The following is a 70,236-nucleotide window of genomic DNA, read 5'->3' on the forward strand; positions in this document are numbered from 1 at the left end:
ACCTCCCAAGCAAATCCACATGATAAGGTAGGGATGGTGAAGGGCCCACTGGATCTGGCCACGGCTGGTTTTCCCCTCTGGCCTATTTGCTCCCCTCTTTCCCTTGCTCCTCCTCTCCTGCTGGCTTCCTCTGCCCAAGTAGGGAGAGCTCATTGCTTTGAAAGCGTTGATCTGATGGCACCTGCCCTGGCTGAAAGCGGGCAGCCCCAGACTTGCCACAGCAAGGTGAGGAGGGGGAGCCATGGGATTCCACTTGCATCTTAATATGAACCAACCTCATCTGCACATTCTGAAAAAATATGCAACCCAAAGCACAGGGTACCCCCCCCAAATGCATAGAACTAGGAAAATTGTGCCTTAAAATGCATGTATTTGTGTCCCTAGTATAACATCAACAGTGCATTCTATTAGGCGATATTGCATTAGTATCAGGGAGAAATAAGATTCAGTTCTTATCTGAAGCTGAATCTATCAAATCTGCACTGTCCGAAACAACGTGTGAACCAAAACACAACTATCTGTTAAAATTCACACACGTACGAATTTCGCCTTGCAGTTTTCCAAGTAAACAATGGTTTTTTAAAAAAGCATAAAGGTAGAGGTAAAGGGACCCCTGACCATTAGGTCCAGTCGTGACCGACTCTGGGGTTGCGGCGCTCATCTCGTGATATTGGCTAGGGGAGCCGGCGTACAGCTTCCAGGTCATGTGGCCAGCATGACTAAGCCGCTTCTGGCGAACCAGAGCAGCACACGGAAACGCCGTTTACCTTCCCGCTGTAGCAGTACCTATTTATCTACTTGCACTTTGACGTGCTTTCGAACTGCTAGGTTGGCAGGAGCTGGGACCGAGCAACAGGCGCTCACCCTATTGCGGGGATTCGAACCACCGACTTTCTGACCTCAGCGCCACCCGCCCCCCCCCCCAAAAAAAATATATAGAACCAAAACTGACAGCTCTTTCCATCTTTATTTAGGAGCGCACTTAAAAAAAAAATGCCAGGAACTGAACTGGTAACTGGAAAAACGAGAGTTGCTGGGTCCCTGCAGCAGAGTCTAGCTTAAGCCCCTTCTACCTTAAAGTGTCCTTGCAGGGTGGGGGGCATGGCCAGTCAGATCCTCAAACACAGGAAACCCTTTAAGGAGATGAGGATTACTCTCCCCCCCCTTTTGCAGGTCCGCAGCTGTGAGTTTTTCACACTTGGACATGTCAGCCAGGGTAGAACGGTGTCCTAGTCTATTAGGATTAACAGAATGTCTTGACTTTGCTATGCTGGTGGAAGAAGGCACTGAGGTTTTTTATTATTATTGTTGAAAGTGGTACATTGCCCAGGGGGGGCACACCTTTGATGCTCAGCTACTCTTGGCTGGGTCAGCGGCTACCCCATCTCCTTTCCCTGCGTTTTCAAGAGGCCTGGGATCTTTAAACATTCTCATGTCCAGGAAAATGTCGTCCTGATGGGAAGGGTTTCCTTTGCAGCCGCCGCCGCCTTTCTGCTGCTCCAAGTTCCTAGAAGAAGGCAAAAGAATGAAGCTGGATGGGGGGGGGGAGAGAGGACAGGGGGAGTATTATGGGTTCCTGCAAATCCTTCTGCTTAGGTCCAGGTAATCTTACAAACTGACTCCTCCCCAACTCAGCTCAATAATAAAATGAGGGGCTGGGGATGGAGAGTGAAGAAAACCTGCCATGCCAGCTAAAGTTTCGCTGCCACCAGGCAGGCTCAGGACGCCGAGGGTTCATGGGGCTCTGCTGCAACACCTCCCTGCCTGCCTCCGCAGAGGGGAGCCCGGCCGACTGGCCCTTAACAAGGAGGCTAGGGGCATGGCAGCAAGGTCGGGCTCCAGGGTCCAGAGTCCTCTGGCAGCAGGCAGGTTGGGGATGCCTGCATGGGGGCGCCTGGCTCGCACATAGCTGCCAAGTCTCCCGTTTTCCCCGGGAAACCCGTTTTTCCAGCTGTCCCCAGCAAAAAAAACAGATTTTTTTGTTTTCCCCCGGTTTATTCTGGCGCGGCGGCCATTTTGGAACTGGGCGGAGCATGCTCAGAAGCGACTTTTGATGCTGCTCTGCCCAGTTCCAAAATGGCTGCAGCGTGACTTCTGAGCATGCTCCGCCCAGTTCCAAAATGGCCGCCACGCTACTTTCGGTCCAGTCCCTTATTTTTCAGAGAGAAACTTGGCAGGTAGCCGGCGTACAGCTTCCAGGTCATGTGGCCAGCATGACAAAGCCGCTTCTGGCAAACCAGAGCAGCACATGGAAACTCTGTTTACCTTCCCGCTGTAGCGGTTCCTATTTATCTACTTGCATTTTGACGTGCTTTCGAACTGCTAGGTTGGCAGGAGCTGGGACCGAGCAACGGGAGCTCACCCCGTCACAGGGATTCGAACCGCCGACCTTCTGATCAGCAAGCCCTAGGCTCAGTGGTTTAACCACAGCGCCACCTGGGTCCCCTTATGTTAATCTTGTTTACCAGTATGTTAATATTGTATTTACCTCCCCTTTTCTGACGTTTAGCTATGTAACTATGATGTAGGAATGACGCTTTTGAAATGCATTATGGGATTGAGGTGGGAAGTTTTAAAAGTTCTTGTGACCCTGTTCTCGGTGTTCAGTCTTGGCTTGAACCTGTTGCGCAATAAACCTTGCTATTTTGCTCCGGTTGGTGGCTGGACTCCTTCCTTTATTCCGCAGTGGACTGTGGGCTCTTGGCCTGACGAGCTGGGTGGCTGAGCAGCCTTGCACCCAGAATTTTCCCTAATGGTGTTGAAAAGCTTTCCTTGAGTTCTGTACTGATCAGAGGCATTTTTTTGTTTGTTAAGGGGTGTGTGCAGCCTGCAACTGGACTACTTCCCCTCACAAGGTACCGGTAGTATTTCAGCTAGCAGAGGAGCTGGCGACTGCTCTGCCGCACCTTTGGATTTATATGTCAAGATGCTGACCAGCAAAGAAAAGAAAAAAAGCAAGCATCGCTTCTCTCTCAGGAATATGCAGCCATCCCCCAAAATCTGCAGGAAAGGACCTGTGGAGGAAATTTCCGTCGGGTCCAAGGTTACTCCGTTTTTAGGCACCTTGAGTTAATCATTTGTTCCTGCAAATTAACGGAGATAATCCAGGGCCTGAATGCAGACTTTACCTTTACGCCAAATTTGCTCAAAGCAATTTTAAACAGAAGATAAGAGCCATTGTGGGGTTGGATTAGATGACCTCCCCATAGTGTTGGGCAGAAATTCGATTCCGTTTGCACTTAAAGGGGAATTTACCTTTCGAAAAACAAGATGCAAATCAACCCACAGCCATCTTTCAAAATGCACACTTTGCTGAATTTTGCAATGCTGTTCCTCCGCTCAGCAATGCGTACCAAAATACTTCTGTACAGCATGCATATAAATGTGTGTCTCAATGGAAATAACATACAAAGCTGCATTATCTTTGTAAGCCACTCTGGGAGCATTTATGGAGTAAAACAGCATGGTAAAAAGATGTTTTAAAGCAAACAAATCAGATTTATTTGTCTGATTGCCAAATCTGGTGCTAAGGTCACTAAACTGTGGGAACCTATCCCTGGGCCTTTTTGTGGGAGTTTAATATCGTGTCTACCATGTGACAATGGCAACAGCAATTCTTTGTGTCATAAGCAAGTCTCATCTGCACGCTTTGTGAGTGATCTCCATGATATAGGTAGAAAATTTATGCAGTTATGATTGGCATACATTGACGAGCCGAATGATGCCCATTCAATGTTTTGAATTAAGAGAGGGGGTAGCCCAAATGATGGAAATTCCTGTGTATGAATCATGACATGAAAAGGCACAATCTCTTCTGTTTGTATTATAATATCTCTATAAATTTTGCTAGCCTAAGTGCCTTCATGTGTTTTTTAACTATTTTAGATAAAATGCAGGAATGTTGTGTTTTCCTTGATGCAAGCCACTTCCCTGCCAACACAGACATTGTCCCAGCCACTGATGGCTTGCTAAATGGAAGGAAGGCAGTGTTGTGCAGTGGTTAGAGTGTCCAACTAGGACCTGGGAGACCAGGGCTCACATTGCCACTTAGCCATGAAGCTCATTGGGTGACCTTGTGCCAATCACTCTTAGCCTAACCTACCTGATAGGGTTGTTGTGTGAATGAAATGAGGTGGGGTGGGGAGAACCAGTTATGCCAACTTGAGGTCCTTGGACACATGCAATGAATACATCTACAGTGGTACCTCGACTTAGGCGTAACTCGACGTACGAATGTTTCGAGTTACGAAGAGAGTTCCGTCCGCCATTTTGGATGCGGCTTAGATAGGATTTTTTCGACTTCTGATTCCCCCCCCATTGGCTTCGACTTCCGATTTTTTCGACTTACAAAGGTCCATTCGGAACGGATTAAATTCGTAAATCGAGGGACCACTGTACTATATGTTGGCTACGTATTTGAACACTTTAAGATTATCATAAGCAGATTATCAAGGAGCAGGTTTCTGTCTATGTTTGGATGCAATTGGATGCCATTTTGAGCCAACATGGAATCAGAGCCTAAAAGGAACCTTCTGAATTAGGCTGAGGACTCACCTAGTTCAGCAACCTGTTCTCACAGTGGCCAACCAAATGCCCACAGGATGCGAATTTAAACTCAACGGCTGGGGCTTTCTGTGTGCAAGCCCTGCACTTTGGAAGACAGGCTCACAGCCGTTTTTTCTTTGTTGTTAACCCACATCCACGGGTCTCTGGAGGATTAAATAGAATTAATATGTCCTCCTACCAACTTTTCTGAACTCTCCAATACACTTTCTGAGCTGAGGCGAACTGAACCTTTCGAAACCACGCCAATTTTAGCCACTGATTTAAAAACTGCGCTGTTGTTGTGCCAGGTACCAGTGGTTGCTACTGATAAGCAAACAAATGTGGTTAAGGAATTGGGAGTGGGGGGAGAGAAGCCAGATCTACTTACTGGTTCTCCACGTCTTCAATGGTATCAGGTAGTGGCATGTTCAGGGTCTCTGGAAGGAAGCAGGCGGCGATGCCGGAGATGATGGGAGCTGCCCCATAGATCAGAAGGGGGAGAGATGGGGAATACTCGCCGGTCATCCTCACCAAGGGAGCCACAATCCCGCCGACACGAGCCATGGTGTTCCCAAACCCCATCCCGGTCTGCCTGCCATGCAATGGACAGAAAGTTGACAAAGGGGGAAAGCCTTAACCCGGGGGAAACTGTGGCGCCCCCCCCAGATGACCCCAGACTTCAACTCCCATCAGACCCAGCCAGCATGGCCAATAGCGCGGGATGCTGGGAGTTGCAGTCTAGCAATGTCTGGAGGGCCACAGGCTCCCTATTGCTGGCCTAAATAGATCGGTGCCTGGTGCTCATTGGGACTGGTAGGGCATAAGGCAGGGAGCCCGACACTAGGGGGAGCCAGAGCCAACGACAGGCAGAGCCGACTCACTCTGGTTTTGCTCCCCTCTTCCTCCCTGCTGAGTTCTACATGGAGCAACACTGAGATTGAGGAGGAGGAAGCGGCCAGGCAGTGCCAATCCCTGGGATGGCTGGGAATATGAATATGAAGATGGAAGGTGGAAGGTGGAAGGCGGCTGGCGTGTGGCAGACTGAGATTGGTGGGGCAGCGCTTCAAAGCCAAATTGAGAGTATCTGGGTCAAAATTAAGGGAGAGAAAAACAACAGTGATCTCATTGTGGGAGTTTACTATAGATCCCCAAGCCAAACTGAGGACACAGATGATGCCTTCCTGGAACAGATGGCCAAGCATTCCAAAGGAAGTGAGATAGTAGTAATGGGGGATTTCAACTATCCTGATATTTGTTGGATGTCAAACTCAGCCAAGAGCATAAGGTCGAACAGATTCCTCACTGGCCTTGCAGACAACTTCATTGTCCAGAAAGTGGGAGAAGCAACAAGAGGATCAGCCATTTTAGATCTGGTCCTAACCAATAGTGATGACTTGGTTAGCGGGGTAGAAGTGGCAGGATCATTAGGTGGGAGTGACCATGCTCTTCTGGAGTTTATTATCCAGCGGAAAGGAGCAACCAAGCATACTAAGGTCCAAATTCTAGACTTTAAGAAAGCCGACTTCAGAAAACTTAGGGAAACGCTGGGTGAAATCCCATGGACAGTAATACTAAAAGGGAAGGGAGTTCATGATGGTTGGGAGTTTGTTAAAAGGGAGATATTAAAAGCACAACTTCAGGCAATACCAATGAGACGGAAACATGGAAGGTGCCTAAAGAAGCCAGGCTGGCTATCTAAAGAACTTTTGACTGAGTTAAGATTTAAAAGGGATATGTACAAAAAATGGAAAAGGGGGGAAATCTCCAGAGAGGAATTCAAACATATAGCCAGCACGTGTAGAGACAAAGTCAGAAAAGCTAAAGCACAGAATGAACTCAGGCTCGCCAGAGAGGTTAAAAGCAACAAAAAGGGCTTTTATGGGTATGTCCGTAGCAAAAGGAAAAACAAGGAAACAGTGGGGTCACTCAGAGGAGAAGATGGTGAAATGCAAACAGGGGACAGAGAAAGGGCAGAACTCCTCAATGCCTTCTTTGCCTCAGTCTTCTCCAAGAAAGAAAACAACGCCCGACCTGAAGAATATGGAGCAGATGATTCAGCAGGGGAAACACAGCCCAGAATAAGAAAGGAGGTAGTACAAGAATACTTGGCTAGTTTAGATGTATTCAAGTCTCCAGGGCCAGATGAACTACATCCAAGAGTATTAAAAGAACTGGCAGAGGTGATTTCAGAACCACTGGCAATAATCTTTGAAAGTTCCTGGAGAACAGGCGAAGTTCCAGCAGACTGGAGGAGGGCAAATGTTGTCCCTATTTTCAAAAAGGGGAAAAGAGAGGACCCAAACAATTACCGCCCAGTCAGCCTGACATCAATACCAGGAAAGATTCTAGAGCAGATCATTAAGCAAACAGTCTGTGAGCACCTAGAAAGAAACTCTGTGATCACTAAAAGTCAGCATGGGTTCCTGAAAAATAAGTCATGTCAGACTAATCTGATCTCATTTTTTGACAGAATTACAAGCCTGGTAGATGAAGGGAACGCTGTGGATGTAGCCTATCTTGATTTCAGCAAGGCCTTTGACAAGGTGCCCCATGATATTCTTGTAAAGAAGCTGGTAAAATGTGGGCTAGACAATGCTACCATTCAGTGGATTTGTAACTGGCTTACTGACCGAACCCAAAGGGTGCTCATCAATGGCTCCTCCTCATCCTGGAGAGTAGTGACTAGTGGGGTGCCACAGGGTTCTGTCTTGGGCCCAGTCTTGTTCAACATCTTTATCAATGACTTGGATGATGGGCATGAGGGCATCCTGAGCAAGTTTGCAGATGACACCAAATTGGGAGGGGTGGCTAACACCCCAGAGGACAGGATCACACTTCAGAATGACCTTAACAGATTAGACAACTGGGCCAAAGCAAACAAGATGAATTTTAACAAGGAGAAATGTAAAGTACTACACTTGGGCAAAAAAAATGAAAGGCACAAATACAGGATGGGAGACACCTGGCTTGAGAGCAGTACATGTGAGAAGGATCTCGGAGTCTTGGTAGACCACAAACTTGACATGAGTCAGCAGTGTGATGCAGCAGCTAAAAAAGCCAATGCAATTCTGGGCTGCATCAATAGGAGTATAGCATCTAGATCAAGGGAAGTAATAGTACCACTGTATTCTGCTCTGGTCAGACCTCACCTGGAGTACTGTGTCCAGTTCTGGGCACCACAGTTCAAGAAGGATACTGATAAGCTGGAACGTGTCCAGAAGAGGGCAACCAAAATGGTCAAAGGCCTGGAAACGATGCCTTATGAGGAACGGCTTAGGGAGCTGGGTATGTTTAGCCTGGAGAAGAGAAGGTTAAGGGGTGATATGATAACCATGTTCAAATATATAAAAGGATGTCATATAGAGGAGGGAGAAAGGTTGTTTTCTGCTGCTCCAGAGAAGCGGACACGGAGCAACGGATTCAAACTACAAGAAAGAAAATTCCACCTAAACATTAGGAAGAACTTCCTGACAGTAAGAGCTGTTCGGCAGTGGAATTTGCTGCCAAGGAGTGTGGTGGAGTCTCCTTCTTTGGAGGTCTTTAAGCAGAGGCTTGACAGCCATCTGTCAGGAATGCTTTGATGGTGTTTCCTGCTTGGCAGGGGGTTGGACTGGATGGCCCTTGTGGTCTCTTCCAACTCTATGATTCTATGATTCTATTCTATGATTCTATGATTTGCCCGAATGGACCAGCCTCCACGGCAGCCAGGTTACCTGAAGGATGGCTCCACCTGCCTGTTTTAAAAGATCGGCCTGCCTTAAATAGCTTGGGTCTAGGGGGCTTCCACCTCCACGGAGCTTCCTGCAGCTCAAGCCACAGAGCCCGCTTTAGAAACTAGAAGGAATAGCAGTGGGCAGTATTGCATACCCATCAACTGCCCTGGAAAAACTGGGACATCTCATTCCCCCCCCCCAAGAGTACGGTGGTCATTTTGAGTGCCTTGCTCTCACATGACTTTGGGCTGATATCTTGCGCCGAAAAAAGGATTTATTTCCGGGTCCACAAGACGGAGCTCGCTCTTATCAGAGCCCTGGCCTGGTTCTGACGGTATTCCAGGATAACCGCCCCTATAAAATGGCCCACAGTTAAGAGCTTCCGCTACGTCTGAGGTACCTGATCACCGTGGGGTAAAGCTCTCCCGTGTATAAGAAGACACAGTTGAAAGAGGCGGCCAAGCACCCTTTCCCAAAGACAGCAAAGACAGTTCGCAAGACCTGCATATCTGGGGAGAAGAGCAACGCAAAAGAGTTTGCAAACAACTATTGCAAACAACAAAAGAGTTTGCAAACAACCGTTTTGACCTTTGGTTTCTCGCCATTATTTGGCTTCCTGTTCTACTTTGCATTTGGCATACATTTCCTGCCCCCGCCACCTCAGTCTTAAGATAAGGTTTTCTCCCTCTGTCTCCAGCCAAATGACCTTTCACAGTATTGTGTCACCAGCAAACATCTCGGAACCATGCATTAGAGCAGTGGTTCCCAACAGGTGGTCCGGGGACCCCCAGGGGTCCGCGAGCTATGCCAGAGGGGTCCTCGAGATCCTATTAGAATAAAAAATATATTAAATATATTTCATATGATAACAGATTTTTTGTTTTGGCCGCTTCCTGCATGAGCAGAGTCTAGCGCAAAACTAGAATTAGATAGAGGCAGTAGTTCTGCTGTATGCCGCAAGGACTACAAGAAACTTGGAGATAAGGCAATGAAAAAGATCCTTCCATTTGCAACCACATATCGGTGTGAGCAAGCATTTTCTTCCATGTGTTTCATGAAAAACAAATATAGGAATCGGCTCGATATTTGGAACCTAATATTTCAGAAATAATGGACTCAAAGGACAGATTTAACTCATCTCATTAAGAACTGAAAATTAAAACTAACTGTATACTGATGGAGTACTCTGTTGTAACTGTAAAAAACGTATAAATATAAAATATAAAAAGACTTAATTTGGCTCTCACTTTTTAATTTTAGGATTAGAAATTAATGGGGGTCCTTGTCACAATAGCGGCTCGATGAGGGGTCCTCGAGAAAATTTTGTTGGGAACCCCTGCATTAGAGCATTTGTGAACATTCTGTGATCTCACCAGCAGCTCAGCCAATAACAAGGGTGGCAGCCTGAAGGTGGCAGACAACAGCCACATTTTAACCCTACTATATAAGCTTGTGGCAAACTATCAACCTTTGGTGAAAATTGGCATTTACACTGTGAGTGAAATGACGCATTATGTTAAATAAGAAATTGCATTTAACATGTCTGTTTGTGGTTTTAATATAACAGCTGTCGGGATGGGGCTGAGAGTTGATCAGGGTTGGCGCTGCTTTTAATCCTTTCCCACTATGCTGTGATTTCAACAAAAAGTCCCGTCCCACCCACCCCGGTTATTTTCTGTTTTATGGTTTTAACTTTTACCTGTAAACCACTCAGAAAACTTCAGCTGTTGCGTATTATGCACGTATGTAAAATAAGCAAATGAATTAATGAATTAAAATTTGCCTGGAGGAAGGAAGCTGCTAGTAAGAAAAATGCACTCTGCATATGCTCAGGGGCTCTTTCACCTATTCTTCCACATGCTTTTGAGCCAGAAGCATGAACCTGTAGCCTCAGCCACAAGGTCTTATGCCACACAGTTCTAGGACTTAATCCCACGTCATACTGAAACAAGCAGCCTTTCCTCCTCCACAGGAAACCCTGTTGGGAGCCTATAACCCTAGGAATCTGCTTTCAGCACCCTCACCAGACTACAGTTCCCAAGAGGTCTTTGGAGGGCACCCAAACACCTCAAGCAGTACAAAACCAGACTGTTCTCTATTTTGTGGGAGGAGCTTAAGCACATACCAAGAAACGTAGGTTTGCAGAAGCATGTTTTGTTTTATTTTGAACTGTATTGTTTTGCTGCTTGGTGGTTTGCCACCCTGGGCTCCTTTAGAAAGAAGGACAGAGTGGACGTTGAAGAAATAAATAGGTGGATAAATAAATAAAGTGGATGAAATCATTCTGTATCCCTAGTGCAGCATACTTATGTCTTTATATATGTTGGAAGCCGCCCAGAGTGGCTGGGTCAACCCAGTCAGATGGGTGGGGTACAAATAATAAAATTATTATTATTATTATTATTATTATTATTACCCACTTGAAAAAATAAGTTGCCCTGGGATCTTCTTGGAGGAAGAGTCGTGGGAGATAAATTTAATGCGTAAAGCCAATAAATAAGAAACAGACTGTTTGCAGTTTGGAAAGTGATGGGGACATACATTGAAAAGTATGGGGTGAAATAGTGACTAATGGGAAGATGCACGAACAGCCTGCAAACAAATCAGGATGAATATTCGTTGTCAATGTATAACCTCCCAGGAAACGAATTGGAGCAAATGCTCAACCTCCGCATAAGCTTTGTGTAAGCAAATCAGAATGAACGTTCAATGGTCTGGAGGAGCACCTAAACTGTGGTTTATCTGGAGTCTCACCTTGGGGGACAAAGATGTTTCCGGCAATGGACAGCCCTGCTAGGATGAGAGTCAATGCCTGGGTGATCCTGCGGCCAAAGTAGCAAATCACAACGAAGGCAATGAGTTTCGCTGGGATATCGACAGCCCCAAAGATCACCTGGATGAGGTAGACGCTGACCCCAAAGTTCTGCAGGTCCATAGCCAACCCATAGTAGGCGAAGCTGGTGGAGAACCTGGTGGCGGATACAGGGAAAACACAGGGTCAGAACATTTGCTTTGCGTAAAGAAAGTCCCAGGTTCAATCTCCAGCGTCTCCTGGTAGAACGGAGGGGCATCCCCATCAGAAACCAGGTGAATCCGCTGCCTGTCAGCATAGATACTGAGTTAGCTCAATGCTCTTCAACCTTTGCCCCCCCCAGATGTTTTTGGACTCTGCTTTCTGTCATTACTCTTTATGCACCATTATTTATAAAATTTGTTAGTCGCCTTCCAACCCAAAGTGACTTACAACCAAACCACCTATCGTTCCATTTACAGTGGTACCTCAGTTTTTGAGCATCTCAGAAGCTGAACGTTTCGGTTTTCGAACGCCGAAAACCCGGAAGTAAATGCTTCCGTTTTCGAACGCGCCTTGGAAGTCGAACGGTTTCCGCTGCGTGTTTTTCAATTTTCTCCATTGAAATTGAAATTCTCCCTTGGCATCTTGGTTTTTGAATGTTTCGGAAGCCGAAAGGTGTTCTGGAAGGGATTGAAAACTGAGGTTCCGCTGTATATCCCAACTTTTTCTCCACAGAGCTCAAGGTGGCGTACGTGGCTTCTCCCCTCATTTAGTCCCTCACAACAACCCTGTGAGGTAGGTTAGTCCGAGAGGGAGCCTGGGGGGGCTGGTCGCACCCCCTCTCAAAAAAAAGTGCCCAGGGGCACACACACCCAGCCCCCCACACTACACCCCTGCTCTAACCAACTGAGCTACCACTCCCCACCCCAAGACTGAGCCGAGAAAATGATCTTTTCTTCTTCTGCTTCATTCATTCCCTCTCTTGCCTTCCCCACCAGCTGTTTCCACCTCAAACTTAACTTACCAGACGAAGCAAAGGCAGCACGTTACCCGTCGCACAACAGGCGATCGCACCAAGTCAGCTGCCGTGAAGTTGGTCTTGGCGGAGGGTGCCTCTTTCTGTAGGCTGGCTTTCAATACCTGCAAGAAAAAGACAAGCAAGGTGTTGCCTGCTGCCTGCTGTGGCCTCCTGCCAAATTCCGCACTTTTAGGGATGGAATTGCGAGGCGCCTGGGAACTTACTTAATGCTTAAGGGGAAGGACCATAGTTCCGCGTTAAGAGTGCATGCTTTGGACAAAGAAGGTTCCACATTCAATCCCCAACCTTTTTCGGTAGAGCTGGGGGGGAAAGCCCTGTCAGAAACCTTACAGATCAGCAGGCTAGTGAGGGTGGAGGCCAAACAAGTGAATCCACAACTTGCACCCCAATTGCAGAATTAGTGTATCCTGGCTGCGGAATCAAGACAGCCGCAAAATACACACAGCCATTTCTTGGATGGATGGTCCACCTCACCTTCTTCCTAAGGTTGCTACCATTCCCTACCTGCATTCCCAGGCAGGCTCCTGTTCCCTGTAGATGTTTGGAAGGCAGATATTCAACTGGTGCTGATTTTTTATATATTTTTTACAGCAGAGAGGTGCATTGTGTGTGTGTGTGGGTTTTTTTTGGGGGGGGGAGCTGGCACTGCTGAATCTCCTCCTGTTGTGCAGATGTTAAAGGCTTAGGAGCATAAACCAGGAAGAAAAGGAAGGAACGTTTCTTTCTCTCGCTACCTCGAGGCTGAGCTTCTGCCCTTGCTCCTTCTGCCCATTTATCCGTGCCACTTTCTGCAGCTCCTTGAGTGCCTGGTCCAGTTTGCCAGCTGTGGCATACCACCGGGCAGACTCTGTAAACCACCTGGGCAAGAGAAGAACAGAGAGGCAGCAAGGTGGGGGAACTGGGACATGGTGAGGTGCAAGCAGGTATATACAACCCCGAGGTAATGCCCACCCTGCTCTACAGAAGGAGCCCTGGGGTATTTGATTAACAGCGCTGCCCCACACCCCAGCATCTCCTCCTCCAACAAGCCCCTCCCTAGGTTCAGCTAGCTTCCCCCCCCTTAGGGCTTATACTTCTGTGCCTCCGATGGCTGTAAGCAGGGGCGTCGACTCCTAGGGTTTGAACCCCTTTGAACCCCCACCCCAATATTTGTTAGCAGGGGACAGAGTCCCCAAAATGTTTGTCCAGGATACAGTGGCTCCCCATGGTGGGGAGCAGCCCCCGGCACATGGCAGTGGCAGGAAGCGGCGGCAGAGGAGCCACCCAGACATTGTGCATGATTGGGTTGTGTCTTGGTGTCGTGCCCGACATCACGTGCAGCATCACAACATCACGCATGATGCCCGGATGTGACTCGTAACATCACGGCATCACACGCGATGTCACCCGTGCCAATCACCCTCCCCAGTCAGCACACTTGGCTGTAAGAAAGGCAGGAAACCAACAGTTGAAGCTTCCCTCTGATAATGTGCTGGGGAAGCTTTTACTGTTGAACTGCTGTTTGTCAATGATACAAGCACGGGACCTGCTCTTTAAAGCTGAATCGGAGCAAATGGCAGTCTAGGTTTTCTGCAGATTGCTGTTTGCTCTGATTCAGCTTTAAAGAGCTGGTTTTTTTGTGGGGGAAGCTTTGGAGTGAAAGAAAGAGGGTGCTCAGACACAGAGCTTTAAAGCGTGGGTTGTGCCTGGAAAGCATGGAGGAAAGCGCTATATCTTTATCTTTAAAGTGGCATGCTTAAATGGGGACTGTGAAAGAGGAGAAGACATCCCTTTTTTTCCTCCTTGCTTGTCTGGCCTCCCCTTCCAGAAGTTTCCTTGTGACACTCCCCCCATTCCTCAAATGACCGGTGTCCTCCTTTGCAGCGCCCTCAAGGCACTCCTTCCTCCCCAGCTCCTTCCCCACAACCTCAGCTTTCCTCACCTTCACCCCAGCCTCCCCACACAATTAATGTCAGCGTTTTGGGGCAGGGACTCTCACCACTGCCGCTCACAGCAGACAAGAGAGCAGGGCCACAGCGCCACCTACCAGCCGTACAGAAAGAAGGCGAAATAAGGGAGGGAGACGGCCAGCTGGAGCCAGCGCCAGTCGCGGATGCCATAAGCTATGCCGGCAAGGATGAACTGCCCGACGCTGTAGCTGTATCCAGTCACCATGCTGACGGTGGCCCGGGAATGCATTGGGGTCCACTCTACCGCTGGAAGAAGAAAAACCCATTTTGCCATCTAGCAATGTTCAAAGGAGTGACTTTTCCCCATCACCGCCCAACACTGCTTGTGGGAAACTTTGGAGAAGACTCACAGACAGACAGATGGACAGGACCACTGGCGGAGGAAGCCGTTCGGGCACCTGGAGTGGCAAACATGACGTGCACCCAGGGGTGGGACGTCACTATGTAGTGCGCACGCGCAGCAGCGCTACGTACGACACATGCATCGCTACGTAGTGATGCTGTGCACGCACGGTACACAGTGGGGTGCCAGCATCGCCGCTCGCGCTGCCCACAAAAGATAGAGCTGGAGCGGTGGGTGGGTAAGAGGGGATGCTTCTCCTCGTCAGCCTCCAGCCTCCCAGTAAAAAGCCTCGCTCAGTGCAACGGCGGCTGGCTTGCTCGCTCACCTGCTTGGCCGGCGCACTCTTTGCTTCTTCCTTCCTGCTGGGTGGAGCCGCGGAGGCGAGGGGCAAGCCAGGGAGGCCTCGCCTCCACGGCTCCGCCTAGCAGGAAGGAAGAAGCAAAGCGCGCACCGGCCGAGCAGGTGAGCAAGCAAGCCAGCTGCCGCCGCACCGGCCAAGCCTTTTTACCGGGCAGTGGGGCTTGGCTGGGGCGTCATGGGGGTGTGTGCCAAGTGTCACCCGCCTCCAGGATGGCACCCGGGGCGGCCCGCTCCCAACGCACCCCCCCTTGCTACGCCACTGGACAGGACAGCTCTCCCCTGCCATCTCCTCTCTTCCCCTGTGAAAAGGAGACTCATCCTTATGGGAATCATGAGTTTCAGGGCGTCAGCTAGCAACTGGTTCCCCCTCCACCATTGGAGGGAAAATGCTTCGGAATTCCAGTTGCTGGGAATTGCGAGGGGGGGACGGACGGAGACTGTTGCCATATCTTGCATGTCCCAGAAAAGCTGGGACATCCAGTTCTCTGGAGAGAACAGCTGCCATTTTGGACGCTGTGATCTTGTAGGATTTTGCACTGTGATCGCACCCCCCCCCGTTTTATCAGTGTAACACCCCTATAAGGTAGGACACCCAGACAGAAAGAGTGGCTGGCTCAGAGTCGCTCAGTGAGCTTCATGGACACTGAGGTCCAGCTCCGAGGGCCTTCTGAGAAGTGAGGTTACAGGGAACCAGGCAGAGGGCCTTCTCAGTAGTGGCGCCCGCCCTGTGGAACACCCTTCCATCAGATGTCAAGGAAATAAACAACTATCTGACTTTTAGAAGACATCTGAAGGCAGCCCTGTTTAGGGAAGTTTTTAATGTTTGATGTTTTATCGTGTTTTTAATATTCTGTTGGGAGCTGCCCAGAGTGGCTGGGGAGGCCCGGCCAGATAGGCGGGGTATAAGTAATAAATTATTATTATTATTATTATTATTATTAATTATTATTATTATTATTATATTATTATTATTATTATTATTATTATTATTATTATTGATGAGTGGAGATTCCAAACAAAGCTACATTGTGGTCCAGCGTGGTACCAAGAAGCCCAAATTTTAAAAATTAAATCAGCATTTCTCAGGTCTTACTCTCTTTGAGATTTTTTTCTCTCTTTTTCTTTTTGTAAATTCAATCTGATGTATGCTATTTGCAGAAATTAAACACCCACCTAACTGATTATGGGGTTTCTAACAAGAACTTTGACCTAAACTCTGTGTCAAACAGAAAATATAAAACCAGTACTTTTTTCTTGGGAGTACTCACAGGTACACAGTACTGGCACCTTCTGCCCCCCCCCAAATGTTAAAAGTGTGGAACTTACTGTAACAATTTCATGGTGAGTACCTTTTTAAACTTTTTTTAAAATAAAAAAACCAAAAAAACACACACCACTGAATAAAACTTACGGAACAAATCGAACTTCTGCAATTCCTGCAGGACATAAATGTACATCAAAAGGGATACCCTAAAAGCTTCTTTGCAGTAGTACAGAAGTTAAAACACAAACCTAGCTAATGTCAAGGCACTGCTATATTTAGGAAGATTTATCACTTCTAAATATTTTGGCAGTTTAATCCCATGATTTGAATTCACACATGTAAATAATGAAGAACAGGTTTTGTTAGTCCAATATCGTATGCTCTAAATGAGTGGATATTTAAACCCAGATATCCCTTATTCTCTGCAGCACTCACTACAACACAACATACTGCCTCGGTGTGTGTGTGTGTGTGTGTGGACGAATCAGACTTGAACCCAGATCAGAAGGCTGGGAAGTAGTCATCAATCATTTTACCCCATTGGTGCACAGGGATGAGTGAATCTGTCAACAATGATTCGTGTTTCTCTCGGGTTCTCATTTTACCAATCTTAGTCCTCCTTGCTTCCACATCAGTTTGCAAGTTTCATGAAAATTCACCGGCATTTTTGTGTGAAGTTTTCCTAATATACAAATGTTTGTATGTAATTTTGCCTAACGTGCACATTTTTGCAAAGCGATGTCTCCTGATACAATGCATTTTCCCATTTTTTTCCATGAATATATGCATTTTTATGTGCTTTTTGTACCCGGTTTTTAGAGGTGTGAATGAGAAAGGATGCCTCTGTTTCAGTTGTCTTATTACGTCTGGTCACGAGGCACCAGAAGGCGCATCGGAGGCCCACGGTGTAGGTGCTGAGCACCCACAACAAAAATTTTTGTGGGTACTTGGGCCCCTAGGGTCCCCTATAGTTGGCGTCAGTGGCATACTCAACATACAGGTGAAAAAAGCCCTTTGATTTTCCAAGAGATCTGTGTAAAAGTCAGATCTAGCAGAATCAAATAGAGGCTTGAAAAATAGAGCTGAACAAGGAAACGACAGCACATTTCCAACTTCCTCCATCGTCTCCAGATACCTTTTCAAAGGAGAAAAGGGCAACTATCTTCTCCAGCAGGGGGCAGTATCTGTGTGGTGGTGTTGGGGGCGGGGCTCAGAGGCTTTGTGAGCTCCAGGGGAAGTCCTCAAAGGTGCCTGGGTGCCCAAGGGCACCATGTTGGTGACCCCTGATTTAATATCATCATAAGAAAAGGCAGTGTGCGTAGGCAGCCATTTTCTCAGAAAAACAACAACTGGGAAAAAAAAGAGATTCCAAGACTCAAACTCACTCTCATCTGTAACTGGTTGTCTTTGGTGGATATGACTGCCTGTGATTAATGGGAGAACAATGCCCTTTGCACATGCCCAGAGGCCTCAGGGCAGATTTGCAGCATGCTTGGCTAATGTTTTGAGTCTTGGAGCCAGCCACCAGAGGAAACTTACTTACACAGCGACACGCAGTTCAGCCCAATGCCTGAGAGAGCCATTCCTGACAGGAAGCGGAAGATGCAGTAAGCTGTGAAGCTGGGGGCAAAAGCAGCGCAGGACCCCGAAACAGCCATTTGGAGACAGGACCAGATCAACAAAGCTTTCCGGCCAAACCTAAACCGGGGAGGAACGAGTCTTGTTATAGGCAGGGGGGTGGTCTCTGTGTGGGTGAAATCTGGAAAGTGGAAGAATGATCTGGAAAAGGAGTGGGGGAGCTTTTACAGCCTGAGGGCCACATTCCCTTCTGAGCAAACTACCAGGGGCCACATGCCTGTGGTGGCAGGACCAGAGGCAAAAGCGGGAGGAGCAAGGAATGCAAATGTTATATTTGTACAGCGGGCTGGTTCATAGCTGCCAAGTCTCCCGTTGAAAAATCCGGGATCAGCAGCAGCGCGGCACCGGAAGTCGCTTCTACGCATGTCTAGACATGTGTAGAAGCAACTTCCGGTGCCGGCGCTGCCCAATTTCCGGTGCCCAGACATGGGCAGAGCGGCACCCGACATCGGTTCTGCGCATATGCGCAGAAGGAGCCTCCCTGGCAGGTAGGAAATTGAGGGATTTACGGGATTTTTTGGGATAACAGCAGGAAACGGATTAAAGTCCGGGGGTTTCCCCGCGAAAAACGGGAGACCTGGCAGCTATGGGCTGGTTTCTGCACACGCCTCTCTCTCCTTGACCCAGACAAGCAAGAGGCGGTATCAGAGTTTGAGGGTGCATTCCAGCCAGGCATAAACACTCAAGGAGGGTCTGGCCTGGGGAGGTTCCTGAGGGCCAGAAAGAGAGTCATGGAGGGCAGAATTTGTCCCCCGGGCCCGAGGCTTCCCACCCCAGAGCTACTGTAGAAGCACCAAGGCAATATCGGCTGGAGAATAGTAAGAGAACACACCGTAGCCGCCAGCATCCTGACAGGGCAAATTGGGACATGATTTCCCCGCCACCTCCCCCCGCATCTTGCTGCCAGCCGCCCTTACACGTCGCTGCCACTCATCGCCTTGGGTTTCCCCAAGGAAAGTGGCAGGATAAAACTAAAACCTTTGAGTATCATGGGGCGAATTGAAGAAATCCCGGGGCAAACGAAAATGTAGATGAGCCCAGAGTCGGATACTTCCACTGGCCCCGAGCCCACAGTGTAATCTGGATAAGACTCTGAGACTGGGGGAATGACCGCTCCCCACATCAAATGGGGGGGGGGCGACCTTTGCGTGGTCGCACACAGCCACCTGATCCCATAAGGCGACTCCCTGGTAGTTCGAGGCTGGCACCGCCTTCCCAGGTAGGATGCCAGGGGTCTGCGCCTACCCCAGCCTAGCGTCCAATCCTGCCTGGGGAGGTGTCGCCAGGGGATGGATGGCCAGGTAAGGGGAGGGACTTTCCCGCTCACACAATAGAATTTGAATCTTACCTCCAAGCACCAGTTGGCTCCCACCCTCCACACCCTCATTCAAGTTTCTTTTGCAGGTTGACCTTTTTTCCACAGGTACACAGGTGCTGCTACGTCAAGGCCGCTGTTGAAGGGCCGGAAAGGAATTTTCCTGCATTGGCAGGTTTTGCCTTTCCCGTAGCAATACGTCACAACTTTGGCGGTTTCAGGCCTTGGGCGGAATTCTTTGGCGATTTTCCTAGAGGGAGGGGCGTGAGGTGGAGACCTCACCCCCTTGCGGCGACAAGATCGGGGTATTGGGGGAAGCATTGACCATACCAATAGGTATCATCGCTTCCCCGGGGGGCAGGCTCTCTCTGCTTGAAGATATGTTCTCCAGAGCTAGCCCCAACCCCCATACATTTGGATAACTCTGAAGCCTCCCAGAAACCGGCTGGGGACTGGGGAGGATAATGCCCAATGCCTGAGCCAAGGTCTCCCTACATCTGAATCTTATTAAGTTGTGGCCAATTTGAATCCTATAGCACGTTGTCTTGCATCATTATTCTGCTCAGGGGGGTCGCCTGGGGTTTGGGGGACTCCGCCTGTCCATGCAAAGTCAGTTTCCGGCTAGGAAAAAAAGTGGCCCAATGAACTCCTCTTCCCTGCACACACCAGGGACCCAGGTGGCGCTGTGGTTAAACCACTGAGCCTAGGGCTTGCTGATCAGAAGGTCGGCGGTTCGAATCCCTGAGACGGGGTGAGCTCCCGTTGCTTGGTCCCAGCTCCTGCCAACCTAGCAGTTCGAAAGCACGTCAAAATGCAAGTAGATAAATAGGAACCGCTACAGCGGGAAGGTAAACGGCGTTTCCATGTGCTGCTCTGGTTTGCCAGAAGCGGCTTTGTCATGCTGGCCACATGACCTGGAAGCTATACGCTGGCTCCCTCGGCCAATAATGCGAGATGAGCGCGCAACCCCAGAGTCGGTCACGACTGGACCTAATGGTCAGGGGTCCCTTTACCTTTACCTTTACCTTCCCTGCACACACACGCTGAGTTGACCCCAACATGGTGTGTGGGTGTGTGGGCGTGTGGTGTGAATGCATGACATCACACATGCACCGCCCTCCCAACCAAGCCAGGCCGACTTGGCCCATCATGCCCCCCCCCAAACAGCCACATTACCTTCATGAAAGGGATGCACCAAGGCAAAGACGCGTCATCCTGGCTCATCCTTTTGAGGATTGCCATGGAATTCCCTTGAAAATATTGGGGGGGGCTATCCCCCAGCCCCCCCTTTGATGGTGCCCCTGTCCCCACAACCTACCTTTTGCCATTTTGCTGCTACTTATTAATCTAGTATGAATGTATTAAAAAAAAAACAACCCCAAGGATTCCCTGGTCCAGCTAGAACAGGCATCCCCAAACTTCGGCCCTCCAGATGTTTTGGACTACAGTTCCCATCATCCCTGACCACTGGTCCTGTTAGCTAGGGATCATGGGAGCTGTAGGCCAAAACATCTGGAGGGCCACAGTTTGGGGATGCCTGAGCTAGAACAAACCGCTTTGACGTGCAACGCCTTACTTGTCCGAGAGGCCTCCGAATGCGACAGCACCCACCAGCACTCCTGCCATGTAGATTGACTGGGCCATCTGTTGCAGAGTCCGAAAGTCGCACACCAGGTCCCACTGTGGGAGGGAGGCAGGGTGGTTAAAAACAGAAGCGTCACCATCGCCTGGCTTTTCCAAAACGCGAAGCAGAAAAGTTGACTTTGGGATATGCATCTATAAAGCTCCATTTCCTATTCCCACTTTCCATCTCACACAGAAGATGGTGTGCGCTCAATCTCCGCAGCTCCGAAAGGCATTCCTAGAACCATAGGTGCTGACTCCTAGGGGCCGAGGCAGTTTGGGCCCCTGGGTATATTTTTGAGGGGGCTGCTCCCCCCCTCAATTTTCAGAGGGTGTTCGCCTTCCCCTCCCAGCTCCTCGCGACATTGCGCTTGCAACATTAGGATACCGCGTGACGTTGTGTGTGGCCCCCCCATTCCTCGGGAGAACCTGGTGCCTCTGCCTAGAACTGAAAGGTGGAAATTGCAAGGAAACAGATTTCAGCTAAATGGGTGGGACCGGTTTGCCCTGGGATGGGACGAGTGAGCTCTCCTTGGCTGGAGGCATCTGAGCAGAGGCTGGACAACCACCTCTCAGGGATGTTTGATTTTATTCCTCCTCTGAGCAGCAGATTGGGGTACATGACCTCAGAAGTCCCTTCTGACTCTAAAATTCTGTGATAATCCAGTTTTGAGGGATTATTAACAGGACACATCTGCTGCTGCTTGGCCTATTTCCCTCTCTTTGTTAGGGAATGCACAGGATTGTATCAAGCATTAGTCCTACTCAGAGTAGACCCATTGAAATAAAGGGTCCGTTATTTCCAATGTTTGCTCTAGGTAGAACTGAGAATGCTCATTAACTTCAATTAACTACAGTGGTACCTCATGTTGCGTACGGGATCCGTTCCAGAGCCCCGTATGCAATGTGAGCAGTACGCAACATGAAGCGCTGCGTCTGCGCATGTGCGCGGCGCGATTCGGCGCACCTGCACGTGCGCATGACATCATTTGTCGCGAACCACCGAACCCGGAAGTAACCCATTCTGGTGCTTCCGGGTTCGGCGTGTACGTATCCTGTGTCATACGCAACCCGCAGCATTCGTATCCAGAGGTATGACTTTACTCAGAGTAGGGCTAACATTGGCTCCAACCTATGTGTGGTATTCAAACTAACTTTTACTTAGAGTAGACCCATTTAAATGAATGCGAACATTAATTTCAATAGGTCTACTCTGAGTAGTTGCACACCATCCAACGTATTCTTAATGTTTTTAAACTTTTTAAATTTAATTTTAATTGTACTGCTTTGCTGCTTTGTGGTTTGCAGCCCTGGCTCCTTTGAAGGGAAGGGATAGAAACTTTAAAATAAAACAAACAACGAATAAACAAACTCTGTGGTCGGAGGCAATAACCATTTAGGTGGCCTCCTCATGTTCTAACCGCTTAGGTTCTGTCCCACAATAAATATGTGTGCGTTTAGGATGCTACCAGACTCTAGGTTGTTTTTACTGCGAAAACTTTAATCCTTAAATCTTGTTGGCAAGTATTGTGGCAATTGTGCTGAGCAGGAACTTGCTGAATTTAGACAAATGCAGAAGACCCCAGATACAGAACCTGGGTTCTTCCTCCTGCAAAACCGGTCCTCCACTTCTGAACCATGGACACCCCCCCCCCAAAAAAATACATATTTATATGGAGACTCTTTGCAGAGAGCTTTCATGAATGATGGATCAGGAGAGGGTGGGGTTTTTTGGTGGGGGGCGTTGCAGGAGTGGGAGCGGGTTATTTAAATCACTAAACTTTTGCAAATAGATCGTCACAATTTAGCTACTCAGCATTGCTGCCTTAAAAATTAATCTTGGGCATAGCCATATTTCATATTGAATGCGGACATGTCGCCTATCTCCCCCCCCCCTTAATTTGTGCAAAGTTTTGTTACAGGAAGTCATCTACATCATTGATGGGGACCCTCCGGATTATTTAGTTATTATTTGTATCCCGCCTTTCCACCAAGGAGCTCAAGGTGCCAGACATGCCCCTCTTTGCTTGATCCTCACAACAACCTTAGGAGGTAGGCCAGTCTAAGAGAGAGTGACTGGCTGAAGGTCACCCAGCTGCGTGGGGATTTGAACCCTGGTTTCCCAGGTCCCTTTCCAACACACTTAACTTCTGCACTGACTTCTGCACCCCAGACCGGGGACTATAGTCTAGCAGCAAGTCGTTCCCCACCCCCCGATCTACACAAATCCAGCAATGTCATCCAGAATCCCACTTCAGTCCTAATCCAATCCCAAAAAATGTGGCGAGGCATTGCTGATCATCGCCTAAGGCCTTCCTACCTCTGTCACAATGGTCGATGTGAAGACTCGGCCATCGTAGGTCCAGCCGTCGAGGCAAGGCTCCAGCTCTGCCTCTGTTCTTTCCAGCTCCGTGGAATTGGGCTCGAGGAAGTGCCACTGGGCGGTGACGAAGCGACGGCACTTCTGCAGCGCCTGGTTGCCGTCTGTCGGGATGGAGACTCTCAGAGCATCCCGGCAGTCTGCTCCCCCGGTGTCATTGCCACACGTGCCGTTAATGCCGGTGCGGCAGCGGTGCCCGGGGACGGCTGCTGTGAAATTCTGCAAGAGGTTGTGGGCTGCCATGAGGACCATCGGGAAGCTCAGCAGCAGCACATTGAGGACCTGGAAACGGCCCATGCCTCCAACCTGATCCAAAAGTTGGGCAAAAGTCATCGCGGCCCAGAGACGCAGGACGGGCCCGGCTGAATCGGACGAGGCACGTTGGCCAATGTAGATGCAATGGCAGCAGGGGAAGGGAAAAGAATATATAAATACTTGCAAACGTTAGGTGTTTGCTTGGCGATCTGGAGGTGCAAGTCACAAATGGACTTGCTAAAATATAGAGATGGAAACCTCCAAGAACTGGCCCGGTGGAGGCTGTCAAAATGATTCCACGGCTGCTTTCCTTTGCAGTGGTCGGAGCCGTACCGAAGGAATGAAACAGTTAAGAAGGACACTTCCCATGCCTCCTGCCGATGGGCAAACAGACGGGACCTCTGCCCTCCTGCGTGTGCATTTCATATTTGAGCCTGCTCCAAGGTCACCCAGAAATGCTTCGCTGCTTATGTGCAGTTCCTACGAAGGAACCAGTAGGGCACCTTTTCCTCTCCGCCCTCTGCCTGCAGGAACGAAAGGTAGAGTGAGGCTGAGAACGCCAGAGCCTGACTGGACCAAGCTCTGGCGAGGGGCTTGTTTTTCTGTGCTTCTGATTAAGCTCCTGCTGAGTTTCAGGCGGCTTAGTCGGTTCCATTAGACCCACATCTCCTAAGAATGGAGGTATTAGTGAAAAGGGAGGGGTGCGCATTCATTTCCAGCACACTTGGGCGAGATGGTGGTAACAGGCGGAGGAATGAGCTGAGTCAGGCCTGGAATATGAACTTTTCCCCTTGAAGTCATTTGGATTCCTGGTATCAAAGAAAACATCACAACGATAAGCTTTATTTATGGGGGCTGTGCAGTTCCAGGGGGGGGGTCATTTGCTGCTCTGGGCGTTTGGTAAGACTTTTTCCACCCTTCCCTTGGTCTGGGATGCTTCCCACTGATGTCCCAGTCATAAATCCCCAACCCCGTATCAGTTTGCAGGGCGAACACTTCTGCCTTTGACACATCCACATGTTACGAAAAATGGGGCTCTCTCAAGGGAGACCCTGCAATGTCCGCTATTGGTCAGTGGAAGGAAGCAGAGTCGACAGCCAGCTTAAATGAAAGTGCCCAGCCCATCCCCCTGTCAGAAAGTCCACCCAAAATGTAATGAAAACAAAGAAAGCGGAGGTGTTTAGTGACACCGGAGCACACATGAGTACATAGTTTCCGAACTTGTCAATCACAATACTTTGTGAATTGCCTGTCTTGAACCGCCATTCAAATTCAGACACATTTTATCCCCCTCTCCAGGCATTTAAACGCCCAATCTCCTTCTCCCTCCCAGATCTATTCTTCTTGCTCTTGCCCAATTTCCCCTCTTTGATAAGCAAATGACAGTTCCCTCTTCTGTGGACAAGCAACCCTCTCCAACTTGGAAGACATTCCAGCTAGTTGAGGGGTTTCCTAGTTTCCTGGCTATGTGACCGGAGGTGGCTGCTGGGGGTGAGGTGTGGCCCAAACACTGCTCACTTTTGGGTTTACTAGATCATTTGACATGAGTTTCATTCATAAACAAGGTTTTCCATTCATAAAAAACCCTATTACTTCAGAGGAAAAGGTTATGAATTTATCCTTTCTGGGTGGTGCATGCCCTCAATTTACAGCACAACCAATAATTTTCTTGGGGTGTGCTTGATGGGAGGCACTGACGGGAGTGAGATTTTAAAGGGGCAGCATTCTGGTAGCCATACTGGCAGCCACATCTCTGAACTCCTGCTACACTTTATGTGACACGCACATTAGAGTACTAACTCTATTCCCAACATGAAAATGGAAAGCGTAATGTTGATGGTCAACAAAAGAGGTTTAAAGACTCTCGCAAGGCAAATCTTAAAAAAATATAGTATAAACACAGACAACTGGGAAACATCGGCCTGCGAGCGCTCCAATTGGAGATCAGCCTTTACCAAAGGTGTCGTGGGCTTTGAAGACACTCGAAGTCATGATGAAAGGGAGAAACGTTCCAAGAGGAAGGCACGCTTGGTAAACCCTCACCGTGATGAACTCCCACCCGGAAACCTATGTCCCCACAGTGGAAGGACGTGTGGATCCAGAATTGGCCTCCACAGTCACTTACAGACTCACTGTTAAAACCGAGTTTATGGAAGTGTTATAAGAATTCTAAGGTCTCAAATATAAATTAAATGTTCATAAATGTACAAGGCAAAAACATGCATAAGTATATAAACCACGTGTCTGAAATAATACAGGAGAGCAATCCTGAAGCCATTTTGATTCTCCCAAATTGACCTCAAATATTTCTCTGCAAGGAGGAAGGAAATGGAAAATCCTCCCCATTGCCTTTTGCTTACAAATCCTGTCTTAAGGGTGTATTTGTGTATGAATGGGGTGAGCCTGTGACCTCGATTCAGTAACTAAAGTATTAGCCATCACAAAAGAACGGCCAGACTGCCCAGGTAATGCAATTGGGGACCATTATCAGGTATCCTGGCAGACAGGATTTCTGCTGTAGGTTTCAATTATACGCAATTTAACTGATGCACACGGTGCCTTGGAACGTAACCTAAGTTTACCAGACGTCCCTGTTTCCTGGGGACAGTCCCCGGATTTACGAATCAGTCCCCATACAAAATCCATTGAAGTTGAAAAGTGTCCCCGGATATTCATTGAAAAAAATCTGGTAACCTTAACATAACCGGGGGGGGGGGGGGAGAGAGAGAGAGAGAGAGAGAGAGAGAGAGAGAGAGAGAGAGAGACTGCCTGTACTGCTGAAGATGATGTTACCTCTGTTGTTTCTGCTGTAGCATTGAACAACGCATGAGTCAGGCATTTAAACTTGCTAACGTTTATGGTCTATTCACTCCAAAAGGGGTGGAGGAGAATGTTAATTGCTTAATACTGGCACATTTTATAACACGGCAAATGTTTATTGAATACATAAATTGTTCAGACCGTGGCAGGAATCCACGCAGCGCTCATGGGGAAATGTGGCGTGATCTCTTGGAGTAATAAAATGAAACTTTAACACATGGCATGATAAAAGTCTGTAGTTTTATCAGGGCAAGTTACTCGTTGCTTACTGTTGTAACAATTGTTTTCTCAGAATGAAAATAAATAAAAACAGTATTATTATTATTATTTAAAAATAGTGGCATATTTAAAGCTCTAACGACCTATATTTCCCATGCTTTGCAAATAATAATAATAATAATAATAATAATAATAATAATAATAATAATTTATTTATACCCCGCCCATCTGGCTGGGCCCCCCCAGCCATTCTGGGCGGCTTCCAACAGAAAAATAAAACACAATAATCTATTAAATATTAAAAGCCTCCCTGAACAGGGCTGCCTTCAGGTGTCTTCTAAAAGCCTGGTAGTTGTTTTCCTCTTTGACGTCTGTTGGGAGGGCGTTCCACAGGGCAGGTGCCACCACCGAGAAGGCCCTCTGCCTAGTTCCCTGCAAAATGTTGCATAAATCTGTGTTTTCAACTCTGCTAGGGACTGATTTTGCTAAAGAGTGGGTCATGCCTCGCACCCTTTCCCCCCAGCCATTTTTTCTTTGTAGTTACCCCCACACACATGGGACTTCAGGATTAACTGGTATTCCCCAGTGATTTCCAACAAAAACAACAGCCCGCCAGTTTGGAGGGGCCCTCCATATCAGATACCTTTCTATGTTTCTGTCTAGATCAGCCCTTTATCCAAAGCACCGAGGGCTGCCATGGATTGAGCTAAGAGTTCACTGACATCTCTGCAGATTTATCATTACAGTTTCCAGAGGACTGGCCGTGCAAAACGAAAATGCCGTCCGTTGAAGCAAAGCAATGCAAAATGAAACAAAGAGCCTTGTGGCGCTTTAAAGGCTAACACATTTATTACGGCATCATATGCATGAAAAGGCCTCCCACAGCCGACACACACGCACATGGGTATAGAGAAAACTGTAAACAGTGGGGCCCAAAGGCCACAGGATGCAGAAAGTACAGCCTGACATTTCTTCGCAAATCTCAGCTGCATACAATGCAATAAGCACAGTAACCATTTTCATCAGTAGCAACTGGCAATCTTCCAAACTTTGTTCCGTTAATTACGCACCAGGTACGAAAGGAAATCCTGGTTCCAATTGAGCCCTAAACACACAGAATCAAACTTGCCGCGGGAATTCTAGTTCAGTCAGAGGCTGCCTAGTGTGGAGTCAAGTCAAGTTGCAGTGTGTATCCCTGAATAGCTTTGGCAGGTGAGAAGCCTGCGGTCCTCCAGATGTTACTGAATTACAACTCCCATCATCCCTGAGAAGGGATGGGGGACGAAACCGAATCAGTTTGTATTTAAAGACAAACCCTAACCCGCACTTTCCAAAACAGTACATGAATCATTACACAGCCACTTCTTTTTGAAATTCACACTTCTCCAGATTTTGCTGTGCAGTTCTCCAGCCAAGGGATGTGTAAAAAAAACACACACCACATATACTAGGGCAAAGCGTGCATAAAAATGCATATATTAGTGAAGGTAGCATACAAAAACACATTATACTGTAAAACTGTATCTATTTTGGCAAAATTGAATAAAAAATGTGTATATCAGGATAAATTCACAATAAAATGCTGATGTATTTTCAAGCAGGCTTTTGAAAAATAAATAAATTGAACCCTGGTGCAGAAATGTGGAGAACCAAATTTATGACTGGAGAGAGTGCAGTGAAATTTTGCATCCACGCGAGCACATTAAATTTATATGCCTGTACAGTAGGTGTATGCATATCCCACTGCTTCCATCAGTTCCTTCCCCACTGAGATTTAACTTTTAGAGGACCTGGGGAGGGGCCTAGAGACTGAAGACTGGGGTGGGCAGGTGAGATTGGAGTGAAAAAGCCCCTGTGTCTTTTGTCTTCTTAGCTGCCATCTTTGATGGGATCAGACTTGGTGGAGGCAAGAAGAACCTTCATTTGTTGTTCATCCTCTCGGAGGGGTCTTGACCTTAAAAGTAAGAGTGATTGAACAGAAATAAGCAATACAGGAGGTAGCAAGGAGAGTGATCATGCCCTATGAGGAAAAGGGTTAGGGTTATGTTTATCATGGAGAAGGGACCATTGAAGAGGTGACAAGATAGCCATCTTAAAGCATCTGAAGGTCTACATAAGAACACAGGAACATGATGCAGGCCCAACTGCTGGATCAGGTCAAATGCCCTCCACAACCCAGTATCCTGTTCTCAGGGTGAAAAACCAGGTGCCTCTGGGAAGCCCACCGGAATAGTCCTGCAGCGTGCGGAGGGCCACATGAAATTAGTTCGAGGGTCCCACATACCCTGTTTCTCATATTTTAAGACATACCCATAAAATAAGCCATAGCAGGATTTTTAATCATTCAAGGAATATAAGCCATACCCTGAAAATAAGACATAGTGATAGGCGCAGCAGCAATGCCGGCCGCGGCAGGAGGATAGGAAAAAAATAAGACATCCCTTGAAAATAAGCCATAGTGTGTTTTTTTGAGGAAAAAATAAATATAAGACGTGTCTTATAATATGAGAAACACGGTATTACCCACCCCTTTCATAACATTCCATTCATCCTGGACTGGCTTGCCCTTCATTTCCTTGGTCGTATTGTTGGAGTGGTGGTGGGAATCAACAGAGTGATGATACATATGCTTACTCAGCGGGATCATTGAGGATCAAGGGGACCTGTTGACACCTGACTGTCAACGGAGTGTGCCAAGCCGCTACGTTAGCAGCACCAAAGTGACTTCCGTGGGGCGGAAGACTTGGCAGTGTGGATGGAGGTCCTGGGCTGCCCAGACGACCTGACCTTCTTGGCCTCACTGATGTGGTCCAAAGGAAAGCAGAGCAATACACTTGGCTGCAGGAGTTGCAGGAAGGAGGTACACAAGGCACCATCTAACCATCTTAGAGACTTCAGATTTGTGTAGGGTTTCTCCTTAGCCTTTTCTTCTTCCAAAGATGTCTCACAAGGCATTTAGGTAAAGGTAAAGGGACCCCTGACCATTAGGTCCAGTCGTGACCAACTCTGGGGTTGCGGCGCTCATCTCGCGTTATTGGCCGAGGGAGCCGGCGTACAGCTCCCAGGTCATGTGGCCAGCATGACAAAGCCGCTTCTGGCGAACCAGAGCAGCACACAGAAACGCTGTTTACCTTCCCACTGTAGTGGTACCTATTTATCTACTTGCACTTTGACGTGCTTTTGAACTGCTAGGTTGGCAGGAGCTGGGACCGAGCAATGGGAGCTCACCCCGTCGCGGGGATTCGAACCGCCGACCTTCTGATCGGCAAGCCCTAGGCTCTGTGGTTTAACCCACAGCGTTTACTGTTCACTAAATGTGTATAGGATTCCAGCCTAAAAGTCTTATACATTTGCCAGTTAAAGAGAGGGGGGTGCGCTTAATTTTTAAGTGTCTCTGAGTATTATACAGAATTCTGCTTTCTTCCTTAGTCAGCCCAATTTGAGAGCAGGGCCTGTAGGGCAGAAATCGCCCCAAAACGTTAGATATGTCTTGAAACTCACCGTATCTCCACTTCCTCAATTGTCTCTGGCAGTGGGACATTCCGGGTCTCTGGTAGGAAACAGGCAGCAATGCCAGAGATGATGGGGGCTGTTCCATAGATTATCAGCGGCATCGGTGCAAATATTTCCCCAGTCATCTTTACCAGAGGGGCTATCATGCTGCCCACACGGGCCATGGTACCCCCTAGGCCCATCCCCGATTGCCTGTGGCAGGAGAGGAAACAGGCGTGAAGATTTGTAGTTTTCAGCTCTTTCTAGAGCAGGCATCCCCAAACTGCGGCCCTCCAGATTTTTGGCCTACAACTCCCATGATCCCTAGCTAACAAGACCAGTGGTCGGGGAAGATGGGAATTGTAGTCCAAAACATCTGGAGGGCCGAAGTTTGGGGATGCCTGTTCTAGAGCTTCTGGTTTGAATGTGGATTGCATGTCCGTCAGTTTGCTTAGAGCAAGCACGTCCAAAGTCTGTTTCGGGGGCCTAATCCGGCCCACTGGTCAGTTCAATCAGGCCCCCGTGGCAGTTTATTTCCTGGGGTAAACTCCTAAAAAAAACCTCAACATCTTCAATCCTAAAAAAACTCAAGAACTTCAACCCTAAAAAAAATCTCTTCAATCCTAAAAATAGCTCAACAACTTTGGGGTAAAAAAACCTCAACAACTTCAATCCTAAAAAAAGGTTAGCAACTCAAGGCCCTTCACTTAATCAAAACTGGCCCTCTTTGAAAAAAGTTTGGACACCACTGGCTTAGAGTTTTCTAGGGCAGCATCACACGATACAAAATAAAAATGCAGGGCTCTTCCAGATGACCTGTTTGTTGAGCTGTCATCCTGATTTGCTCACACAAAGCTTAAGGGGCGGTTAGACAGCTTTCCTGAACATTTCATTCTGATTTGTTGGCAGGGAGACTATACAACAATGCATTCACCATGACTTGCTTATGGGACGTTTGTATGTCTTCCTGTTAATCATTAATTAATTCCACACTTTTCAATAGGGATGAAGGAGAAGTTCCATTTTCATTTAAAGGCAAATCTACCTAATACACACTTTTCAAAACAATACGCAAACCGAAACACGGCTAGCCTTCAAAATCCGCAGTTCTCCGAATTTTGCACTGTAGGTTTCCAAGACTCCCTTTGACCCACCTGATCACAGTTGGGAAAAGCTCTCCAGAGAAGATGTAGGCACAGTTGAAGGAGGCCGCAAGGGAGCCTTTGCCGATCACAGCAAAAACCATCCGCAGATTGCTCAGATCTAAGAAATAAGAGAGACTTGTCAGTCAGAAGCCAAAATTCACGGAGGATAAGGCTACGATGGCTGTGCTGAATCTCCTCTGTTGGAGGCAATATGCATCTGAACACCAATAGCTGGAAACTGGAGGTAGGGAAGAGTTGCCCGGGTCTCGCTTTTGGGCTCCCCATTGGAGCATCTGGGAGAACAGGATGCTGGACTGGGTGAACAATTGACCTGTTCTAGCAGGGCTGCTCTTGTTGTAAGAATTTTAAGGTTATATATATTATAATTGTTCATAAACATGTACATAAATGTACCAAGCAAACAGTACAGGAAGACAGGCCTGAAAAACCATTTTGATTCTCCCAAAAAACGACCAAATGTTTCTCTGAAAGGAGAGAAGGGGGGGTGAAGAAACCTTCTCATTGTCTCAGTAATTAAAGTGATAATCCCCTGGCATCCTGATACCTGAGTACCAGACAAAAGGGTGTGATTAACTTGGCTGGGAAACAGGGAAATGCAAATATCTCTCTTTTTTTTACTTGATTAGTTTTCGGGGGCAGGGGGCAGGGTCCAGGACGCTCAGATTACTGCCACCAGACCTCCCCTTTCATGATGTATCTATGATGAATTTAGGGAGGGTGGTCTTGGGCTACACCCCTTCTGTGACATATGGGTGATGCTTCTGGGGGGTGGGCTGAAACCAATTTCAAATTTCTATTTAAGGGCAGGACACCTTTGTTTGGGGTTCCTTCCTTGTTCTCCTGCGTGAGGGGAAGGACCCTGTTGCAACAGCAAAAATAAAGGCTTTGCTTCTCAAAATTCTCTGGTTGGCCTCTGTTATATTCTCCGACCGATGGAGAACCCAATAAGGGCTCTTGTGTACCCCATAAGGGAATAAGGGCAGATTTTTTGCTTATAACACTCTTATGCCTGGGATTGAGACCAGTGGAGAGGGGAGGCACTATATCTTTGCACTAACCAATTTCTGTGCCACACTCATAACAAGATCCTCACCCGAAGGCACAAAGATGTTGGCCAGGATGCAAAGCCCTGCCAGGATAAGTGAAGAAGCCTGGGAGAATCGGCGGCCCACAAACGTGATGGTCAGCACTGAGATCAGCTTGGCTGGGTAGTCAACAGCACCGAAGACCAGCTGGGTTAGGTAGATGTTGAAGCCAAAGTTCTGCAGGTCCATGGCCAGCCCATAATAGGCAAAGGCGGTGGAGAACCTGGGGTGACAGGTCACAAGTCAGAATGCTCAACCAACACGCCCCCAACTTCCTTGCTTCCCAACAGTGCAAAACCTCTTCCTATCTTGTCTGAAACGGATTCCAATAATCTGTTGATTTCAGTTTCTGACAGGTCTTTCTTTCCAATCTTAAATTCCGTTCTCCACATTTCCATATCAGTTTACAGGTTTTTATTTTAGTTTTAAGCAATCTTGCGAAAATTCGCCAGCCATTTAGTGTGGATTTCTCCAAAGAGTCGCATTTGTATGTGATTTAGCATATTTTCATAAAGCAATTTCCCCCTGGAGAATACAGGGTTGTATGTGATTTTCACTAATATAGGCATTTTAGTGCACACTTTGCCCTCGTATGTGCATGTGTGAACACATTACCCAGCTGAAGAACTGCCTTTCCAAATTCAGAGATGCGTGAATGCTGGTGCCTGGCATGCTTCCCTAGGGAAAGCATTGCTCAAGCAGAGAGCCAACACTGAAAAGGCCCATTCCTCAGACTTCCTTTTTGAGAAAGATAGTTCAGGTATATGCATCCACCCTACACCTTCCACTGGGAAGACAGATGCAAATAATTCATTCAGCTCCACTGCATTCTCCTTATCCCCCCCCTTTTTTTGCATCCCCTAATTGTTTGCTTGCATGTCAGGGCTGGGTCATTGGCAGGTTAGAACAGAGACTCAAAGTAAAGCTGGCTTTTGACTCAAGAAAATAGCATACAACAGGGAGCGCGCAGGCATGGCTGCTCTCGGTGGCAACGTTGCCAAGACTAGCTCTTGGCTCCTCCTCCTCCCACCTAAATCTCCTCCTCTGGATGTCTCCCAAACTGGCTCAAACTCTGGTGAGCCCATGGGCTTTCTGAGCTTTCTGTTTGGCTACATGTAAAGCCCTGCATGGCCTTGGAGTCAAAGCGGAAGGGGAGCTCAAAGCAGAGGGACCCGGCAGCTGCTGCAAAGCTGGTGCAGCTTTTGCCCTTTCCACCTTCTCTCTTTCAGGTCCAGAGCCTGATTTCTCTCTGTGTGTGTACCCTGTCTTGCTCTGGAAGGGCTTTCTGCCTCAGGCTCTTCTCTTTCCCTCAAGCCTGTTGCTCCTTGGCTCCCCAGCCTCCCTTCATCTCTGACCTGTCTTCAGAGTCCCACCACCACAATCTTGGCTGTGAGCCTCCGTCCTCTGCTGTTTTCCTGGGGGCGTTCTTTGGTTGGAGCCTCCCTAGCGCTCCTCTTCAACCAGCCAGTCCCTGACATTGCATTTTGGGAGGGGGGGGCAAAGTTTGTGTTCCAGTTTTGTATTTTTTGCTCCAGCAAGAAGAAGAAGAAGAAAAGAAGGCACTTGCCAGACAAAGGAGACCCCGCAGGAGATTCTGCGAATGGCAGGTGTCCACACCAGGTCGGCCATGCCGTGGCTGGCTTTGGTGGCAGAGGAGAGCTCCTTTTGCATGCTGGATTTCAAAACCTGAGCAGGAGGAGAGCAAAGTTGGGATACACCAAGCAGGGAACAGATATAAGCTGTTTATTTTAAAGTCCTATTACCACAGCGCCTAGGGCTTGCTGATCAGAAGGTCAGCGGTTCGAATCCCTGTGACGGGGTGAGCTCCCGTTGCTCGGTCCCAGCTCCTGCCAACCTAGCAGTTCGAAAGCACGTCAAAATGCAAGTAGATAAATAGGAACCGCTACAGCGGGAAGGTAAACGGCGTTTCCATGTGCTGCTCTGGTTCGCCAGAAGCGGCTTTGTCATGCTGGCCACATGACCTGGAAGCTATACGCCGGCTCCCTCGGCCAATAATGCGAGATGAGCGCGCAACCCCAGAGTTGGTCACGACTGGACCTAATGGTCAGGGGTCCCTTTACCTTTACCTTTACCTATTTTTATTATTACTTATTTGCGTTGGATAGGCTTTTTATAGGACGTGTGATCTCTGTTGTAGATTTCATTGTTTCTCTGGCCTGTAATCTGCCTTGTGCATAGCATATATAGAAAGGTGGCATACAAATTAAAAGTGAAATGAAACAGTTGAAAGCATCAAAATATGTTGGTAAATGAGGGACTCACCAACCTCCCTTCATGATATGGCCAAACGATCTCATGGTTAGCACATTCCCACTAAATATGAGTTTCTTTGGCAACATTCATAAATGAAAAATAAATAACGGAATGAAGTGAAATGAAATGGCTGAGCCCTAGGGATATATGAAATAATACTTCTGAGCATGCTCAGAGTACCTTTCCATCACAGCCAACTGCAGCCAGTCCTCAGGGGAGGCCTGAATTTGAACTACTGTATACTGATTAGTTTGCTAAGGCTGTTGCGCACATGGCTGCTTGCTAATTTTGTGCCTGTGCAAAAAGTTGCATTTCTTCCTTGTCCTGCATCCCCAGCGTGCTGTACCTCCACACTAAGTTTGTCTCCTTCGTTCTTCTTCCCGTTTATTTGGGCGGCTCTCTTGAGGCCTTTCACTGCCCGCTCGTGTTTTCCTGAAATTGCCAGCCATCGTGCCGACTCCACAAACAGCCTGCAGGCCAAACACAAGGAAAGGGGATTCTTTCAGTAGCTCTTTGAGGGAACGAAGGAATGGCTAGAGCAGGGAGCAGCGATGGGGTATGTGAAATTAACTCTTCATCAGAAGAAATGCCTGCTCAGGGGAGCCAGGCCTAATGAGCACAGCCGCTCTTTTCAGTTGGTCTTGCCTTTATGAGGCAGTTGTGGAGGCTGAATGTCTCTGCCTTCCCACAGCTGTCTAAGTCCCCTCCTCTCCCAGATCCGCCCCAAGCAATCTGAGACTACACCAGTGTGCCTATCTCTGCTCTTCCCTCTTCATACCTCTTCTGGTCCTGGGAGACCATGGGGGAGGGGAGTTTGGTGCAGCAGCAGCAGGAGAGAGAGAGACACCCTGCGTTCCTCACCAGCCTGATTCATCTCTGACTCTTGGCCTCCCTCCACTCCTGCTTCCAATTCTGGACTTCTCTCTGCCACCGAATCTCCCTGCTCACTAAACCCTGTTACCTCTTCTGCTTCCGACACCTCCTCCTCCCTGTCTGCTCCCTCTGTCCACCTCTTATCATCCCACCACCACTCCTCGGGCTCTGAGCCTTCATCCCCTTGGGGATCCCCCAGCTTGTGCCTCCCACAATTCCTCTGCGTCCCACCACTCCTTGACTGCTTCTGCCTGCTAGAATTTGTCCTCGAACTGTGATTGTGCCTCTTGCTTGCCTGGATGGAGACGTATGATTTTGGCATGGCTGAAATATAGCCTCCTGGAGAAAGGTAAGATTCACACCTGCCGCCGCACCCTCTTTTCCCTTTGGCCCCGCCCACCACTGGCATGTGGCCCCAGGGAAGTTGTTCACAAGGATTGTGGCCCTTGGGCCAAAATGTTTCCCCGCCCTTGTTGGAGGGATATACTGGGACCGATTTGAAAATGCAGAGTAACCCACGGTGAGCTTGGAGCACCTTCCGCTCTCTGTGTTTGGGATTGGGACCTGCAGCGAGCAAGACCCAGCCATGTCTATTACTTAACTTGCTGCAAAATGTGTCAAGCCAGCCCTGATGTACCTGGCGGCCTGAGCCCTCCCGCTCCTGCTGCTGTGCTTTGGGCTTCTCTGCCCCAAAGTCCTGCCCTGGTGGCGCCACTGCCAGCAGACCACATTGACCTACCAGGAGTAGAGGAAGAATACAAAGAAAGGCAGGGAGACTGTCAGCTGCAGCCAGCGCCAACCAGGGATGGCGTACGCCACTCCAGCCAGGATGAACTGCCCATTGGTGTAGCAGTAACCATTGATGGTGCCAACAATGGCACGGTACTTGGTCGGAATCCACTCCATGCCTGGGGAAGGAGAAAAGGATACATTATATTTTTTTAATGCTGCTTTTTTTCAGGTTGGCAACCGATGTCAGAGGAGCAGGGTGAGTAAAAATGATAAAAGTGCGCAGGTAACAATTATGGGTACCACCTTCTTGCCGTGATTCTTGCTGTTCAGGGCAGGAGTCGTACATTAGTTGCCTAGCTAGGGTATCATTTTCTTTTCCCCATGGTGCACCTTTTAACCTGAGCTGTTGACCGAAATTCAAGTTGATTGAGTGCCATGGGAGTTGATTGAGTGGACAGGGCACCGAAACACAGAGCTGTTATAGTCACGTAGATTAAAAAGGGGTAGGTTGTTCTTTTCAAATTGGGGGCAATGTTTCAAAATACAAAAATAAAATGTGTCGAAGTGCTAGCTTAGTACAGTTAAAATATAAACTTTTATCCTTGTAAAGTAGGCTTGTTTCTAAATACACACACACCCTCTCCATTTTCCATCCAGACAATCGTAGACTTATAGAGTTGGAAGGGACCACAAGGGTCATCTAGCCCAACCCCCTGCAATGCAGGAATCTTTTTGCCCCATGTGGGGCTCGAACCCATGGCCGTGAGATGAAGAGTCTCATGCTCTACCAACTATCCACAAGCAAGAGGCATTGTCAAGAGTGCAAAGGCACGTTCCCTGCTGGCAAAAACTCCTCAGGGCCAGTGAAAGGTATTGCCGAGGGAAAGTGGGGTGTGTGTGTGTGTGTGTCTGAGGAGAGTCACGGCGACCAGTTAGTCAGGCCTTGAGAGCTACACTTGGCCCTGGGACCTGAGGTTCCCCATCCCTGGTTTGTAGGATGAAATGGAAGTGGGCCTGGTTTCCTCAGGTGGCTTGTGAAGGGTGTCAGGAGGTTGCCTACTCACGAGTAGGACCCTGGCAGAGACACATGCCCGACTGGCATGTTTCCCTCCCTCCTGGGCAATCGTTCGGGAGTTTCTTAAGCATTCTCCAGCCTGAACATCACAGCGACTGATGCCAGAAGACATCAGCACACTTCACAGATCCGCAGAGGTTTGCGCAGTTGCATAACAGAACTTTATTTATATGTAAATAAAGTAGATTAGCACAGCATCTTGGCTAATCTACTTTATTTACATATAAACACACACCGAGCGCTGTAACATGGCTCCCTCTCTCTCTAGCATCAGACAGCAAAGAGAAAGAACAAAGGATAACAGTTCCACTTCAGGAACACAGTAAGACAAACATCCTGTCTGCGTCACATCCTGTGGTATCAAAGCTCATACAGTCATATGATAGACAATAAACACATGACTGCACACGGGGAATAAATCTCCAACAAAGGGCTGCTTGAGGACTCAGCCAGCGAGAGAGGAGCATCAAAGTACTCACACAGCGAGACGGAGTTAATCGCTATCCCCGACATGGCCATTCCACACAGGAAGCGGAAAACGCAGTAAGCCGCGTAGTTTGGCGCGAAGGCAGTGGAGGTGCCCGCCACCCCCATCAGCAGGTAGCTCCAGACGATGAGGGCTTTCCGGCCAAACCTAAATGATGAGGTTGAACATGTATTAATGTGAAGCTAAGATGAGTAAAAATGTAAAAAAAAACTGCCTTATATACCACATCAGGCCGTTGGTCTGTCTAGGTCTCTGTTGTCTTGATGGACTGGCTTTGGCTCTCCGGGGTTTCAGGCAGGGGAGGTTCCCAACCCTACCTGAACACACCTGGGATGAAACTGGGAGCTCAGGTGTGCAAAGCAGATACTCTTCCATTTGGCTACGGCCCGCCTCCCTTCTTCACTGCAGGGATGGGACCCTCCTGATATTTTTGCCAGTTTGCATTTCTTAATGCAGAAAGTATTGGCCTTATGTGTAGAGATCTTTCCTATCCTACTTAATTCAAGAGGGTTCTGGAAGTTTCTCCGTGTGAAAGAAACAAGCAGAAGTTTCATGAGGTTTGGGTTATTCCTTCAGAGAAGCTGAGTACAGCTGGTTTAAATGGGTTCTCTTATCTCTTCTGCCAAGGTCGTGCTGACTATAAAAGTGAGTTTCACTTTCTCTTTCTATCTCTGGTGTGGTGTTCTGTATACAGTGGTACCTTGGTTCTCAAACGCCTTGGTACTCAAACAACTTGGAACCCAAACACTGCAAACCCAGAAGTAAGTGTCCAGGGGCGTACCCAGGATCAAAACTAGGGGGGGGGGAGCCATGGTCATTCAAGGGCGGGGCCAAGGCACGGGAGGGGAGGGGCCACAAAGTGGGAACATGGGCGGGGCTACAGAGCCCAGGTGAAACTGACTCCAGGAAGAAGTTTCACCCTGGGCGCCGCCCAGGGGGAGAGCGCACGTGTGCGGCCAGGGGCGGGGTAATAGGGGAGGCAGGGGCTCCACTTTGTGGGGGGCAGCGCGGTGCCCCCTCGCCACCTCCACCGACGGCTGCCCCGCCTGAGTAGGAGGAGGAGGGAGGGAGGGAGAGAGGGAGGGCTGGTCGAGCAGCCGAGCAGCTGCGCGCTCAAGTTGCCTCCGCTTCCGCCAGACCCGGCGGGGGCGCGAGTTGAGGTCCGCCCTCCTTTCCCTCCGTCCCTCCCCGGGGGCAAGGCCTGGCTCTGCGGCTTAGAGCCCCTCCGCCTTCTCCGCCTCCTGCTGCGAAGCCCCCTCCCCTTTCCGCGGCTCCTGCTGCCGCTGCAGCCCAAACAGAAGCGGTGGCGGCGTCTGCTGCGCGCTCCGAGGGCGCGCCGACCCGGGAGCTGCTGAGGCGCTGCGCCGCCATGGGCTATTGCTGCAGCCGCCAGGAGCAGCCCATGTGCAGCCCTCGGAGTCGGGGCCAGCGGGGTTGGGCACGCCGTCGGGCCACAGCCGGCAGGAGCAGTAAGTGGCGCCACCACCACCGGGGCTGGGCTGGGCTGGGCTGGTTAGGGACGCGACTCCTGCGCTGCTCTCACTCTGGAGCTCGAGGAGGGGAGGGAGAAACGGAGAGGGGGAGGAAGCCGCTTCCCTGTCTCCATTGCTCCTCCTTTCCCTTCGCGCGGGTCCCTTCCTCCAAGTGGCGTCGCTAGCCTTTATGCGCGCGACGGATGCCCTGCCCCCTGGCAGGGTGCCTTCTGAATTGCTGTCCCGGGCAGCCAGAAGGCTAGCGATGCCGCTGTGCCTTGCTGAGCCGCTTCAGGCTCTTCTTGCGGGACCCCGACGCGTCTCCAGTTCAGCTGCAGCCACCGTGAAGCAGGACGATTTAAATTATTTTATTTTTGCTGCCCCCCCCCCGCCCGCCCATGAAGTGTTCCAGTTTGTGAACTTTTTCAGAAGCTGAACGTGCTCTGTTTTGGGTGTTACGCTTCCAATTTAAGTGTGACACTTCTGTTTTGAGTGTTATGCTGAGGTTTGTCTGTTTTTGCAATTTATTTTGCATTTTTTGTTTTTGTGGCTCTTTTGTTTTTGTTTTTGTGACTGTGTGGAACCCAGTTCAGCTCGTTAGGGAATTTCACGGGGGGGGGGCACCCAAACGAGGCTTCGTTTGGGCAACCAGAGTGATAGCTATCCTCAAGAGGACCCCGTCCTATCGTACCCCTCCCCTGGATCGCCTCAAAGACATTTGCACCGCACAAACCACACGGGAACGAGCCCTGGTTAATAAAGGCTCCCTAACAAGCTACTGATTGATTGATTGTGTGACTGCAGTACATTGTTTGTTGCTTTCATTTTATGGGTCAGTGGTCTCGTTAGATAGTAAAATTCATTTGAAATTGCTGTTTTAGGGGTTGTTTTTGGAACGCATTAATCCATTTTGCATTACTTTCTATGGGAAAGCGTGCCTTGGTTTTGGAACGCTTTGGTTTTGGAACGGACTTCTGAAATGGATTAAGTTTGAGAACCAAGGTACCACTGTACAGTGTTAAGGTTTAATCTTATTATAAGTTATTGTAAGTTTAAGTTAAGTCTGTTGCAACTGGATTTCTTGTGGACAGTACCAATCCTGAATGTATTTGTGACCATTATGTTCATTTACCTTCAGTAGCAGTAAAGCTCTGCTGGATAAAATATTAATTGCCTCTGGCCTTTTTTTTGGAGGGGGGCAATCCTGCAACGTGGTTAAGTTTTTACTACCATGTTTCTCCGAAAATAAGACACCGTCTTATATTTATTTTTCCTCAAAAACAAAACAAAACAAAACAAAACACTATGGCTTATTTTCTGGGGATGCCTTATTTTTTCCCTCCTCCTCCTGCCGTGGCCAGCATTGCTGCTGCGCCTATCACTATGTCTTATTTTCGGGGTATGGCTTATATTCCTTGAATGTTTAAAAATCCTGCTATGGCTTATTTTATGGCTACGTCTTATTTTCGGAGAAACAGGGTAGCTATACGTTTTTGCTAACTATACGTTTGCTAACTATAAGTTTTTGCTAACTATACGTTGGAATCTGCTCTGGATCAATACAGAGTAGAATTATATGACAGTTTTGGGGCTACTATCGTCCCTGCCCACAGTAGCTCTTTAGGATTCCGAGAGGTATTTGGACTTGCGGAGAGTTTAACCTTTCAGCTTTGCTGAAGCCTGACAGGCCCACTGGCTTCACCATAATACCTGCTTTAGGCTCCACCCCTTGATCCAGGTGGCCACACCCACATCCCCCACCCACCCCACCCACAACCCAAACCACATTGATTTCAAGAGCTGTTATTATACCCCAGAGGAAGGAGGACAACCAACCCCCACAGATTGAACTGGGGAATAGGGGCGGGGATTCATCCAGCTTCGTTGTTCATAGCCATGGCAACTGGCCTTGCACCTCACCTGTCCGAGAGGCTGCCAAACAGCACCGATCCGATCAGCACTCCGGCCATGTAGATGGACTGGGCCATCTGCCTCAGGGTCCGGGAATCGCACACCAAATCCCACTAAAAATTGAGGGGAGGGAAGCAGAGGCTGTTTGAGAACAAAAGTGGGCATAACATTTGAGGCAGCCTCACAGCGGGGCTTAATTTCTGAGCTTGGAAACCTATTTTCAGTTCCTTGTGGAATCTGTTTCCAGTGTCCCAAAGGAAAAATTCTGTGGTGAACTTTGGGCTCTAGGTGAAGGCAATGAAAACAATGACTCATTACAAAGGTGCTGAAAACAATGACCCATTGCAATCCTGATCATAGTTAAATACCCCCCTTTAGATAATATAACTGTGAACAAGGTAGAGTGCTGAAAGGGCATAAGGAGTAACTTAGGGAAGGGAATCATAGACATAAAATCCACACAGAAACACATCATTGTTTGTTTTAACTCGCTTGTGGGAACAACTCAGAGGCTGCGAAAGAATGAAGGGTAACAACAGAAAGAAAAAGAGGAACCACCGAAAATGATTACGAAATGCAGTAGAACTATGATGATGATTAGAGCCCTCTGAAATTTGAAACATGGGAAGTCCCCCCCCCCCCAAAAATCTATAATTTGGCAGAATATTTGGATCATTTGATATGTATATGTATAATTTGGAATATTTAAAGTCATTTGATTGGATTGTTAAAGTGGAAAATTTAATAAAAATTATTTATATATTTAAAAGGAGTAACTTAGGGAAGCCATTATTTAAAGAAGCTGTTTATTCGTTTGTACATTTACAAATAGGTGCCAACATGTTTCTGATGCTACCGATTCATCCTACGTACTAAAAGGAACCTCGCTCTCTCATGCATCCAAAATCCATGCACAAGGAGGGAGGAATCTGGCTCAGAGGAACACCCCCCCCCCACAGTAGTCCAGTTTGGACTTAGCATGCTAGCTGATGTTTGGAGGGTAGATTGGGGGATGATGATGATGATAACAACAACAACAACAACAACAACAACAACAACAACAACAACAACAACAACAACATTTTATTTATACCCCACCCTTTTGGCTGGATTTCCCCAGCCACTCCGGGAGGCTCCCAACCGAATATTAACAACACAATACAGCATTAAACATTAAAAACTTCCCTAAACAGGGCTGCCTTCAGATGTCTTCTAAAAGTAAAAAAAAAATTCTTTCAGTAGCACCTTAAAGACCAACTAAGTTTTTATTTTGGTATGAGCTTTCGTGTGCATACAGTACTGTATCTGAAGAAGTGTGCATGCACACGAAAGCTCATACCAAAATAAAAACTTAGTTGGTCTTTAAGGTGCTACTGAAAGAATTTTTTTATTTTGCTTCGACTCAGACCAACACGGCTACCTACCTGTTTCTAAAAGTCAGATACTGTACTGTAGTTGTTTATTTCCTTGAAATCTGATGGGAGGGCGTTCCACAGGGTGGGCGCCACTGCCGAGAAGGCCCTCTCCCTGGTTCCCTGTAACCTCACTTCTCACAGGGAGGGAATTGCCAGAAGGCCCTTGGAACTGGACCTCAATGTCCGGGCAGAACGATGGGGGTGGAGATGCTCCTTCAGGTATACAGGACCAAGGCCATTTAGGGCTTTAAAGGTCAGCACCAACACTTTGAATTGTACTCAGAAACGTACTGGGACCCAATGCCGATTGGATGGGATCTCTGAGGAAAGGCATGGCTGGCAGGAAGCTTGGATATTTTGCTACAGTACAGGTCCCACTTGTAGACACTGAAATACAGATTCATAGGCTTGGAAAACACCATAGCATTATGTGCCAGATGTGAAGAAATCCCTCCCTTTCACTGTTACATTTTGACTCCACACACTCTGAACCTCTGGTTGTTATAGCTGACACCCCTGACAGATCTGTTGCTATAAGGTGCTTTGGGTCTACAAAATTTAATGAGGTGTACAAAAACTGATTTGCTCGCATAAGGTTTATTGCCAAAAATATAAAATGTTCAGTCTTGATTGAGCATCTGTTCTGATTTTTGTCTTTTAAAGGGGCTCTCTAGAATTCATCAGCATTTTGGTGTGACTCTCTCTCCTAATATACATATTTATGCATGTAATTTTGCCTAATGTACACATTTTTGCAAGCAATTTCCTAATATAATACAATATTGCATGCTCTTTCCACTAATGGATGGATTTTTATGTGCGCCTTCCCCCGAGTCACACATTTTTGCTCACATTATTTGGCAAGTGAACAGCATCCAAATCTCTGGAGAACTGCGAATTTTGAAGGACAGCTGCTTAGGGGTTTGCATATTGTTTCGGGAAGTACAAATTAGGGAGCTTCACATGAAAGGGTGAACGCAAACCTAATACAGTGGTACCTCTACTTACGAATTTAATGCGTTCTGAACGCACATATGTAAGTCGAAAAAAATTGTAAGTCGAATCCCATAGGAATGCATTGGGAGAAAAAAATTCGTAAGTCGAAGCAACCCTATCTAAAAATTCGTAAGTAGAAAAAATCCTATCTAAGCCGCATCCAAGATGGCGGATGGAGCTCCGTTCATAAGTAGAAACATTCGTAAGTAGAGTTATTCGTAAGTAGAGGTACCACTGTATCTCCTCCAGCCCTACGGCTCTTTTCAGCTCTATGAAAAACTGTTGCCTCTTTTGTCCATAGCAGGACAGGAACCTGCCTTACTTACATCAAGTTACACCATTGGTCTATTTGGCTCAGTATAGTGTACACAAGGGTTTCCCAAACTTGGGTCTCCAGCTGTTTTTGGACTACAGTTCCCATCATCCCTGACCATTGCTAGCTAGGGATGATGGGAGTTGTAGTCCAACAACAGCTGGAGACCCGAGTTTGGGAAACCCTGGCTGCACTGACTGGCAATGGCTCTCCATGGTTTTCCAGATGCCATTGGGAATTGAAGCAGGGACCTTCTGTATGAAAATAATATACTGTATGCTCCTTTTCCTTTCTTAAAAAGTTAAGGTTCTAGACCTCGTGGTTCTTAACAAAGGAGCTTGGGAAGCTGCCCTCTGCTAAATCAGGCCACTGGTCCATGTAATGGACTTGCAGTGGCTCTCCGGGGTTTCAGGCAGGGGACGACACTCCTTCTGCACTCCAAGCAGGTGCTCTACAACTGCACGATGGACCTCCCAGCAACTTATCCTCAACCCCACTCTCTCAAGGATGGTCCAGATAAATGGCTGCTCTCTCTCTCTCTCTCTCTCACCTCGCTGATGATGGTGTTGGTGAACATGCTCCTGTCATAGGTCCACCCATCAACACATGGCTCAGTGTCCACCGCGGCGTTGCTGGGGAGGGTAGCGTTTGGATCCAGGAGCCGCCACTGGGTGGTGACGAAGCGGCGGCACTTCTCTGCCTTCTTGTTCCCATCCATTGGGATGGAAATCCTGAGGAGGCTCTCGGCTCCCAGCTGCTGGGTGAGGTTGCTGGCATGGCGGGTGTGGTTGGCCGTGATGCGGGCCTGGCAGTGGTGCTCGGGGATCCCTGCCGTGAAATTCTGCAGGAGGTTGTGGTTGGCCAGCAACATCAGAGGGATGGCCAGGAAGGCGACGGACATCCTTTGGAAGCGGCCCATGCCTCCCAAGTTGTCCAGGATATCTGCAAAAGTCATGGCGGTGTTGGTGGTCAGCCGAGCAGAGTTCCCCGGAGGCAGAGGAGAGGGGCTCCCAGGAGACCCCGATGGAATTCAAGCCTCCGCACGCTGGTGGGATTTCACAGAGAACTGGCCTCCTGTGTTTCAGAAGGCAGAAACGTGGCAATCCACAGTTCCCAGATGGTGTGGCCCGAAATCACCAAAAGCCCGTGGTTGCCCTTTGCTTTTCCCTTCACCTATCAATAATATTGCTCTTCTCTGCAGCTCTCCTTTATTCCCAAGAGAATTTAAGAACAGGGCTTCTACGTACTGATGCTGAGAAGATGCCTTTAGTATATAGGACCCTCCTGGCCGATCCATGTGCTTTGAAAAGCCAGCACTTTGTATAAAAGCTTCGGGCCAGTTAATTTTTTACCCCTGAGAGCAGTTTCCAAGGGGGCGGTGGCAGCTTAAATGGAAGATGCTCCATCTATTGGGAAAGGGGGAAGTGGACTGGAGCAGTGGACCTTGGCGTGTTACATCACACGGGTGACCTAACAAGAACTATCGCGCTAAGTCATTCTCAGAGAAGACCTACAGAGATGAATGGAATTCAGTTATTCCCATTAATCTCAGCGGGTTTGCTTTGAGGAGGACTAGTGGTGGCTACAAAGCAGAGGGATGGAGCTAGGGATTAGATCAGGCATCCCCAAACTGCGGCCCTCCAGATGTTTTGGCCTACAACTCCCATGATCCCTACCTAACAGGACCAGTGGTCAGGGATGATGGGAATTGAAGACCAAAACATCTGGAGGGCCGAAGTTTGGGGATGCCTGGATTAGATCTAGGGCTTTGCATCCAGTCAAATCCTGGATCCTGAGGCTGGTCCATGGATGGGTCGAAACAGCTTCTGATCACCCCATTGAGTCAGATCCACCCAGAGTGATCTGGAGCTGTCAAAATGGAGGAGGATATTGAGCATTTAGGCTGCAGGAGAGACCCTTTGTGGCATTCTTCCCTTCCTCCTGACTCTCCTCACCACTGAACCCTGAGGGTCGCCACCCCTGACCTAGAGTGTGTCTCCTTCCAACCTTGGGTCTCTGAGGTCAGGGGCTGAAACTGGGGGGCATCAGTTTCAGCTGAGATGCTTTGCAAAGCTTTGCACCTGAAATTCAGGAAGAAGAATGCTGCTCTCTTGGCCAGGCTCCCGGTATTTATAACATGCTTGGCCAATGCTAAGGCTTCGTGCTGCCAGCCAATCACAGGATCCGGTGTTGCCCACCCATACTCCCTTGCCTGCTTGAGCAGAGCTCCAGAAGGTGAACCTATCCCGTGCCAGGTAGCACACTAGGTTAGCCATAAGATTCCTCGTTCTAGATCCAGAGAACCCCTGACATCAGCAACCCACTGACCAATGCCTCCCCCAACCTGGTGTTTTTGGACTACAACTCCTATCATCATTGGTCACACTAGCATGGCGTGCTGGGAATTGTAGTTCAAAACATCTTCAGGTTACCAGGTTGGAGACAACTGACCTAAATCAAGGGTTTGGAAACTTCTTCAGCCAGGGGGCCGCATTTCCTTCCAGGAGCCACATTCCAGCGGTGGGGCTGGTTCAGATGCAAAAGGGGGTGGGGCAATGGATGTGACCCTTCCTTTTGCCCATAGGCAATGTTGTGGCCATGGGAATGCCAGAGGGTTCAATGTACACAGGCCACACTCACCTCTCCATCCTCCAGCAAAGGGCATTGTCAGAGATCAAGATCTGGTTCTCAAAGGTTATGTGGAACCAACTCAATAATGCCCAGGCTTCCCAAACGGCAATACCTCAAAGACCACCTCTCACCATAGGAACCAACCTGGACCCTGCAACCTTCACCTGAGGTCCTTCTTCATGTTCCTCCTCCTCCACGAGAGGTTCGGACGGCGGCAACAGGAGAACAGGCCTTTTCTGTGGTGGTTCCCTGTTTGTGCCATGCTCTCTCTAGGGAAGATTGCCTGGCGCCTTCATTGTACACCTTCCAGCACCAGGCGAAAACGTTCCTCTTCAACCAGGCCTTCTGTGTCCTTTTAAATGTGTTTGTGGGACGGAGGGTTCTTGTTTTGTTCACATTCTTGTTTTTATTATGTATTTTGTGTTTTTCTTTTGTGTTTTTATGTTATGAACCTCCCTGAGATCTTTGGATGGAGGGCAGTTACACACGTTTAATAAATGCATCATGAATACGGCATACAAGTTTATTCACATATCCAGAGATACGGTAAGCAAGTGCAAACATAACACATCGTGAGGAAATGAGCTTGTCTGTCGAAACGCTTTTCGCCTGTGCTGGCAAGCTGTTCTTTAATCTTACAGGGACGTCATACCACACCTCCCTTTCTTAAAAACAGGAATAGGTATAAGAATAAAGTTAGCATACATTATCAAAGGGGGAAAACCAGAGCACCAAAATCAATGCCTAACATTGGGGCCAGAGGTCACCAGTACTTAGCCCACCATAGAAAGTGGTCTTTATTACCACCCTTCCTCAAGGAATGTACCTCGGGTTACGAAGTTAATTCGTTCCGGAGGTCCGTTCTTAACCTGAAACTGTCCTTAACCTGAGGTACCACTTTAGCTAATGGGGCCTCCCGCTGCCGCCGCGCGATTTCTGTTCTCACCCTGAGGTAAAGTTCTTAACCCGAGGTACTACTTCCGGGTTAGCGGAGTCTGTAACCCGAGGTGTTTGTAACCCGAGGTACCAATGTATCTTACTGGTAAGAAGTCTTGAGATGTTACATATATCGGAAGTCTTTCTTTCGGAGGCATAAACACACCTCTCATGAGATGCCACTTTGTCTTCACTGGTGCCCTTAGTGTCACTTGCAGACATGCTCTAGGACGGTGGATAAAATTGCCCTGCCCGCCAAAATCTTCATGGGCCCAACTGTGAAACCTCAAATGCCACCTCCATTGATATGAAAAAGGCTTCCCGGTGACAGCAGCACAGAGCCAGCTTTCATTAGAATCACAGAGTTGGAAGGCACCACGAGGATCACCTAAACCAGTGATGGCCAAACTTGGCCCTCCAGCTGTTTTGGGACTACAACTCCCATCATCCCTAGCTAACAGGACCAGTAGTCATGGAAGATGGGAACGGTAGTCCCAAAACAGCTGGAGGACCAAGTTTGGCCATCACTGAGTCCTAAACCAACTCTGTGCGGTGCAGGAATCTTTTTGCCCAACGTGGGGCTTGAAGCCACAACCCTGAGATTTGAGCGCCTCATGCTCTACCAACTGAGCTATCTTTAGAATCTATCCACAATCCAGTGTTTCCCAAACTCGGGTCTCCAGCTGATTTTGGACTACAATTCCCATCACCCCCCTGACCACTGGTCTTGCTAGGTAGGGATGATGGGAGTTGTAGTCCAAATTTTTTTTGGGGGGGGACACTGTTCTAGGGCCTTGGAGGACTTTGCTGTAGGATTGTAAAAAGTGCTTCTGCAAGAAAACATGGGGCAGGGGCAGTGAGGGGTGAATCCTGGGAAGGAGTGTGGCCCTTGAAGAGTCCTGGGGGCCAAATAAGGATCAGGCATCAGAGCTGCATTCATCCCATACACCTGACGTTTCCCACCCCCGACCTAAATCAATAATCTATCAGGAAACACAAGGAAGCCAAGCTAGTGGACCTGACCAAGCGAAGTCAGTGACAAATAAAATCTGTTAAATAGCTGGAGTCCAACTTTTATAACTTGGTTATGGTCCCTAAGAAAGGAAGTTGGGTTGATCATTTCCCTCCTGGAGACTGTGGGCAAAGTTCAGTTACCCAATCATCGAACTCGACAAGATGGCGGCCTTTAGCCAGGAGTGTTTGCTGGAATGCATGGCACCGGTTCAAGGAGCAGCTCATCCGCACTCATCTGTTCATGCGCAGCCAGCTGTGTTTGTGCTCTGCGGATCAGTGGTTTGGGCATGGAGTGGAAAGTCAGGAATCAGCCATTTCTCCCACCAAGTTTGGGTGCAATGTGGCATTCAGGGCATGGAAGGGGCAGGTGGGACGAGCGGCCACTGCTTAGTTCCTACAACAGCAACGATGGGGGTCCAGTGGACTGGTGGACTCTCATTCATTTCAGCCTCACTTTACACGGTCTGGAATGGTGGGAGTTGCTGTCCAAAAACATCTCAGGGGCCACAGATTACCCATCCTTGTACAACAGGGTACTCAATCTGTTTGGAAGGCCAGCCATTGCCTCTCAGCTCACAGGCTGGTTGTGATTACCGATGGAGGGTAAGCCAAAGTCATTCTCAGAATGTAATCATAGAATTTCAGGAGTGGACCTCCAGCTAGTCTAAGCCTCTACTCAGTGCAGAATCTGCAATGCAGGATGCAACTGTAGCTAGAAGTATAGGGTGGGGCTTGTTGATGATCTCAGGAGCATTTTTCTGAGGGACACTGCACATTTGGCTCCTCACTTCACCTTGCCAGCCCTGCACTGTTTTGCAAGGCTGGGATCTGATCTGAATGATTCGCCGGGAGAATCCTGTGCTTCCTTTTCTGACGATTCAAGCAGAGGAGGCAGCAGCGGTGGCTCATGGGGTGGAGGCCAAAGGCAGTGGCAGCCTCTTGGCGACAACACTACAATCATCGTAAGAAGGATGGAGTGGGGAGTTGTGGGGTGGCAGCAGCCCCACAGGGGCATACACACCTGTGGAGCTCCCAGTGCCAACCCAGAGTAAGCATGGGGGGGGGGGGAGATGGTGCATATTGAGGCCAGGTAAGCCCTGCCCTACATAATCAATCACAAAACGTAGCACATGTGCACCATTTGAATGGGAATGTACATCAACTTGGGGGGGCCCCAGCCCCCTCCAATATTTCATTGGAGGGGGCCGAAGGGACCTCAGCCCCGAGGAGTTGGCTCCTCTGCTTAGAAGCTACTTCTGCCAGTTGGAGGTTTCTGAAAACCAAAGTACATGTGGCAGTAAACGCATCTTCATATTTCGCATGCAGGTTTATTCTGCCTCCAGCAGCTGGAGGGGCTTGAAAATGATCAGGATCTGGCAGAAGGGGAGGGAGAATTTAATCCTTTCCTAGCCCACTGCAGTGGCAAGGAAAATCTGGGCTCTGAAAGTGCTTAGAGGCCTTTTCCAAGAGTGTGCTGAACCTCAGAGCAGACCTCTCTTCTTTCTTGCATGATTCAAGGCTGCAAGCCTGTTCCTTTTCAGCCTGGGGACCTGGGACCAAGCAGACAGGTCGTGGCAAAGGCTTGGAGAAGCCACTGGCCCCCATAGGCTCCTAATTGGGGATCCCAGTGTAGGTGTGTGGGGGAGAGAGAAAGGTGATTCTGTTTCTTTGCACTTCCCAAAGAAACATGCAAATTGACTCACAGCTGGCATCCCTCGAAACATCCACTTTTCTGAATTTGGCAATGACGCTCTCTTGCCAAGTAATGTGTACAAAAGGAATTGTGCATATGTAGTGCATATATATTAGTGAAAGTAACATACCCATTGTATTAGGGGAAATTGCTTGGCAAAGATTTGTAGACGAGGAGAAAATTGCACTGCAATGTTGATGAGCTTTTAAGGAGGACTTTAAAAATAATAATTCACAAACTGTTTAGAAATGTGGAGAACCGAGCTTAAGAGGAGGGGAGAAAAGGAGAAACTTGAGAGAAAATGAAATTGGCAGGTGAAATTTTCCACCCCACTGATCTCACTTGCCCCTGCACCTTACATTCCCACCGTGCAAAGATGCCACCACCTCCGCCCCTTCTCATGAGCAGTGACTGGGCAGCACGGGCTTCAGATAAGAGGTGGGGGAGACTGAGCATCTCACTTTTGGATCTCTTAAAGTTGGTCAGTGAGCAAGCAACTGGAGTCCCCACTGAGACACTCTCAGCCTCAGTCACATGGCTGCGTAAGCGAGCCCTGCTGTTCCATAACACAAGAGCGCAAGAAAACAAAGGGAAGGCAGAGAGGGGAGGAAGGAAGGGTGTTAACTGATCTGTGTGAAGTGCCTTGGAGCCTTAAAAAAAAAACCCCACTGAGTCTTTTTTCCCCTTGCATTGCATTTCTGTCTCTGTAGTCTCCAAACCACCGGCCAAGAGCAACAGGGCCAGAGACTAAGCTGAACTGTGTTCTTATTTGTTCCAGGGCTTCATGGAGGACAAGCAGATCCTGGGAGGGAAGAAAATGAATGTGGAGGTGGCTGCCTAGGAAGCACTTCTAGGTGGGGGCAGAGGAGAGGCCCAGGTGGAAAGAGGCGGAAGGCAGGATTGGCCTCCCTGTTTTGCAGGAGGGATTCAAGTGCATAGCGGAGCTCCAGGTTTGCACGGTTGAAGTGGATCAAAGTGCTCTGTTGCCTGGGTGCAACAAACCCATTGACAGCAACAACAAGAAGACAATGAGACTTTTTACAGTTAGGAAAGCAATGGGGAAATGTGCTGGAACATTTGGGATGGATGAATGATGAACAGGAAGATGTATGAACACAAATCAAAACAACAATGAAGAAAGACAATAGGGGGGGGGGGAAATAAGCACCCTTAGATGTTCTGCTGGATATGTGTTTTGTGGTTATTGTATTTGTATTTGTTTAAAAACCAATAAAAACTTTGTTGGTTTTTTAAAAAAAGACTGGACAATGGTGTTCCTTCAGACAATATGTTTATTCAGGATTTATCCCGACTTGCCTGCACAAAGCTTAGGCAGATCTTAGATTATTGCAGATTTTTATTGAGCATTCGTTATTATTTGTCTGCAGTGAGGTTATACAAGGTCCTGCATTCATCCTGATTTGCTCGCATGGCAGTTATATGTCTTCCAGGAAATCATCTGCTCATCCCACACTTTGCATTTCCCTGGCTGAATACACTTCAGCCACCATCTCATTAAAATGCAAACAATAGTCATTTCCTCTGCTAGCTCTCTTCGGCATCTCCTGTTAAGGCCGAGGGTGGGAGGAAGCCCTGCCCTGTAAGCTCTGCTGTTCTTCAGCGTAGGTCAGCCTTCATCAGCCTGGCCGCCCCTCCAGATGTTTTGGATTCTGAATCACCCATTGCCCCGGGTCATTGGATGTGCTGATGGGAGTTGGAGCCCCAAACATCTGGAGGTGTCCAGTCTGGCAAAGGCTGGTGTAGACAATACCGACCTAGTAGGATCTGGCTTGATAAGAGGCAGCTTCCTATATTCCACCTCGCATTTTAGATATGAAGTTTCATCAGCCTGGAGGAAAGCAGGTCAAGAACGCAAGCGAAACAGCATCAGAGTCCAAATACGATCAAGTCCACCCATTACAGGAAGTCCAGATTTTTTGCCCCCTTGAGTGATGCCATCCAGCCTGCCTTTCTGAACACAGAGCACGGAGCATGCCAGCCTTTTTTTCCAAAGGGTAAGTTTAACCTCAAGCAGCAAGAACTGAACATCCCCCAAAGTCAGTCCACAAGCCATACTCTCCTCTCCTTAAACAGCATCCTTTGTGGTTTCAGGCTTGGTGGCATTGAGAAGGGCCTCCATTTGCTGTTGCTGCTTTGGGTCCTTCTGGCCCTGAGATCTGAACAAGACAGAAGGTCCATGAAATACAGTTTGTTACTCCCCCCAATAATGATATAATGTATGCCTGTGCATCTGATGGCACTTTGTATATCAAATAGGGCAAACCCGTTTGTTTCTCCTGTTCACATAAGTAGGGGGTGCTATGTGTGTGTCTAAAGTCCATAGCTCAGTGGTAGAGCATCTAGTGGGGTAAGAGAGCTGAAAATAATGCCAATGTATTTCACATCAGGCAATCCGTGCGCCCTTTTGGGAAACCAAAATGCTTGTTTTCAAAGCTATTGCACTACCAACCTTACTGTATGCTTGTGAAACATGGACCACTTATAAACACCATCTCCAACTCCTTGAAAGATTTCATCAACGGTGTCTCCAATTTTTTTTACATATCGCTTGGAAAGACAGGCGAACTAATACCAGTGTACTGGAAGAAGCAAACATCACCAGTATCGAAGCAATTCTTCAACATCAACTTCATTGGACTGGTCATGTTGTTCAGATGCCTGATTATTGTCTTCCAAAGCAACTACTCTATTCCAAATTTTAAAACGGAAAGTGTAATGTTGATGGTCAACAAAGGAGGTTTAAAGACTCTCTCAAGGCAACCAAATGTAGTATAAACACAGACAATTGGGAAACACTGGCCTGCGAGCGCTCCAATTGGAGATCAGCCTTTACCAAAGGTGTCGTGGACTTTGAAGATGCTTGAACTCAGCACAAAAGGGAGAAATGTGCTAAGAGAAAGGCATGTTTGGCAAACCACCACCACCATCAGCTCCCACCCAGAAACCTATGTCCCCGCTGTGGAAGGATGTGTAGATCCAGAATTAGCCTCCACAGTCACCTATGGACACACCATTAAGACCATGTTCATGGAAGACAATCCTACTCAGCTAAGAGTGATTGCCAAAGAAGAAGATAGGGCAGCTTCCCCTGCTCCTATGAGGAATGTTGGGAAGTGTCCTGACGGCTTCGATGCTCACCTGTTCTCAACTTGCTCAATTGTTTCTGGGAGCGAGGCATTGCGGGTTTCTGGCAGGAAGATGGCAGCGACCCCAGACACCACGGGGGCAGCACCGTAGATCAGGTGTGGCAGGTAAGGGAGGTGCTCACCGGATATCTTCACCAGGGGGGCTGATATGCCACCCAAGCGAGACAAGGTGTTGCCTAGACCCATGCCAGTCTGCCTACAAGTCAAGAAGCAAAAGTATTATCCACACAGCTTAGTGGACCCATCTGGCATCCACAAAGGATGGATGCAGTCCCACTCCCTGTAACAGGAACTGGAAAACCCACACCCTTCAAGGTACCCAGCAGAATAAAGGCTCATTCCTCCCTCCCCTTCAACAGGGGGTAGTTTTTTAAACCTTCAGATCAGGTGTGATGTTGTCATCTGCCCGAACGCAGTGATAATGAGGCTTTCAAGTTTGCTTAAGACAGTTTAGCCATAGAGAAAGTCAGCAAATGAAGCTAGTAACCCAACAGAGGCTGGCTGCCCTTTTCTTTGATGGGGTTCCTGCTTCATGCTAGCAGTTAAAACGGTGGTGCTTCTCTGCAAGATTACTTGCATTTCTACTTAAAAGCTAAAGGCTGCCCTTCAGCTGATTGTGAAAGCTCCTTGTATTTCAAGGCATGCAGTCAGAAGAAAGTACCATTGAAGTTAGTGGAGCTTGCTCCTGCGAAGCTACGCACAGGATTGCAGTCATCACTGATCCTAACAAATTGGATAACGGGTGCTGTTTGGTGTGTGCATAATAATAGTTCCAACACAACGGATGGAATTGTTGGACTCTTGTGAAGTGTTTGGCTACAGTGAGCTCTTGCACCTCAAAATCTCCCATTCTAGTTTAGTGCAGAGACCCTGATGTTGGGAAAGATTGAGGGCACTAGGAGAAGGGGACGACAGAGGACGAGATGGTTGGACAGTGTTCTCGAAGCTACGAACATGAGTTTGACCAAACTGCAGGAGGCAGTGGAAGACAGGAGTGCCTCGCGTGCTATGGTCCATAGGGTCACGAAGAGTCGGACACAACTAAACGACTAAACAACAAAGTTTAGTGCAAGGGTGGTGGGCTTCTGCCCCAGAGGCTAATTGTGACCATCTCCCCAGACACAACCCCTCACTGGCCTGGCTTCACATCCTGAGTGCCTTTGCCTGGCTGGAATGTGTCCTTGGACTCTGTTCATGCCTCTGGCTTGCCTGGCAGAGAAGCTTGTGTGCAGGGGCATAGCAGGGGGCGTAGGGGGCGGTCCGCCCTGAGTGCCACCCTGGAGGGGGATGACACTTGGGCCCTCCCCTGCGACTCCCAAACCGAGCCCCGCCACCCGGTAAAAACCCTAGTTCGGCGGCTGGCTGCTCGCTCACTTGTTCGGTGTGAGCTTTGCTTCTTCCAGCTAGGACAGGCCAGAGAGGAGCGTCAGCAGCAGCCACTGACGCCCCTCTCTGGCCCACCTCTTGCCTCCGCCCCAGCAGGAAAAAGCAAAGCACGCGCCTAGCAGGTGAGCGAGCAAGTTGCAGAGCGAGGGTTTTTAAAAAACCTCGCTCCGCGGCTTGCTCACGGTTTGCTGACGGTGCTGCTCTGTAGCACGCTTTGCTTCTTCCTGCTGGGGCAGAGGCAAGGGGCAGGCCAGCTGACGCCCCTCCCTAGCCCGCCCCTCACCCAGGAGCAAGCAAAGCGTGCGTTGAGCAGGTGAGCGAGCAAGCTGCGGAGCGAGGTTTTTTTAAAAAAACCTCGCTCCACGGCTTGCTCGCAGTTTGCTGCCGCCAGCGCTTGAGCCGTGAGCAGAGGATCATGGCGCTCGAGCGCCGCTGCCGTCCACCCGCTCCGTATGGTGCATGCGCCGTACAGAGTGGTTGCCGCTCTGCGTGCCTGAGTGTCTGGCTACACTGCTGGTTGTGTGTGTAGAAGTTCACCTACCATGCAAAGGTGGGGGGGAATCACATTCATTGCTCCACCCACTTTTGCCTCTGGCTCCACCCGCCACTGGTATGTGACCCCCCCCCCGAAGATTTCCCAGAAGGGAATGTGGCCCCTGGTCTGAAAAAGCTTCCCCACCCCTAGAAGAAAAGGGTGGAACTGAGGAGGAAGGGAGGAAGGGATGTGAAAGGGCCACACCCCCATGTCACAGATGTCCCCTGCTTGTTGAGGCCAATCTATTCTTCGCAAGCTCCCTAGAAGACGTGTCTCTCTCTCACACACACACACACCTATTCTCCTCACTTACCGGAGCACTGTTGGATAAAGTTCTCCAGTGTACAAATAGATGCAGTTGAATGCGGCAGCCAAACACCCCTTCCCGAAGGCAGCCAAGGCGGCCCGTGTGGTGGGCATATCTGGGGGGAAAGAAGGGAATGCTTGGTGATACATTAAGGGTTCTCCACTGGCCTATTTCCTGGAATGAAGGCTCACGCTCCTCTCCATGACAGACAGAAGCTAGGCTGGGAGGCAGCAGCTCTTCATGCGGTCTTCCCTGGATCTAAGTGGAGATGCAGGGATTGAACCTGCGACTGTCTGCACTGTGGCATGGAGCTACAGGCCTCCCTCACGCAGGCTGAATGAGGTCTTTCAGTCCTCTCTATGCCCTGGAACTGGGATCATGGGTGGTCGTCAACTAATTTTTACGCAGAGCAGACTCAGTGAAATCCATGGGCCTACTCTGAGTGAAGAATTGGTTGCCTACCACCTAATGTCTCTTGCTTACCTGGTTGTTAGATGTGTGTATGTGTGGAAACTCCCAGCTTCTGTGTGGCTGGAATGCTGCCTATTGTAAAATGGTAAGGGTCAGATCTGTTGCTCTGCTCCCACTTTGGGGCTGTAGCTCAGTGGTAGAGCATCTGCCTTGCATGTAGAAGGTCCCAGGTTCAGTCTCTAATGGCATCCCTAGGTAGGACTGGGGAAGGTTGAAACCTTGAAGAACCACTGCTGCTCAGTGTAGTCCGTGTTGACATAGATGGAGCAATGATCTGACTTGGCGTAAGGTAGAGCTTCCTGTTGCTTCTGACCCACTTTTGTCTCTGGCCCTGCAAATGTGGCCCCTGGAATACTGCCCAGAGAAGAATGCAGCCCTCCAGGTGAATAGGCTCCTCAACCCCAAAATCAGCCCCCAATTGACTCCAGATCCTTGCTGGAGCTACATGCTGCATCGCCTCGATTACTGTACTTTTCTGTATCTGTTCTAAATCTACTCTTCTCCACAGGGAGCTGTCTGAGGTCCTGAAGATGCACACAATGTGCAGCCTCAATCCCAGAAGAGGACCCCGTTGTTCCATCTCCGAGATAACACAGCACTTCTCCATTCCACACCATCCACTGCCAATTGGCTCGCTGTGTGTGGTGTGCTCAGATAATTCTTGGCACTACCCACACCTCTAGGCAGAAGAAGAAGAACCTCCTCTCTCACCTTGAGGAACAAAAATGTTAGCCAAGATGGTCAGCCCTGCAAGGGCAAGTGTGGCAGCTTGGGTGAACCGGCGCCCAATGTAACTTATTGTGATGACCGAGATAAACTTGGCTGGGAAGTCAACCGCCCCAAAAATCAGCTGGATCAAGTAGATGTTGGTGCCGAAGTGCTGGAGGTCCATGATCAGCCCATAATAGGCAAAACTGGTGGAGAACCTGGGGGCGGAAGAATGAGAGAGTTGGAAGGGAACTCAAGGGTCATTTAGTCCAACCCCACGTCAAATGGCTCAGGACTGCAATACTTCAAGGACTGCCTCTCTCCATATGAATCTTCCCAGAACATGAGATCATCTTGTGTTGCCACTCCCAGACCTCCTCCACGAGAGGTCTGGGAGTGGCAACACAAGAACAGGCCCTTTCTTCAGTGGGTCACCCTTTGTGAAATGCTGGCGCCTTCAATGCCTGGCAAAAATGTTCCTCTTTAACCAGGCCTTTGGCTGATTTGCATCCAATGCCCTTTTAAAATGTGTGTGTGAGAGAGGGGGGGTGTTATTGGGTTGTTTTTGTTACGTATTTTGTGTTTTTATATTGTGGTTTTGTGTTGTAACTGCTCTGAGACCTGCGGTTATAGGTGGTATGCAAATTTAAGAAATCGTCATCGTCATCCTAAAGGACCAACCCCTGTTGTCATTGGCTATGCTAGCTAGAAGCCTGGTGGAAAATGGAGTCGAACAACACTTGGAGGGAGGAATTTTGGCTACCACTCTGGTAACCTACAGAAGGACTTGGCTAGCTGGAATGATGAGCCAAGAATACTCCACTCTCCAGCATTTCCTTTCAAGTTCCACTTCTGCCTATATCTGCAACTGCTAACTAACAACCACATTTTATGGAACTGACAGTGGGTGGGTGCAGGTTTTGAGAATTCTTCCCCTGCCACTGAAAGGCTGCCAAGCATTCAACGTAATTTCAGGAATTTGCCCATCACGATGAGGACTAGAGCCTTTCAGTGTGATTTTATACTACTAGAAACTGCACAGTGAGGGCAGACTCCCCTAATTGCCAGAACTCACCACACAAAGCAGAGGCAGCAGGAGATCCTGCGCATGGTTGGAGTCCGCACCAAGTCCGCAATGGTATAACTGGATTTCAGAGATGCCATTTCTTCCTTCATATTGGATCTCAAGAGCTGGGAGGGAGGAAAAAAGAATTCTCTGGCCACTGGGCACAAGCAGGAAATATCTGGAAGGGGAACTGACGTTTTGCTTCTCCCCACTCCCAGCTTTTATAAGTATCAAAGCTAGAAGGTTTGAAGGTATAGCAAGAAGATAGAAACCACTATAGGCTCTTGAATCTCTCTTGCCAGAATTAAATAGCTGGCCATTTCCTCTCTTTGCCTGCGCTAAGAGTTTTGTTAGCCAAATCTATTTTGCAGATTAAGGACATTTGATCCCGTTCTCATTTAAAGGCAATTCACATTTTCTGAAACAATATGTGAGCAAAAACATTGCCTTCCTTTGAATTTCACACCTCCAAATATTGCAATTCACTTCTCCAGACAAGTAATTTGTACAAAAAAAAAATGCATAAGGTGTCCATAGAAATGCACACATTAGTGAAAATAGCATACAAAAAAGCATTATTTAATGGGAAATTTATTTGCAAACAGTGCAAATCAGGTCAGTTCCAATCAAAATGCAAACCCAGCCAAATTTCTTCCCCATCCTTATCTCAGACTGGTCTACCACTCAAGATTATTGTGGGGAGAGAATTTTGAAGAGAACTGTGTGCACTAGATAGATAGATAATCTTTATTGTCATTGTCCCATACAGAACAACAAAATTGGAAAAAACCCTCTACGTCAGACATTAAAAACCAATAAGCCTGCTATCTCATCCTGATTAGCCCCCCACAGACTCTGGTACCCCATAATTAAATACAATATACTCCCATAAAGACTACCTTACACTGCATTTAAAACCAAAATCGCATTTGGGTAGAAACAGTTTCTCAGGCGACTAGTCCTAGTCTTCATAGCCCTGTACCTTCTTCCAGAAGGCAGAAGCTGAAAGAGATCATTTCCGGGGTGCGCACTATCCTGCACTATCTCTGCAGATTTCGTATGGCACCTGGAAGCATAGATTTGATCCAAGGTGGGAAGAGTGCACCCAGTTATTCTCTCTGCAGTCTTTGCAACCCTGGACAGCATTGTTTTTCCCCTGGCCGTGCAACTCCCGAACCATACACACAGACCAAAAGTTAATTCACTCTCAACAGTACAATGGTAAAATGTTGTCAACAGGTCCTTTGAGAGATTATTTTTCTGGAGAATTCTCAGCCTTGGTTTCCTTACAGGAAAGGTCAGCTACAAATGTAATACATAAACAAGTTAGTTGGTGTGTGTGATGTGTCCCAATTTCACCTCGACATTTAGCTTGTCACAGGCTTCATGCTTCCCGTTCATCCTGGCTGCCCTCTTCAGCTCCTTCACGGCCTGCTCTGGCTTCCCGGCCAACACCAGCCAGCGGGCTGATTCAGAAAACCACCTGTTGGGTTGGGTACAAGACAGTGAAGTAAGGAATACAGTATAAAGATGAGGCACACATTCCAGAGTCAACAAGGGCCGCTCCAGACTGAGGGACATTTAGGCGAGGTGTCATGGCTATGGGAAAATGTGCCTTTTAGGTATCAGAAAAATCAGTAAGATTGGAGACATGGACTCTGCCCTAGTTTGAAAATGAGAAGGAGGGTGAAGCTGACAGCTATCTATAAAAAAGGGGTGAAATTTCTGCTTTCACCTGTGACCACAAACTGCCAGAACAGGAAAGTGCTGCCATATAGACGGTTTATTTTTGAAAACTTTTCCTTGTACCTTCTGCTTCATTTTGAGGAAGTGAACCTTATATTTCACATGGTGGGACTATGCATTAAAAATATTTTGAATTCTGCATGTCGGCAGAGGACTCCCTGGCTCTCATAGGGTCAGAGACTTCTCTCTCTCTCAGGTACCCGAATAAAGAGTTAAGAGGAATCTGTGCGTGGTTGTTTAATCAAGATAGGCATATTTGTATATAATTTTGCCTATGCCAGGAGAAACTCACACTAAAAATGCTGCGGAATCTTTATTGTAGAGATTGCAAACTGATGTGGAAAGGTGTAGAACTGAACCAAAGACTGAGAGTGGGGGGACAATGAGAAACTGAGAAGAAGCCAACTTGAAAGGTTTGCTCCTTCCCCTCCACAACCTTAACCCCACAGCTACGCAAAGTCTTTACCAGGAGTAGATGAAGAAGAGGAAATAGGGCAAGGAGACAGCCAACTGCAGCCAGCGCCACTCTGGGATGAGGTAAGCCAACCCTGCCAGGACCATCTGTCCAATTGTGTAGGCCAAGCCGTTGTAGGTCGACAGCAAGGGCCGAAACCTCGTGGGCGTCCATTCCACACCTGGCGGGGGGGAGCAGGGAGAGAAACGGAAGCTGTGGGGGGGCTTACTGGATTCTGGTGTTGCTATTCGCTTCATGTACCTCAAGGGAAGAGAATCTCAGGCCCCGGGGGCCAAATGTGGCCCTCCAGGCCCCTCTACCTAGCCCTCGGGACTCACCTCAGACTATTGCCTCTGCAGCCACACTCACTTATCCAGAGTCAGTCCCCCACCCCGCTTTTTGGCATGAGGATCACGTTTCCATACCCTCCAATACGACATGGCCAAAATCTGGACACCATCTTCTGGGTCACGTGATGAAAACAAAAATGCTTTTTTCGGGGTGCGATCTTGGCCCACAACCACAAGAGAGCAAGGTGCTTATTATTATTAGAATTTATATACCACCCTATACCTGGAGGTATCAGGGTGGCTCACATCATAAAATGGCTGCCATACTCTCACAGGAAAAACCCCCAGGATGTCCCGGTTTTTCCAGGGCAGTTGATGGGTACGCATTTCCTTCTGGGCAACCTTTCCTATTCTGTGAACCGCCCTGAGATCTTTTGACAAAGGGCGGTATATAATAATAATAATAATAATAATAATAATAATAATAATAATAATCTATTATTTATACCCCGCCCATCTGACTGGGTTTCCGCAGCCACTCTGGGCGGCTTCCAACAGAAAAATAAAACACAGTGATCTATTAAACATTAAAAGCCTCCCTGAACAGGGCTGCCTTCAGATGTCTTCTAAAAGTCTGGTAGTTGTTTTCCTCTTTGACATCTGTTGGGAAGGCGTTCCACAGGGCAGGCGCCTCCACCGAGAAGGCCCTCCGCCTAGTTCCCTGCAACTTGGCTTCTCGCAACGAGGGAACCGCCAGAAGGCCCTCGGTGCTGGCCCATGGTGTCCGGGCAGAATGAAGGAGGTGGAGACACTCCTTCAGGTATACTGGACCTGAATATAAATTTAATAAACAGAAAATGATAAATAATAACCTCCTGGGGCCCACATGCCAGTGGTGAGTGGGGCAGAAGCAAAAGCAGACACAGCCAGAAAAAGGCAAGTCTTACCTTTCTGCAGCAGCCTAGTTTCTACACACCTGATTTGCTTCTTTTATACTCGCTCACACCCCTCTCTGTCCTCTATCCAGGCAAGCAAGAAGCCTTATCAGAGTTCGAGGACATGTTCCAGACAGGCCAAAACATTTATGGAGGGTGGGTTGGGGCAGGATCAGTGAGGGGCATAGCCTGGGGAGTGTCCTGAGGGCCAGGCAGAAAGAACTGAAGGGCCACATTGCTGGCTTAAAGTGAGGAGTGAGGGTAAATGGGAAGAGGAGGGAAATCCAACCGCTGTCACCCAAGAGAGGCTGCCGGGCTGAGATGGAGCTGGGAGAATCGAGAGCACTCACACAGAGAGAAGATATTGAGGACAGTGCCGGAGTAGGCCATCCCTGTCAGGAAGCGAAGGGTGCAGTAGGCACTGAAGGTGGGCGAGAAGGCGGAGGCCGTCCCTGTGACAGCCAGTTGCAGGCAGGACCAGATGAGAATCAGCCGCCGTCCAAACCTGCGAGGTAGCAGAGGAAGGGAGAAGAGAGAAAGAAAGAGAGAGACTTTTGAGACGCAACTCCTGACAGGGGCATTGGAAGGTCCCTTAGAAGGTCCCTATCTAGCCCTTTTTTCTGCTGGAGGGCCACATTTTCCCCAAGGCAACCATCCAGGGGCCACATGCCATTTGGTGTGTGTGTGTGACCAGAGGCAAAACCGGGAGCACAGTTGACCTTTGTACTTGTAGGCTCACATGCACACGCATGTTTCTCTAGCCCAGGCACCCCCAAACTGCGGCCCTCCAGGTGTTTTGGCCTACAACTCCCATGATCCCTAGCTAACAGGACCAGTGGTCGGGGAAGATGGGAATTGTAGTCCAAAACATCTGGAGGGCCGAAGTTTGGGGGTGCCTCCTCTAGCCTCTGTCTAGGCAAGCAAAGAGTCGTTATCAGAGTTCAGGGACACATGCCAGCCATCTCATACCACAAATACTCCATTTTATTTTATTTGTCCCGCTTTTTTGTGCTGTAGCGTAAAAGTTTGCCTTCAGACAGCAATTGTGTGGCAATTATTGGGGAAGGTGGTAAAGCGACAGCCAAGGGACGAGGAATTTGCAAAAAAAAGAGAAATGGATGTTAATTAGAAACAAATCTGTGCAGCATGTAAAAAGAGGTGAATTGGAATATATCTGAGAGAGTGGGAAACCAGGTTTTTTTTTGGGGGGGGTGTATTAGTGATTTTAATTTGGTTTCGATGTGTTATAAATTAATCAGCAAAAAAAAAAAAATAAAGCTGATGTGTGGACAGTCAGTCACCGCTAATGTACTGTTATTGTGTCAATTACATCTCACAGAGCACACCCTCCAAAGAAAACCCAACAGTCTTCTGTATCCAAGGCTGGAGGACATTGTGTCTGGTGCTGTCCAAGGTGCTGCCTTTGCCTTGATTTCGCCTGTGGGCCTCAAGCTCCCCCAGAACTGGGCACATGCAGAGCAAATGCTCCACCTCTGAGCTCCCTTATAGCAGGACAGGCTGCTTCTCTGTCTGGCCTGGTGTTGTCTGCTCTGGTTGGCAGTAGCTATCCTGGTTCTCTGGGAACTCAAGCAGGAAAGGGTCTTTCCCACTGCCTACTATCTGAGGGACAGTTGCTGCCTGTCAGTGCATACAGTACTGAGCTAGATGGACCTGGGAGCTTCAGCATGGAAAGCATGTGTCCTTCCACTGAGCTATGGCCCTTAAATTGTGTGTGTGTGTGTGTGTAAAATGGGATTTGTATGCATTAAATAAAATATACATTAACATTATCAATAAAATTCAGAGTTTAAAACAAGTTAACTTAAAAAAAACAGTTTAAAACAGTTTAAAAAACACATTATCAAATAAAACTACCTATTAAAATACATGTCAGCTTTATGCTATCTGGGTAGGCTTGTCTAAGCAAAAACAATTTCTAGCAGGCATCAAAAAAGCAGTATGGAATCCTGCAATTGAAGCATCCTTCACAGGTGAGTTTCTAAAACCACAACCAACAGTGGCTGAAATTCTAAAAGTTGGCTTTGAAAATGCTGTCACATTTCAGATGTGTGCAAAATTTAATTATGTGATGATAATAATGATGATTTTACAAAACGTTGAGACCACTAAACATCAAAGGCTGCACCTACTCAGAGTAGGCCCGTTCAAAGCAACAGCACTACATTAGTCATGCCCTTTTAATTTCCTGGAGTTTACTCTGAGCAGCACTAACATTGGATACAACCTTATGATACCCTAGAAGTGCAAAAAAAAGGAGAGAAATGCATAATATAAAGCCAATAAAACACCATAAAAACAAAATAAAACAAATAGCAGGCATATCCTCAATGCAATACTAGTGTAGCTCTGTGAAAGCATTTATAGTCATTTAAACAATTTATATACTCTCTCTGCATTCTACTGCTGTCGCCTCTAAAGTATGTTGTTAACAAGCAAGTTAAGGCTGCTCTGTCAATTGTAGAACGGCACTTCGTACATGCTCCATAGACATTTCTCAGCATCTCAGAGTCTCTAGAGAATTCCAGTAGGCCCAGAATATGGCCTAAGGGAGGCATCCCCAAACTTCGGCCCTCCAAATGTTTTGGACTACAATTCCCATCATCCCTGACCACTGGTCCCGTTAGCTAGGGATCATGGGAGTTGTAGGCCAAAACATCTGGAGGGCCGCAGTTTGGGGATGCCTGGCCTAAGGGCACATAAGGACATCACTCTGCTGAAGGCGAGCTGGTCTGGATCTGGTATGTTTGCTTGGATGACTACCTGGGAAACTTAAACACATCGCCTTGGCTTCCATGTTGGAAGGAAGGTGGGATAACCATTTAAATAAAATGAATGAATGAAAACAAACAATGTGCTGGGTCTCCTCACCTGTCTGAGAGGCCTCCATAGATGATTCCTCCCACCAGCACGCCAGCCATGTAGAGGGACTGAGCCATCTGCTTCAAAGCTCGCGCAGAGCACACCAGGTCCCACTGCAACAGGGCGGGAGGGGGCGGCAGAGAAGGGAAAACAAAATGATTCAGAAAAGACTGGGTGCCTGTTGAAGCTCTTCCCTCCTTAAAGGGGGGGGGACTCCTGACCATTAGGTCCAGTAGTGAACGACTCTGGGGTTGTGGCGCTCATCTCGCTTTACTAGCCAAGGGAGCCGGCATACAGCTTCCAGGTCATGTGGCCAGCATGACTAAGCTGCTTCTGGCGAACCAGAGCAGCGCACGGAAACGCCGTTTACCTTCCCGCTGTAGCTGTACCTATTTATCTACAGTATATTCCTGCGTATCAGACTACTTTTTAACCCAGGAAAATCTTCTCAAAAGTCAGGGGTCGTCTTATACGCCGGGTCGTATTTCTTATACAGTGAGTATATCCCAAACTCTATATTTTAACTGGAAAAGTTGGGGGTCGTCTTATATGCCCAGTCGTCTTATACGCCGGAATATACTTACACTTTGACATGCTTTCAAACTGCTAGGTTGGCAGGAGCAGGGTCCGAGCAACGGGAGCTCACCCCGTCATGGGGATTCGAACCACCGACCTTCTGATCGGCAAGCCCTAGGCTCTGTGCTTTAACCCACAGCACCACCCGCGTCCCACCTTCCCTCCTTAGGTAAACCACAAAGGCTAGTGACTTCAAGCCCTGCTTGTGGGCTTCCTCCAGGAGTCTGATTGGCCACCGTGAGAAGAAAGATGCTGGACTAGACGTGTCTTTCAACTGATCTAGTGTGCTCCTTTGATGCTCTTCTGTTGTGGCGTCTATCAACAACATTGAACTAGGGAAGATGGAGCAAGCTTGTTCTCTCCTGCTCTGGAGGGTAAGGATCTGAACCAATGGATTCAAGTTACAAGAAAGGAGATCCCAGACTCAACAGCAGGAGGAGCTTTCTGACAATAAGAACAGTTTGACAGTGGAACAGACACCCTTGGGAGGTTGGGGGGGGCTCTCCTTCCTTGGAAGGTTTTTAAGCAGAGGTTGGGTGCCCATCTCTCAGAGATTCTTTAGCTGCAATTCCTGCATTGCAGCGGGTTGGACTAGATGGCCCTCAGGGTCCTTTCCAACTCTATGATTCTATGATTATAGGGCAGCTAAATGGAGCCCCCACGAACAGGAGGTGTCTACCATTAATTACCAAATGTGCAGGGAGGGATCAGCAAGAGGGAAGGGCTTTTGTCCTCATGCTATGCTGGAAGCCTCCCAGAGCAGCCTGCTCCGATCCAGTGGGGTTCTCCTTAGGCTTGTGACTATACAACATGTGGTGCTTCTATCTTGCCTACCATAGGCATAGTGGGTAGACATATGCCTGCCAACTGAGATCTCAAGAAAGCTAAATTCTGCACCTACCCAGGACCCTTCTTTGTGCTGCTGTGTGATTCAGACTTCAGCAGTGCACGATACACACAAGCCCTGACCTCAAAATGCCTCTTGGTGTGCTTAGTAAAGGAGCGGGCAACCTGCCTAAATTCCTGCAGCCCTTGATCTAAGAACGTAAGAGCACAATAGGAGCTTGAGCTGCTGGATCAGGCCAGAGGGGTCCCATCTAATCCAGCATCCTGTTCTCACAGTGGCTAACTAGCTGCCTCTGGGGAGCCCTGAGAGCAACAGCAACACCCTCTGCTCCTGCAGTTTCCAGCAACTGGTAGAATAACAGAATTGTAGATTTGGAAGGAACCACAAGAGTCATCTAGTCCAACCCCCTGCAATGGAGGAGTCTTTTGCCCAACGTGGGGCTCAAACCCATGACCCTGAGATTAAGAGTCCAATGCTCTACCAACTGAGCTATCCAGGAGAAGCATACCACCTCTGAGCATGGAGGCAGAGCATAGCCATCATGGCTGGTAGCCCCTGATAGCCATTACCTCCATGAATTTGTCTAAACCTCTTTTAAATCCATCCAAGTTGGTGGCCATCACCAATTCTTGGGGGGGGGGGGATTCCATTGTTCCAACTAAGCACTGTGTGAAGAAGGACTTTCTTTTGTCTCTACCGAATCTTATGTGCCAAAAGTTTGGATTTGATATCCCGCTTTATCACTACCCTAAAGAGTCTCAAAGCGGCTAACAGTCTCCTTTCCCTTCCTCTCCCACAACAAACACTCTAGGAGGTGAGTGAGGCTGAGAGACTTCAGAGAAGTGTGATTAGCCCAAGGTCACCCAGCAGCTGCATGTGGAGGAGCGGGGATGCGAACCCAGTTCACCAGATTACGAATCCACCGCTCTTAACCACTACAGCACAAAGAGAAGAGGACATCAGAAAGGGAAAGACAGAAGAGGGGGCCACAGAAAGAGCACGATGGTAGGAAAAGAGAAGAGGGGATAGAATCATAGAACTGTAGAGTTGCAAGGAACCACAAGCAAGGCTGGGCGATATCTGGTTTTCAACATTGTGACATATTGCCAGTTAAACATCGTGATATACTGATAGGTGACAATGTCTGAAGTAAGCATGGCTTCATGGTTTTTCCTGAATCGTGCTTTTTGCAGGCGCCTGCCCTTGTGACTCTCTGCCCCTTGCTGAGCCAGCAGAGATAATAGGGGTTGCAGGAATCGAGAAAAGCATTGGCTGACTTCACAGTTGTTGTTTTTTAAAAATATATATATTAATTAAGGTTTTTTAAAAACAATTAAAAACATTTTAAAAAATACAAAACAGAAAAAACATACAAAACACAAAAAATACAACAATACAAAAAGCACAAAAGATACAAAAAATGTAAAAACAAAAATTCAAACTTATAACCGTTACTAATCTATTGACTTCCTCATTCCTCCTCCTCCTGCGATTCTTTATATATCTTCAGTAGTAAACTCTAAATCTTATATACTTCTAGTTGTTACTTAATATTACCTTATTTCTATATCTTTTACATCTTAACCTTTTATATTCTCTCCAAATCTTTCTTCTTAATTAATTTATCATCAATTTCTAACAATACTTATTTTACACCATAGTGTTATCTACAACCTCTATTTATCTCCCTCACTTCCACTAATTCTAATCTATTATATGACTTCACAGTTTTTGCACGGCACACACACATATCATGATATGCGATAAACTGCCAAGTCAAAAATTATGAAAGCGATATCACTTCAGATTGGTTTTGGATGATATATCGACATATCTCCCAGCCCTAACCACAAGAGTTATTTAGTCCAATCCCCTGCAATGCAGGAATCTTTTGCCCAAGGTGGGAATCAAACCCACAACCTTGAGATTAAGAATCTCATGCTCTGCCAAATGAGCTGCAGCCTGGTAGCCCCTCCCACTTCTGAATCTGGCCCCACCTCTTTTGGTGGCCTTGCCCATTGCCACCTTGTGGCCCCAAAGGGATCGCCTCAAAGGAAGCGTGGCCCTTGGATGTAGAAAAGACTGCTCACCCCTGACTTAGAATAGCATCCACCAACTCAGCAGCCTGGCCCTGAGCAACGTTGGTCCTCACCTCAGTGACGATGGTGCTTGGGAAGACCGTCTTGTCGTACACCCACCCATCCTTGCATGTCTCCGTCTCCATCTCAGTCCAGTTCGCTATGGTGGCATTCAAGAGCTGTCCCTGGTGGTGGATGAAGCGGCGACATTGCTCGGGCTGCCCTTTCTCATCCATGGGGATGGAGACCTTGAGGAGACCCTCTGCTTCCAGGCTTTGGTTCCCAGAAGTGCCATTGCGGTGGTGGACCAAGCAGTGGTGGCTTGGGGTACCTGCGGTGAAGTTCTGCAGGATCATGTGACTGGCCATCATGAAAATGGGGAGGGACAACAAGACCACATGGACGATCTGGAAGCGTCCCATGCTGCCAACATGTTCCAGGAGCTCAGCAAAACCCATCGCACTCGGCTGGAGAGCACGATGCTGTGCAATGTGGTTGAAGATGCGGTATCAGTTTATGACAAGTCTACCAATCACTGGCAACCAGAACTGGATGCCTGGCAATCAACACAGCAATGGGACTCGACACCCGCTGGCCACTAAGATGGCTCTTGGGGGTTGCCATAAAACCTTGCCAAGACCAGAGGTTTCTGGCCTCCTTCGGAGGTGCGTTGGAATTGATCTCCTTGGATCACGAGATAAAGATCTTTCCGATTCAGGGCAGTGTGGTACATCCCATGGGAGAAGCCTTCTTGATGGTGGCAACCTTTGCTGACAGCCTCTCAAAGGCTTTATTTCTGCCCCGTGAGTCTCAACCTCCAACAAACCGGCACTTGGGGGCGATATTTAAAGTCCATCATCAATGCCCTGGTTAAAGGATGACAGCGTTTTGGTGGTGGTGGAGGGGGTCAGAGTATGCTGAAAGGGGGAGAGTTGAGAGGAAACATCTGGGTTGTATTCTAGCACAAAGTGCGCCTGGGGCTCCTTCTGACCCTGGTTTCACGAGGCTGAGTGTATGATTCACACGGCAATGTTAGGGATTAACTTTAGCTGGGACCGATCCAGACTGTCCTGAGAGCCACCCCTCAACTTGCCATTCTGGGGTGTGGGCTGAAGTGACCCACAGACTTTGCAGCCCTGTAGCAATTAGGTGGCTGCTCTGGAGGTCATGCCATATCTTCAATACCCTTCCTACCAATGGTCTCTCATTACATGACTCATTACACAACTCTCTCGTTTTGACAGACGTTCCAGGCTTTTAATGAGTCATAGAATCATAGAATTGTAGAGTTGGAAATGACCCCAAGGGTCATCTAGTCCAACCCCATGCAATGCAGGAATCTCAGCTAAAGCATCCATGACAGATGGGCATTCAACCTCTTCTTTAAAACATCCGAGGGAGTCCGTCCCACTGCCACTTACCACCAGAAAGTTCTTCCTAACATTTAGTCGGATTCTCCTTTCTTGTAACTTGAATCCATTGGTTTGAGTCCTACCCTCTGGAGCAGCAAAAAACAAGCTTTCTCCGTCTTCCATGTATTACAAGCATAGGTATTGTGCCACTAAGCTGCATCTTTTCAACTCTGAGTAGACCCACTGGCATCAACAGACATGGCGGATTTAAGTCCATTAGTTTTCCGTTCAGTTCAGATTTAAATATAAATCTGCCTAAGAAACCTGCTAAACTGCATACAGATAGGTCAAGGGACTTTTGCTCCAGGCACCTTTCAAGTTGATTTTGGTGTGTGCAGAACTAAAAGGGAATACACTTGCCAGGTGTGATCTTTTCTTCCAATTACAAGCTTGACCTATCAGTTGCAGCAGAGCTCCCCCTCCTGATCCAGGATAAGCATTAAGGTAAGTTTCGGGGCACAGGTGGTGCTGTGGGTTAAACCACTGAGCCAAGGGCTCGCCAACCAGAAGGTGGGCGGTTCGAATCCCTGCGACGGGGTGAGCTCCCGTTGCTCGGTCCCAGCTCCTGCCAACCTAGCAGTTCGAAAGCACGTCAAAGTGCAAGTAGATAAATAGGTGCCGCTACAGCGGGAAGGTAAACGGCATTTCCGTGTGCTGCTCTGGTTTGCCAGAAGCGGCTTTGTCATGCTGGCCACATGACCTGGAAGCTGTATGCCGGCTCCCTCGGCCAATAATGCAAGATGAGCGCCGCAACCCCAGAGTCGGTCACGACTGGACCTAATGGTCAGGGGTCCCTTTACCTTTACCTAAGTTTCGGGAGGGGACTTTTAAGTACTCAGCAAGAGTGGAACAATAAGGTCCAGATGTTCGCAGCTTATCACTTGGGCGAGTCCGGACAGGGCCGTCTTAAGCATGCCTGGCGCCCTGGCGCCTTGGTGTGACAGATCCCTCCGCCGCCCCCGCCCCGCCCCGTTTCCCAGCGCGGCGGACGGGCGCAGCGTGGCTGCCACCTGGAGGGCCGAAGCCCTGCACAACCCTGGAGGGCCGAAGCCCTGCGCACGCCCCAGGCCCGCGCGCCTCCAGAAAGTGGCCTGAAGCCACTGAACAGCTGAGAGGTGCGCCTGGGGCGGCCTCCACCACACCTCTCAGCAGGCGCAGCGGCGCCCCTAGAGACGGCCCTGAGTCCAGAGGGATGCAAACGGCTGGTGATATTCTGAATGGATTTTGGATTTCTAACACCATCAGCATGGGTGAATCCCTGCCTGTGGTACATCGGATTATGCCAGATACTGGGTGTTTTGGGAGTCTTTGGCCAATGTTATAAAATGGCGTTGAAATGAGGGAGGTTGCGAGAAGTAATGAATTTATATGAATTTCTAAGCATTATAGGTTTTCTTAATACAAACTGTTTCCCTTCGGTATCCTTTCGACTTGACAGCTCAAGGAAGTTACCTAGCTTTATAAAATCAACTCCTTGCCAGTTTCCTCCATTCCAACACTATTTTGCCCTTGAAAAAGGGACTCCAGGAAGTGCCCAGTGGTGACAATTGCTGAGC

At 48.3% G+C, this 70,236-nt stretch overlaps 3 protein-coding genes across 3 annotated transcripts; all 3 read right to left on the reverse strand.

The window, feature by feature from the left end:
* Positions 1–949: 949 nt before the first annotated feature.
* LOC118076502 (solute carrier family 22 member 6-B-like) lies at positions 950–23,802 on the reverse strand. The gene is made up of 10 exons (XM_035099307.3): positions 22,904–23,802; positions 20,537–20,640; positions 17,551–17,705; positions 14,118–14,286; positions 12,826–12,949; positions 12,077–12,192; positions 11,013–11,227; positions 8,659–8,767; positions 4,934–5,137; positions 950–1,507 (listed from the first exon to the last, which is right to left on the reverse strand). The coding sequence occupies exons 1-10, from the start codon at positions 23,294–23,296 to the stop codon at positions 1,351–1,353; spliced, it is 1,746 nt and encodes a 581-aa protein (XP_034955198.3). The 5' UTR covers positions 23,297–23,802; the 3' UTR covers positions 950–1,350.
* A 3,279-nt stretch (positions 23,803–27,081) lies between these two features.
* On the reverse strand, positions 27,082–44,503 carry LOC118075870 (solute carrier family 22 member 6-A-like). The gene is made up of 10 exons (XM_035098230.3): positions 44,099–44,503; positions 40,834–40,937; positions 37,434–37,588; positions 35,887–36,055; positions 34,621–34,744; positions 33,568–33,686; positions 32,009–32,223; positions 30,904–31,012; positions 29,759–29,962; positions 27,082–28,211 (listed from the first exon to the last, which is right to left on the reverse strand). Exons 1-10 carry the CDS (start codon positions 44,501–44,503, stop codon positions 28,127–28,129), a joined length of 1,689 nt encoding a protein of 562 aa, XP_034954121.2. The 3' UTR covers positions 27,082–28,126.
* A 6,752-nt stretch (positions 44,504–51,255) lies between these two features.
* On the reverse strand, positions 51,256–67,726 carry LOC118075879 (solute carrier family 22 member 6-A-like). The gene is made up of 10 exons (XM_035098248.3): positions 67,343–67,726; positions 63,777–63,880; positions 61,238–61,392; positions 59,675–59,843; positions 58,822–58,945; positions 57,472–57,587; positions 56,400–56,614; positions 55,224–55,332; positions 52,982–53,185; positions 51,256–51,999 (listed from the first exon to the last, which is right to left on the reverse strand). The coding sequence occupies exons 1-10, from the start codon at positions 67,724–67,726 to the stop codon at positions 51,909–51,911; spliced, it is 1,671 nt and encodes a 556-aa protein (XP_034954139.3). The 3' UTR covers positions 51,256–51,908.
* Between the last annotated feature and the right edge of the window lie 2,510 nt (positions 67,727–70,236).

This window comes from Zootoca vivipara, chromosome 16 (genome assembly GCF_965207765.1).
Source record: "Zootoca vivipara chromosome 16, rZooViv2.hap1.1, whole genome shotgun sequence".
Lineage (NCBI taxonomy): Eukaryota > Metazoa > Chordata > Lepidosauria > Squamata > Lacertidae > Zootoca > Zootoca vivipara.

Excerpts from the sequence above, each read along its gene's own strand:
- LOC118076502 (XM_035099307.3), bottom strand. The coding sequence starts at position 23,296 with ATGACTTTTGCCCAACTTTTGGATCAGGTTGGAGGCATGGGCCGTTTC. Across the intron at positions 12,193-12,825 it reads GGCAGAAGCTCAGCCTCGAG|GTATTGAAAGCCAGCCTACA; the intron begins GTAGCGAGAGAA and ends TTTTTCTTGCAG. Across the intron at positions 8,768-11,012 it reads AAACATCTTTGTCCCCCAAG|ATATGCAGGTCTTGCGAACT; the intron begins GTGAGACTCCAG and ends TCTTCTCCCCAG.
- LOC118075879 (XM_035098248.3), bottom strand. The coding sequence starts at position 67,726 with ATGGGTTTTGCTGAGCTCCTGGAACATGTTGGCAGCATGGGACGCTTC. Across the intron at positions 63,881-67,342 it reads CAAGCACCATCGTCACTGAG|TGGGACCTGGTGTGCTCTGC; the intron begins GTGAGGACCAAC and ends GCCCTGTTGCAG. Across the intron at positions 58,946-59,674 it reads CTCTTCTTCATCTACTCCTG|GTGGTTTTCTGAATCAGCCC; the intron begins GTAAAGACTTTG and ends CCAACCCAACAG.
- LOC118075870 (XM_035098230.3), bottom strand. The coding sequence starts at position 44,503 with ATGACTTTTGCAGATATCCTGGACAACTTGGGAGGCATGGGCCGCTTC. Across the intron at positions 34,745-35,886 it reads GTATTCTTCCTCTACTCCTG|GCTGTTTGTGGAGTCGGCAC; the intron begins GTAGGTCAATGT and ends TTTGGCCTGCAG. Across the intron at positions 29,963-30,903 it reads CTTTTCCCAACTGTGATCAG|GCAATCGGGGATGGGCCTAG; the intron begins GTGGGTCAAAGG and ends CTCCTGCCACAG.